Below are 72,089 nucleotides of genomic sequence, written 5' to 3' on the forward strand. Positions count from 1 at the left end.
CACCCAGGAATAGGGAGCCAGTAAATGTATTTGAATGGGGAAGTTAAATATGAATGAACATATACAGGGATATGCATGTATATGGATTTTAATATCTCAATGTGTAAAACTACTCCCAAAATACCTTCTTCCTAGGCAGTCAACAATTTTACTCTTACATTGGTATCATCTCTTGAATCCTTTAGGGTACTAAGAAATAATGAAAACCATTACTGGGAGATGAAATCTAGCTGCATAGGGCAAGCAAGAAGATCCGGGGTGCTATAAGGCACTGCTGATTGCAAGTACTTGTGCCCTCAGCTGTGGTAGGCTGGAGCACAGGCCTATGGATGTTGTAGCACCTGGAAAAGACTCTACCTGATGGGACCTCAAGACAGGTTGGAAGTTGTCTGCCTTTATCCATCAGGGATGCTTAATTTATCCCTGAGCCTTGAAAAAGAAGGGTGATACTGCAAGAATAAAAATGAAATCCATCCTAGTGCTTGGGAGAGAGCTTCTGCTTAGACCTGGAGGGTACTTGGGAGCAGAAAGATTTCCTGTGTGCATCATTAGTATGGGATGATTCATTTTATATTAATTGTGCATTAGTTCCCTAAGTCTGCCATAACAAACTGGGTGGCTTAAAACTACAGAAATTTTTGTTCTAACTCTTGTGCATGTCTCAGTCCAAAATCAAGGTGTCAGCAGGACCTTGGTCTCTCTGAAGGCTCTGAGGTGAAGACATCCTTCTTCCCCCCTTCCAACTTCTGATGATTGCCAGCAATTTTTGGCACTTCTTGCCTTATAGATAAATCAACTTCAGTATTTGCCTCTATTTTCATGTAGCCTTCTCTTCTGTGTGGAACTCTGCAAATTTCCTCTTCTTATAAGGATATCAACCATTAGGTTAGGGCACATGCTAAGCCAGTATAACTGCATCTTCACTTGATTATATCCAAAAAGATTCTTTGTGCAAATAAGGTCACATTTACAGGGCCCAGAGGTTAGAACTTCAACATATTTTTTGGGAGAGTGACACAATTCAACACATAATAGTTGTCATGTATATCACTAAAGACAAAATTCTGCTATCTCCCACCATTCACTAGCTGTCTCTGACAGCCATGAGAGGGGAGTATTACAAGAGGAAGCTACACAAAGCTCCACCAGGGCATAGGAAAAATAGCCTCCCACATCTGAAGAGTCCTGATTCCCCTACTCCTCAAGAATTTGCTCTCAAGAGGTAACAAAGGTGTAAGTAGAAGATGTGGTTCATCCAAAGTGCTGAAACCTTAGGATAACCTGCTCTGTTTCATAGCCCTGTTAACCACATCCTTAGGAAGCTCTCTTGCAAGCATCAACAGACTCAGATGAACAATTTTCAAAAGTTCATGTAGTTCTACATAGGCAAGGTTCTGGGGAGCTCATGATAGTCACCTGTAAGAGGAGATATGGTTATGCTATTAATCCCAAGGTAGCCAAAAGAAATGCACTAGAAGGAAGGATTAGACCCATTACTGACCTGTGCAGAAGTTGAAACATGGACAGATTCCCACTTTTGTCATTTGTTTAACACAAAATCTATAAAAGAGAAACAAAATTAGAGTTTTCTTCTAAACTAAAATGAAAAAGCTTTCAAGTTGCTGGTTCCGAATCAGTTAGAATCTCAATATGTCAAATTTAGGGGTAAAAAATATCACAAATACATAGTTTAACTCTGCTGTTAGGATGGTTTATGTTGACATTGACCAAGGATAAGTAGTAAGAACAGATGGAATTTATCGTTGTTGCAATATATCCTTTGTTTTCTACCTTAAATTCTTTGTTTAGTAACTTGTAAAAATTATTTCTTTCAAGCCTGCTTACCTTACTAAAAATATTGATAAAGACTGAGCCTCAATTTCATTTGCTTCTATATTCCCAGTAGAATGCTGATTATAAAGTTGAAGTGTACAAGTTTAATAAATATTTGGGAAAAATTATAGGCAAAAAAAGGTCATAGAAGAAAAGCTTATGAGATTTAAGGGCTACTCTCACAGGGAAATGTTAAGGAAGATGCAGTGAGTCATTTTGCAGGTATGGACTGTGTCACCAGATGAATATGAATCACAATTAGCCCCCAAAATTATTGAGCTAGGAAACAACTCTAAAGCTTGGCAGGCATAGAGTTGACTTGACCTTCATCCTACCCAAGGGCAAGGTGCCAAATCCAATGTCCCCACTAATTTAGAACATAAGTGACTGAATATCTTAAATTCAAATCCACAGTTCTCTTAAAAGTAATAAAAATCTGTATTCATATGGATTTATCTAAACTTCCTAGTTGCTAAAAGAACTAATTAAACAAATTATAAATGAATCTACTGTTTACAGTCCATCATTGGTACATGGTTGTGAATTATTAGTGTGATTTTATTTTTCATTTTAACTTGACAGTTTATAATTGTATAAACTTAGGAATACAAAGTAATGTTAGGGCTTATGAATACAATATGGAATAATTCAATCAAATTAAACACACACCTATCACCTTTAGTTTGTATTTTTCTAGTTCTTCCTGTGCCTTCCATCAGGACAGATTGCCACTTCTTCTAAGTCAGTAGTTCACAGATAATGTGGACATAATAATGTTTTATAGTTTTATTCACTAAAATTAGTATAAGTGTACACTGCACAATTTTTTCTCATTAAAAATTTCATAGCAACATTTTGAAAAACTATTTCATTTAGAAAGAAAGAATGGGATATGGGTTACTAATCATTTTTTGAACAGACATTAAGTACTTGTTTAAAATGTTTGGATATTAATGAAATTACTATATATTTATGTATATATACATATATGCACACATACATACATACACACACAGACATATGTACTTGAAACTTTGGAGCAAATGATTTCTCTGAGCTTTTTCTGTAACAAAAATACATTTCACAACCAAAGGTACTTGGTTAGACCAGATGATTTCTTGATACCATTTTCTTATTAACACTAATAAATACATCTGAGCAAAAATCTCTACCTTATGCCATTCACACACATAACCATTTGTGTGTGTGTATGTGGGTGCGTCTGTGTGTGTGAGTGCTGAATGATATGGAATTCATCATTTCCAAAAGTCAGAAACTGCAGAATATGGCAGTGTGCCGTGGTCCAATCTAACAGAGACAGACACATGCAACTTGTTCAGGATCATTCCAATTTTTTCAACAAACACTTGCAGCAACTTTGTGCCAGACTCTAGGTCAATTTTTAGAACATAAAGGGAATAGTTTTTCTGCTCTGGAGAGCACACAGTGTAGTCTTTCTCTCCCAAAGTGTGCACTCTTGACAGAGATGTTTCACATGTGCCACAGAAACACAGTGAACAAATAACTAACCCTGACTGGGTGACGAGAAGGGCTCGTTGTAGATGTGACAGGAGTCTGCTGGAAGAAGAGGACACTAAGGCTCTACCGTATAATGGCATGGAGGTGTGAAAGGACTTGTTCAATGGTGAGAAGTTGAGGGTAAGAAGCAGTAGAAGAGGATTGGGAAAACTGGGTCATGTTTTGAAGGCAAAACCAAACAGTTTAAGATTTCATCTTATTTATAAATCATTATCAGTTTTGATTTTGAAGAGGATTGATTTTAGAAAAACAATCCTAGTGACAATATGGAAGATAGAGTAAACTGGGAGAAGCAGGCCTCCAGGTGATAAGCTAGGAGGCATTGCTACAAGTCCAAATGAATGGCAACAGGAGGGTGGAAAGGAGACTGGATTCAGAGAAATCTCTGACCATACAACTGACAGGATTTGACAGCAATATCAAATGTTTTTCACCAAATGGAGGGACTTTTACATCCTTATTTCCTCTAATCTTTATTCCTCAAATCATTTCCTCTTCAGACTTCTTTTTTATCCATGTTAGACCTTCTTGTATTGTTCAACAATGATAGAGGCTCTATTCTTTTTTGTTGTTGATTAACTCTTTTTCCTCTTTGTTACTTAGAATGAATAAATGCAATTGTCCATCTTTGAGCTCACTAGTTCTTTCTTCTGTCATCATCAATCGATTATTAAGAAGATCTAGTGGTTTTTCTTGTCATATATTTACTTTCAGCACTATAGTTTCTCTTGGGTTGTTTTAGAGTTTGGCTTCTCTGTTGAAAATCTTTATATTCTTTACATTTTTAAATAGTCGTAAGAGCTGCTTTAAAATTTTGTCTGCTAATTCTAATTGCTTACTACCTTTGCTCTTGAACATGGGTATTACCTGCCTGCTTTTGTCAATACTTTATAATTTCATTTTGTACCCTGGATGCTATAGAGTATGTTGTATTTCTTTGAAGAATACTGATGTTTTATTTGTTTATTTTAGCAAGAAGATAACTTGGCAAACTCAAACTCAAAACTCTGTTTCCCCTGTGGTGGCCACCAGCTGCTAAATTTGGGGCTTTCCACAGCAGATCTCTTCAGTCTTAGAAATTTACCCTCTCTGTCCGATCACTAGAATAGCACCAATTACAGTGTTGGCTGATGAAAAGTATTAACTATGTAAAATTCACTTCCTCCAATAGTCAGTGCTTGATTAGCTTGTGTCACATTTGTTTTCCCCTAGTATCTTCAGAGAGTTGTTTTATATATATGTATAAAATTACACATGTGTATTACTATGTGTGTAATTTTGTGTATATATGAGTATGTAATGTGTAGATATAGTACATATAATTTTTATCATTAGGATGGCCAAGCTCATCTGAGTTATTCTTCACTACTAGGAGAAACTCAATAGATATTAAATTTACTCTCTGCATAGAAAGTAATTTTAATCTATAAAGAATCCGGTCCTGAAATTAAAATGATACATATTAAGAAAAAACTCAACAGAAAATAACAAAGGAATAAGCAAACATTCCATGGAACCAAAAAAAAAAAAAAACACAAATGCCCAAAATATACAAAAAAGACAATCAACTTTAGCAATAGTCAATTAAGATAGCAATGACAGACCCCTTTGTGCGTATTTGGACCGAAATTTTGACAACTAATAAAACCAAATTCTAGATCATTGGAAATTCTTGTACATTGGCAGTGATAATTTGAAATTGTTCATCAACAAATAGAGCATTACCTTGAAAAGCTGATCATTTGCAAACAGTATTACCCAGAAATTTCATTCTAAATATATTTAACCTAGAAAATCTCTTTACTTGTGCATCAGGAATAATGTTCTAGAATGCTCAGAGAGGTATGTTTCATAACAACAACAAAAAACCTAGGAAACCAAATTACCATTTACAAAAGAATGAATGAATTTTGACATGCTCACAAAAGTTAATTATATACAGCAACAAACATGAAGAATGTAAAACTACAGATGTGAATATTAATATGCATTATGTTGGAAACATTATCAAGTGCAAAGAAACTGTATTAAAAACAGGAACTAAATACTGTTTAGATTTCTATGACTATGTAGCAACTTGCTTTAAGGAGAATGGTCAATGAAAACTTTAGCACAGAGGTTTCCTCTGGGGAGGAAACAGGATGGATAAGTAAGGAATAAAAAGTATTGGTATTTTTCTAATTCTTAAAGGCATGACATATTCATAAGTGTTCTTTAAAAATGTTTCATAAACTGTTCATATCTATATTTAATGTCTTATATGTGTTAAATAATACATTAAAATGTAAAAATGGCAGAAATGAAGGGATCTCTGAAAAAAGTAAATAGCATACTAACAGCAGGAATGACATCTTATTGCCTCATTTTCAGCTCAGGTATACTTACTTAGCTAAAGATATTTGTTAGAATTACACTTAAATGATTACTTAATCAAAGGTACTTTATAATTAGTATATTTTAGACTAATAAAGCTTCCAAAAGCCAGACATGTTACATGTTAAAAGTGATATCCTAAGTATTCATAAACTAGTAATTTATATAAAATGTACTTTTGATGAAATAATTTTGATCTCGATTTTTACGTACATTACTTGGGCACTTGCAACTTAGTTTTTTGGCTATTATTTAAATGGACACTCCTTTTTCATTTACAACTACTTGAGTACTTACTACAACTTGAATATACCTAATTCAAAAATCCAAAATGTTACAACATTTAAAAAGTTTCAGATTTTGGAGCATTTTGGATTTCAGATATTTGCATTAAAGATGTTCTACCAGTAAAGTCTGTTCAAATACTCCCAAACCTGACAAACTCCAAAATCTGAAACATTTCTGGTCCCAAGCATTCTGGATATGGGATACTCAACCAGTATATACCAAGTAACTATTGTCATTGAAATATCCCAGGGTTCGTACTTAAATCCTCTCTTATCCCAGTATCTTATCTAAACTGATACATGCTTTTTCTTTCCAAAATGTAGGCCCTTCTGAAATATACAAATTCTTTCAGAAGGAAACCATGTATGGTTAATGTTAATAGGAAAAGAGACCCTAAAATTCTGTGGACTTCTGAACTTCTGACATCAGATACTGAAAAAAAGCTATTTGATATCATATCATAGATTCCCAAAGAAGTCACCAAGCATTTTCCTAGTGATATTATGGAGTTTAACTTAAAAGGAAACAGACACAACTTGGAATGGAATGAGATTGTTAGCCACTAGGATAAAGAACATACCACACAACAATCAATATGCTAGTCAGTGAATTGTAAATCTTGTAACATTTCCAAAGGAAAAAAAAATTTTCTTATTTGTTTCTTCTACTTACCAAGCATGTTTTAAGTTCTAAGTTTAAGATTAAGGTCAGTTTCTCCAACTACATAGAGCTGTAATGTTAAAAAATAAAAGCATAAATGATTAAGAACAGGGAAGATGCCTGTGTAGAGCAAAGCAGAGATCTTTCCTATTCCTGTGTGGTCAGCATACCAGCTGGGAGCTTAGTAGAAATGCAGAATCCTGGGCTCCCTCAGCTTCTTCATTTCTACAGGACTCACAACCGATTAATGTGTACATTAAACTAAGAGATTCACTGACAGGTTACATTTATTTCAAATAAACTTACACAAAACCCTTTGATGGTCTTCAAGTCGTAAAATTTCAGACATTCATATGAATGAATGAGGAGGAAAACCTAGAGAGGTGCTGTTTTCTTTTCACACTTATTCTAACTACAGCAACATAATCCTACTATTACATCCCCTTTTTTGGATATTTGTTTTCATAAATGGGGAAAACCAGAAAAGTGGTTAGATGGAAGGACATACGCAAGATCTTCAAAGGAAAATACTAAGCTGGAATGACTGCTCTGCTAACAATACTTTCCTGTACAATTTTTGAGCAGCAGCAAAATTTTTAATTAAAAAAATCATTTCTTGTTATTTTAATTAAAAGAAAAAGCAAAAATATTTATCCCAATAGATATTTTTTTGATTATGAAAGGTAACAAAAAGATCTGGAAACATCTACTTAAGATGTTTGTGGGTAACACAAAATCAAAGGTTGTAAAATACTTAGAAACTGTTATCCATCAGCGAGCCCTTTCGGTTCCATCTCCACTCTACGACTCCAGTTAGTCCTCTCCTGCCCAAGTCATCATCTTCTCTTTCCTGGCCAGAGCATTAGTCTTCTAACTGGTCTCCCTGCATCCCCTCTGCCCATTCCAATCCTTTGCTAGTGGCAGTCAGAGGAACCTTTGTCAAGGTAAATTAGACCTTCACCTGTACTGTTTTATGGTCTTCCACTGGCTCCCTTCCAATGGCCCAGAGGGCTCTGCATTAACAGATCCTGCTGCCCTCAGCACAGAGTCTCCTCTGCTCTTTCCTTGCCACAGTTAGTAACAGCCTCAGGCCATCTTTTCTGTCCCTTTCCTGGCTCTGGGTCTCTGCTAACCCTCTTAGTCCTAACTCAGCACACGCACTCTGGTGTTTCATGCCTGGCTCATCCTCAACCTTTCACTTAAAGATTGGCCTTTACTTCAGCAGACAGGCCTTTTCTGGCCTGTCCTCCTTCTCTGATATAGCATACCACTCTTCACATCCTACTCACTCTATCACTGTTTATTTCACAGTATCCCATAGTATAGTCTGCAATAACATTTGTCTTATGTTAGTCAGTTTGGACTGCTATAACAAAAATACTATATTTATTTCTTCTTCTCCTTCTTCTTTGAGACAGAGTCTCACTATGTAACCGAGGCTGACTTGAACTTTTTTTTCACATGTACATGTATTGTACTTTGATCAAACTAAACCTCTACCTCTCTATTGCTTTCTTTTTTCCCTGTCCCATTTCCCTCTCTATTTTTCAACAGCTTTCATGGGTTTCCTTATGCCATCTTCATACCCATACACAATGTATTTCAATATTATTCACCAACCCCTCCCCATTCTCTTTCACTCTACCCCTCCCACTCATCCCCCTCAAACAGTTGTCCTTGAAATTTCAATCTTCCTGCCTCCCCTCCCAAGTTCTGGGATTATAAGTATATACCACCATGCCCAGCTCAATGTGCATGTATTTATCACAGTTCTAGAGGATGTAAATCCAATATCAAAGTGTCAGCATGGCTGGGTTCTGGTAATGGACCTCTTTCCAGAACTGAGGAGGGAAGGAAGAAGGAAAAGAGGGAGGGAGGGAGGGAGGGAGGGAAAGAGGGGAAAATTAAAAATCTGATTAGATTTATATCTATGAAACATGTTAAAGCTGCTATTTATCTCCCAAGAAGAAAAACTCAGGCCCATCTGGTTTCATCAGTGACTCCTATGAAGCGATTAAGGAAGAAATAACACCAACACAATCTTCTAGAGAAGGGAAACAAGGAAATATTTCCAATCTCACTTTATGAGGGAAACATAATGTTGACACCAAAAGCTGGGAAGAACTTTACAAGGAACATAGCAAGTACATCTGTTTCATGAATATTCATGTAAAGCTCATACACAAAATATGGGCAAATCAAATTCAGTGATATAAAAAAAGGATAAAACACCACAACCAAGATGGGTTTCTTCCAGATATTCACAGGGGATTTAATATGGGACTCTATTAATAAAATTATACAAATTTTACCAACAAGATAGGAGGAAACCCTGTCATTTAACAAAACTCAACATTTATTTGCATTAGAAATAACACTTACTAAAATAGGAATGCAAGATAACTTCTGCATAGAATATATCTTTAAAAAGAAAGCCTACAGTAAATATCATACTTAATAGAGAAATTAAAAAGACCCAACCACTCCTCACCCTCACTATGTTAAATATAATAGGCATATAAGAATATTTATTGTTAAACTGAAAAGTCAAACCCAGAGGGAGAGAGTTGAAAAATAACAGAAGAGATATTTTAAAATAAATAGATATATCTGTAGGGTAGTGTTCAGAAGGAAGAAAGGAAACTAGGAAGGAAGGAGGGAGGGAAGAAGAAAAGAAGGAAGGAAGGTAATGTTTTCTTTTGGAAAGAAATTTAAAGCTTTTCAAAATGTATGTATTTGCAGACAAAATTCCCTTTACACTCTACTTTGGTAGACATGGTAAGAAGAGCAGAAGTTATTTGTGAATAAAAATCACTTTCTAGCCAGGCACCGGTGGCTCACATCTATAGTCCTAGCTACTCAGAGAGCAGGGATCAGAAGGATCACAGTTCAAAGCCAGCATAGGCAAAAAGTTCATGAGCACTGTCTCGAAAATACCCATAACAAAAAGAGGGCTGGCGGAGTGGCTCAAGGTGGAGTCCCTTAGTGCTACAGTGCTACAAAAAAAAAAAAAAAAATATATATATATATATATATATATGTATATAAGTATATATGTATATAAAAGTGTATATATATATATATAAAAGTGTATATATATATATATATATATATATATATATATACTTTCTAAACAATAAGACTCTATACATCTGTATTAAGGGTCCGGGTTATATAAATCATGATGAACCTTTCTTGGCAACTTAAACCTTATAGTCTACATATATAGTAGAAATAACTATATTCTACATTCTAAAATCAGATTGCAAAATAAAGAGAACAAAATTTTGTGCACATTCTGCACAATGTTTAAAACAACTTTTTTCTGACATCCAGATGACTGCTGAAGCATAACACAGCAACATGGCTGTAAGCTCCTGGAAGGAGAAACTGTCAACAGCACATGGTAGGCACTCCAAAGAGATTTCCAATGAATGAGTCAGCTCTTTCTTTTGATTCTCATTTTATTTTATTTTTAATTCATTTTTTCCTTGTTTTATTATCATATTATTGTTGTGCTGGGGTACCTTGTGACATTTATAAAAGATCTTACAACATATCATAGTGAATTCACCCCCTCCATTATTCTCCTTTATTGCCCACCTCCCATTCCTGGAATAGTTTCAACAGGTCTCATTTTTCCATTTTCATACATGAGTATGTAATATTTCCACCACATTCACTCTCCTAAACCCTTTCCCTACATCCTCTCCACTCCTACTGGTACCAATCTCCAGACCTGTTTTATCTTCCTGTTCTCAGTTTTTGAATAAATACATTTTTGTTTGTTTAAGATAGCTATACAAGGAGTTTCATTGTGACATTTCCATATGCATATGTATTATAACCTGAATTGGTTCATCCCCTCTATTTTTCTCCTATCTTAGTCCCCTTCTTATGGTGATTTCAACAAGTTTTAAAATTCTATTTTCAGTGAATCATCTTTAGTTATTTGTATTTTAAAGTACAAATACCAAAGCATGCTTGTTACAAAATGAAATTGCACTAGATAATAATTATCTCTAGAAAACAATTTTAAATTGTCTGTTAAAAATAAATAAAACAGCTGAGAGCCAGTGGCTCATTCTGTAATCCTAGCTTCTCAGGAGGAAGACATTAGGAGGATCTTGATTTAAAGTCAGCCTGGGAAAAATAGTTCTCCAGACTTTATCTCAAAAATACCCAACACATGGTGGGAATGTAGACTAGTACAACCACTCTGGAAAAAAATTTGGAGGCTACTTAAAAAGCTGGACATCGATCTACCATTTGATCCAGCAATACCACTCTTGGGGATATACCCAAAAGACTGTTACTCCAGAGGCACCTGCACATCCATGTTTATTACGGCACTATTCACAATAGCCAAGTTATGGAAACAGCCAAGATGCCCCAGCACAGACGAATGGATTAAGAAAATGTGGTATCTATACACAATGGAATTTTATGCAGCCATGAAGAAGAACGAAATGTTATCATTCGCTGGTAAATGGATGGAACTGGAGAACATCATTGTGAGTGAGGTTAGCCTGGCCCAAAAGACCAAAAATCGTATGTTCTCCCTCATATGTGGACATTAGATCAAGGGCAAACACAACAAGGGGATTGGACTTTGAGCACATGATAAAAGCGAGAACACACAAGGGAGGGGTGAGGATAGGTAAGACACCTAAAAAACTAGCTAGCATTTGTTGCCCTTAATGCAGAGAAACTAAAGCAGATACCTTAAAGCAACTGAGGCCAATAGGAAAAGGGGAACAGGTACTAGAGAAAAGGGTAGATCAAAAAGAATTAACCTAGAAGGTAACACCCATGCACAGGAAATCAATGTGAGTCAATGCTCTGTATAGCTATCCTTATCTCAACCAGCAAAACCCCTTGTTCCTTCCTATTATTGCTTATACTCTCTCTACAACAAAATTAGAGATAAGGGCAAAATAGTTTCTGCTGGGTATTGAGGGGGGGAGTGGGAGGGGGTGGAGTGGGTGGTAAGGGAGGGGGTGGGGGCAGGGGGGAGAAATGAACCAAGCCTTGTATGCACATATGAATAATAAAAGAAAAATGAAAAAAAAAATACCCAACACAAAAATACAGCTGCTGGAGTGATTCAAGTAGTAGAGACCCTGCCTAGCAAGTGTGAGGCCCTGAGTTCAAACCACAGAACTGCCAAAAAATAAGTAAATAAATAATAATAATAAATGCAACATCTAATGATGGCACTAATTATTGGGCAGCTACCATACCACAGTCCAGCCACTTTGCATCTGTTACCTTCCTTAATTCTTACAAAAGCCCTCAAAAGGCATAGAATTATGAAATTTGCCCAGGTCACCCAGTCACTCAGTGGCAGAGTGAGGATTTGAACTCAAATAATCTGTTTTAAACACTGTGTCATCCTATCTTCAATGTTTTAAACCACATTTCATTTACTGTATGCAGTCTTTGAAGGCCAGTAGGAAAAAAAAAGAAAAGAAAAGCAGGTTAGCAACAGACAGCCTTCTCCTTCCTAAAAGGAGATATGAGACATAACGAAAGTGCTTGTAATGGCACAAATTGGTGCCAAGATGGTGGTTTTTAATAAAACTGAGAAAGGGTGGATTGCTTTCCCACTGAAATTGTGGAAACATAGATGCTATCCAACCTTAGAAATGTAAAATTGTTCATGTTTTTGATCTTGGGACCAAAGGAAAAACTACAAATCTCGCTGCTTGGAACATATAATGGAAGAGTTTTAAAGGAAACCATTATAACCATGGTACCCAGCAGCACTGTGGGAATCCCAGCTCTGTCAACATTTTCTTTCTAAATTCACTGTTAGAACTTTCTAACTCATCCAACATTACTCGGCTAGAGCTAAAAAGTCTGAAATGTAAGATCTTAAAGTGCAAGTGATATTATTCCAAGAATTAAGGAGGAAAATGAATATCAAGTGAATCAGACACAATAGAAAAATGTTTGGCTTAAGCAGCATTTTAACAGGTATTAGCTGTCTTTTGCTTTGTTTTTCTTGCTGTGGAGAAAGATTTGGAGGAGGGTCAGGTAACTGACCTGAAATGAAAGGTTGTATCATCAACTAACTATGAGCGAAATTTTTAAAGTTTTGTATGGCATATACAGTTTGATAAACTCTTAAAAAATGTTTCTCCACTTTCTGGGTCTGCACGAAGGCTTGGAATCTCATAAAGAGAGATTACTTTTAAGAACTTTGGCACTTTGCTTTTAGTCTAAACCATAAAAAACAAAAAGAAGAGCCATTTCTATCCCTGTCCAGTACATTCCATCTAAATGGAAACAATAAGACATGGAATAAAAAGAAAAGAACTATGCAGTCATCTCAAAGCTTCAACAAATGCTGACTTAAATTCCTTTTTCAGGAAGGGTTAAAGCTGAAGGGCTCTAATTCCTCTGACTATGCATTCCTTATCTCTGCATCCCTTAGTGTTATATTTTTTTATCTTCCTTGCTTGAGATGACTTGCCTTTAATACAAAATCAAAGATGAAAAACTAAATGTAGCAGATTATATATCATGAATGGAAGTAAATTTTGTTTATTTAACAATACAATACTGAATGATAGTTCACTTTGCCATTTATTATACTTGAGAACCATGATAAATGGTGTGGAGGATAACATAAGATAGCTATATTAGAAGAGAACAAAGGAGAGCTGGGTGTAGTGGTATATGCCTTTAATCACAGCACTCAGGAGGATCCTGAATTCCAGGCCAGCCTGGCTACATAGTGAGACCCAGTCTCAAAAAAATAAAATAAAATCAAGAACAAACAAAACAATGTAAAAAATCCAATTCACTATGGCTAATTTCACATAGTCACAAAATACGGATGATATGAATAGACCAAAGAAAATAATATAATGAAAGGCCATCCTACTTGCCTGGACCATATAACTGCAATCTTATCTTCCTTCTCATGCTAATCCATCCAACTAGATTTTTACCTCAAAAAAAAAAGAAACACAATCTATATGAAGTTTCAACTTTAAACTACTTCTGCCTCAGAGGATTACTGAAAACCAGTCAAATGATTAGAGTGCAAGGCAATTTACATTTATTTTCTGGTGGGGGCTGGCATTCTGTTCCACAAAAGTCATCAGACTACTTTACCGAACCCAGAAATTTTGCTTCTGGATTTATTTTAAATAGTGGATGTCTTCATCAAACATTCAAAGCTTTGTAATTAATAGAGTCACAAATAAACTACCCAATAAAAAAGTAAAGTCCTAAAACTATGAAAATATGGCTCATTCTACTATTAGGATTTGTATCTTACAATTCACACACTTGTCTTATGTAACTTTTTTAGCTACAAGTACATCTTCATATTAAGTTAAAATGGTCTAAAAGTAAAGGGAGTCATGTGTCAGCATAATCTAAATATGGCTGGCATTTTCTTCTATGCAGGAATTGTGCTAAAATTCTGAAGTTATAAGGTTTACTGTAAGTAAGAAGCCAAAAGTTCAGACACTCAACCAAAGTTGATCCAAACCTCTTAGGTTGGAAATGTAACAAAATGGGCTTTTCCACGAAATGGCCTGTCTTTCCTGTTTTTAGCTAAGCTGGAAATGCAATAGGAACAATACTTCTTAAGGCATGTCATAGCTTCTACTTTTGGTCTGAAAACACCAACCAGAGACCATGAATGTGATGAATCAAAAGAAAAAAAAGTTGAGTAGAGAGGTGTTCTGAGCTAAGAAGGGGAAAGTTAATGGGAACAGAATTTCCTAACTTGACCACCAGTTAACCATAGTTTGGATGCCCCATGTGTTATGAGTCACCAGCTACTTGCTCCAAAATCATACAAGAACATTTGGGGCCTGATCATTGCTGGAGTGTATTGGTAATAGTATTTCCAGAAAAAAAATAAGCAGAAACAGCTATTTATTAGGTAAAATGGTACTCATGTAAATTCCTTTTTACAGAATGATCTGGAAATAAAATAGCACAACTTGCTAGACAGATAGTCTGATAATTTATCTCACCACATTCTTTTAGAAATTTTAGGCAGAAATCACAGCTACTTTCAACAGGGTTGATAATAACTCTTCACAGGAAGTGTGTGGAATTGTTAAAGACAGACACAGAGTGAATTTTCAAAAGCAAAGTCTCAAAAGTTTTTATAGATTGTGAATAGGTGTTATTTTTCTAAAAGTCTATTTAATGGTCTTGTCTCCAACTTAATTTCTTAAAAGAGACTCTTCAAAATTTCTTAATTGATGAACTCAAACCACCAACATGTAACCATTTTGTTATATTTATATGATCTGTACAAAATTGATGGTACACTCAATTAAGAAAGCAAACATGGGAATTATTGCTCCTTTCTATTTGATTGTGCCATAAATGGATGGCAGATTATGAAGTCTGACAAGTCACTTAATGATGAAATATGGTAGTGTCATCTTCTATAATGTGGAAATATTACTTGCCCCTAATACATAAGTTCCAAAGATAAAGTACACCCAAAATAAATGAACAAACAAATGCAGGAGAAAAGGAAAACAAGCATTCAGGATTTGTAGTCAAGAGTGTATTATACACTCATGTATACACTCATAGAAAAAATACAGTCATCCCTCAGTACTGTAGGGGATTGGTTCTAAAATGCCCCCAAGGATACCAAAATCGATGGATGCTCAAGTCCCTTAAACAAAATGGTGTAATATTTACATATTGTGCATGTATACTTTAAACCATCTCTGCACTACCTACAATACCTAATATAATGAAAATACTATGTAAAGTTATTATAGTATACAGGGGATGATGACAAAAAAGTCTGAACATGTGCAGTACAGACATAATTTTTCTTTCAGATACTTTTTAGCTGCTGTTGGCTGCATCTGTGAATCCATGGGTATGGGGGGGCTAACTAAGTATTAATTCTAACCTCTGAAGGAAATTTGTAACTTCCTACACAGAAAAGTGAAACCTAACATGATAATGAAATGAGATGGCAGGCCTATAGCACAGCTATAGGTGTCACTGTTCCCCATTCATCTATTTCTGGAGATCTGTCAGCGCTAGCAGAGAGCAGGCCAAGCAGCCTAGTCGTTAGTCTGGGACCTGGAATTTGGTGACCCAGACAAGGGAACCGAAAGAGCAGAAGGTATGTACATTATTCAAACTAGTGCAGAGCAAGTGCTCCACTGAGAACTAGAGGACACAACCAAGCAGGCTAAGAGTTAGTAAATTCTAAGATGAGGGGGCAATGCCAGAATCAAAAAGACAGCAAGCAGAGAGTCTGGAGCTCTGTAGGAAATACTGCTGAGAGGCCTAGAATGAGAACCTGCTCTATAGGCTGGGGTAGGAGTTGCTTTGCTCTTTTTCTTGGTGTTTTTGACACAGTTCTTACCTCTCCTCTTGGTTTGCACTCTGAATACTTCATATGTATGCTACTTATGGGTCCCAGGACTTTGGAAATAATGCTTACCATGAAAAGAAATTAATGAAGTACACATATGCTATAATTTGTTTTTATGAGTAGGTTCAAAATTTAGTAATTTTAGTTAATGGTTTAAAAAAGAAGAAAGTACTAATGTGCCTTGTGTGGTGGCAGCTGGGCTTCCTTCCTGGAGTCAAGCTCTTGCCTGCCTATGACAAAGGCTTGAGCTACTCTATGGGACCACGTTCATTGGATGGTGGAGCCTGCACAGCATTGCTGGACTTCAATCTCACAAACGATGCCTATTTGTTTGTTAAACCTTGACTGTATGGCAAAAAGACTGTGTTTGATTTTTTTGAGGAAGACTAGCCTACTGAGGTAATCCTGAAATAAAGAAATTCAAATGACTTAGGAGCGAAATAAATACATAAAGAGTGCCTCTCTTAATTTACAAATTACATGACAATGAAACCCTTATAGTAAGCTATTTATTGGGGGCAAAGACTATGTCTTTTTCATTTATTTTCCAGCATTCAAACATAGAGACTGACAGATGGTAGGCATTCTATAAACACTATTGAACTCAACTGAACTGTGTTGCTTCACCACTGGTTCTTTTCATCAGGTTAACAGCTGCACTTAACCTTGGCTCGGCCATCACTTCCTCAGAAAAACCTCCCCAATTTGATCCACTCCCATTAATACTTATTCTATTATATACTAGCCTTAAAGCTTCTATCACAGCTATAATTTTACACTTTTACAAAACTCTTGATCGAAACAATGCAAACCATAAACAATAAATTCCAAGGAAAGACTGTGTCTTTTTGTTTTTCAGTCATGCAGTAAATATTATTTTTGTTGGCACTCAGTAAATATTTGTTAAAGTAGTCAGCCAAGAACCTATAATTTCCATGGTTTCCTCTCATTCTAATAATACTCACAAGACCTCAAATAATATGAAATAAATTATCCTGCACACATCCACATAATCATGGGAACTGGGAATGCAATCTTTTGTGAGGCAGACCATCTAGCTAGAAAGAATTTTGATAAGGAAATGGAAAAACACAAATATCATTCCTTATGGCCAAAAGTTAGTTCCCATCCTGAAGTGTACCATGGAAACATTGGTGAGTAAATGTTTATTCGTTTATAGGCACTCCAGTTATCTTTTTAAACCATTAAGTTTAACTAAAAGGTTTTGTTTTGATGTAAGGTTGAAAACTCTAAAATATCATTAATTTCATTAGGCTCAACCAAATAGTTTAGTCATATGTTAGGAGTTTTTCTATGGCATTGTTCTCTGCATCTTGGGAATCAGAAAAGAGAAACACTGCTCTGATCTGAAATACAATACTAAAGAATAGGAGACCTGGTGAGTAATGAGATTATTTTCTGGTTACAGAAAAATGAAGAGCAGAAACTGAAATTAGTCACATTTAATATAATACAGGAACATTTTTAATAAACCAGAATACAGTATCCAATTATTCCAGTCAACAATTTAATAAGTAAAATGCCAGGAGAACGATTGAGGCAAAAAAAGAACAGCCAGGAGGACTGCAGCTATAATTCATTTGACCATTATTTATGAAGCAACTACCTTGTAAGGCAGCAGACCTGGCACAAGAGTAGCAGTGAGAGACCCAGTCATAGCCCTCGCCTACCCTCTGAAGCACACATCACATGCTTCTGGTCTCTTCTTCTTCCCTCAATCTCTGGAGGAAACTCCAACCTCAAGCAGAACCATGAAGGATGCTTGCCATCCCTTAAGGGGAATTACTTCTCTTTACTTGGCCACAATTCTTTAAGGATAGTGATCTACACCAAGTGTCCGTAAGTTTTTTAGAATAAATTAATGAGCCACTCAATATTTGAAGGAGATCTATAGATGAGAACTTGGGCTAGAACACCAAAGGCTTGCCTTCAATAAAACTATTCAAGTTTGTCAAGAGCGGATCCTCCAAGCTTTCAAAGGTATTACTTGATCCATCTGTCACCTAGGATAAAGAAGACATTTTTCTGGCCAATTTAATTCAGCAGCAAAACTTCCATTTTCCTTTTTAACCTCATAATATGTTCAGCTGATACTCCTGGCTCTTATAAAGTGGTAGAATCAACCAGACACAAGTGGCTCACACCTGTAATCCCAGTGACTCAGAAAGCAAACATCAGGGGCTGGAGGTGTGGCTCAAGAGGTAGAGTGCCTGCTTTGCAAGCACAAAGTCCTGAGTTCAAGCCCCAGTCCCTCAAAAAAAAAGGAAGCAAACATCAGGGGGATCATAGTTTGAGACCAGCCCAAGAAGCTCACAAGATTCCCATCTCAACAACAGCAAAAAAAAAAAAAAAAAACTAGGCATGTTAGTACATGCCTGTCATCCCAGCTCTTTCTATGTATATTTTATTGAGAAAATCAAGTTCTAAGGTCCTACTTAGGTTGAAGAGTTCTGTTAAAAGGTCCAAAAAAAATGGGCCTGGTAATTATATTCAATTGTCCTACAAATATTTATTGAACTTCTGCAAAGTGCCAGGTTTGACCACTTCCACAATTCAAATGGCTAACTTTTTGTGGGCTTAGAAGGGAGAGGGCAGAATTGCAGAAGAAGAAGTGAAGCACTTGTGAATGGGACCAAACTGAAGTGCAAATCCTAAGGACATTAAACTTAAGTAAAAGGTCTGAGGGCAAGGCATCATGGCTCACACCTGTAATCCCAGCTATGTGGGAAGCATAGATATGAAGATTGTGGTCTAAGACCTGGGCAAAAGCACAAGACCCGATCTGAAAAATTAAGTAGAAGAAAAAAAGAGTAGAGTGCTTGACTAGCAATACAAAATCCTGAGGTGGGGATTGGAGGAGTGTGAAAGCATCAGGTGCGCAAATGAACAGTGGGGTCACTGGACAGTTTGAAGTCTTGGAAAATCACTTTAACTTTTGATGGGAATAGAGCCCAAACCTGGAGAACTTTCTGTGCCCTCCTTAACCTAAAAGGCTAAAGAAAAATTCATACTCTTAAAGGAGCATATATTTCATCAGAGAGGGTTTGCTGTACTGTTGGCTCACAATAATAAAAAAAAAAATTAACAGTCAAAAAGAATACAGTAACCTTAACAAGAATTATCATCGGAACACGCACTGGAGCCCACACCAAATGGGAGATGTAGCACTGGGCTAGAGATCAAAACCACCAAGTAAAGACACATCCCAAATGTGCAGCCCCTCGCATGGAGGTCTGCTTCCCAGGTTGCCCACAGCTGCTTCTACAGGGACTGCAGTCAGCAGTGAAGGATGGCAGTGAATTATCTGCAAGTCTCCAAATTGTAAGCTGTATTATCATTTGCTGACTGCTTTTGACTAGCTACTTATCTAGTTTCCACAGACAATGGTTCACTGTGAAATGTCAGAATCATCCCAGTAGAACTTCAGAAGACTCAGAAAACTGCATCTGCTCTCAATGACTTATAATTGTTTTCTTCTATTGCATTAGGCTACAGATGGGGTGGAAGGGCTGCCTGGGATCTGTCAAGAACTCTGAAGGCCAATTGCATGTCAAAAATTAACCTGCTCTTCCTCCATGGAAGTTAGAAGACGATACAACACTCCTGGGTCAGCAACAGTTGATTTTATTGCTCCCAGCAACTTCAGTATCCTGAGTCTCAGCACTCCTTTGCACTGGTTCCCACAGAGTGACATAGAGTGCTGGGTGGCACCTACAGCATTACAGAAGAAGCAGCCTAGCATAAGGAATCTGAATCTTTGATAGTGGGCAGTGAACAGGCCTAATAGGGAACACCGTCTCCATCTACCAAGGTTGTTAACTATACTACATTCTTGGAATGACAGAATGGAACAAAGTCTGGTCCTCTTCATCCATGACACGTAAACATGTGAGAAACCCATGGAGAATTGTCTCCAGCACTACCTGCCACTAAGGGCTCTCAGAAGAACAGGCTCGTGCCTGTGGCATCGCGTTGGGATACAGTTTAAATGCCTCTGGGCCTGCAAAGCCCTTTCTAATTCTGGATGTCACACTCTGAACAAACTATTATAGCACATTACCAACATTTTCCTGAGCTTCTCAGACTACCTACGGGATTCCTCTTTCTTATAGCTGTAAAATCTTCCACACACACACACTTCTGAAACTTTTATCTTTTACCATTTCCCAGTAGGATTTGGGAAATCACACTGTACAATGCTTCTCCAACATAGAACTCTCTTCCAGTAATGTTAAAATCATATTCCAAAGTATGGCCTATATCTACTATGGGCTTACAGTAGGCCTAGACTTCTTATAGACTCTGAACACATTTCAGTAATGATATTCCCATGTACTCCACCCTATTAGGGCCCACAAGCCACCTAAGCCAGCGTGTTACCAATGAATGATATAGAATGCCTGAGTCCTGGCTTTAATGCTGACTAGAATTCATTGCTTTGGATGAACTATTTCTCTTCTCTCACCTGAGTCCCCTCCCTCTGAAATGGGCAAAATATTATTCCCTCTTTCTCCCTTGTACAGTTTTTGAGAAAGTCAAGTGATACAATGTCTGTGAAGTCAAGAAAAGATCTTGGTACCAGTGGGAGGGTGGAGGAGGTGGGGAAAAGGTGTGGGAGGGTGACTATGGTGCAAATACTGTATATACCTGTATGTTAATGGAAAAATGGTGTCTGTTGAAACTATTCCAGGAATGGGGAGAGGATAAGATAAAGGACAGTGATGGAAGAGGTGAATTCAAATACGATATATTCGATATATTGTAAGAGCTTTTGTAAAAGCCACAATGTACCCCCAGTCAGCACACCAATAAAATTTTTAAAATAAAAGAAAAAAAGAAAAGATCTTTAAAGTGCCTTAATACTATAATTAGCATTTCTTGAAGCTTGCTTGTGCCTTCAGGGATGTCTGTGGGTGCAGAAACAGAACGAATTTAGTTTTCTCTTTACCCTTGGAAACTAGCTGATTGTAGTGCACTGAGAAGAATTGTGGGTAATGAGTTACCTGCAATTGGATTCATGTGCTACCTGATGTCAAGGGGAAACCTCCTTACTATCAAGGACATGGGGTGGGAAGGAGGTTATGGAGTAAAAGGAAAGGGGAAGAGAAGAAATAAAGTGTTTTTTCTAGGTCATAAGCCATTTCTGGATATATAAAATAACTAAGGTTTTCAGACACCACACATTGGCTTTTGGTTAACTTTTAGTTGAAAATCAGTGAGTAGGGAAGATATAGAATAAATTGTCCAGATTTCACTAGAGTCATCATAAATATGCCTGCCATATTTTTATCTTAAGATAACAATGAGGATATGTCAGAGTACATTATTTTTCCCCAATACCGTCAAGGTGAGTCTATAAGCAAAGTTTCAAGAAAAGTAGTTTTAGACCCATAAAATGTGCATTGCCATTCTCATGCTGCAAATGGCAATATTTTAGATCAAAAATTCTGATTTCTGCATAACTTTCCAGCAATGAAAAATATTATATACTTTTCATACAGTAGAAGAACAAGGAGCACATGCAGTCACAGATCAAAAATGGAGAGCAAAGAAAACGGGACGGAAGTGGGCAGAGACCTGCCACTGGCCCAGTTTTGAAATGAAAACCATAACAAGAACAAAAAAGAACTAAAACATGGAAATAGTATTATATTCTTATGACACTCTACTATTGCCTTTAGGAAGAAAACTTGATCCAGATTGCTTTCATCCACAGAATCTCGTTCTCAGTTCTCTTTTCAGAAGTTGTCAAATTTTGGCAAAGACACTACTTAAAGGAAACATTTTTTCCATTAAAATTAAAGTGAAAAAAATAACTCTCCCCAAATTCCCTTAAAAACTCAAGTGCTTTGAAACAGTATTGGAGTTAAATTTGTCTATGTGTGTTCAAACAGCATCAAATGATCTAGAAAAGAAGTGATTTGCAGAGCTAAGAATGAAATCTCTTTGCCGAGAACAGTGAGTCCAGAAGTCAGTTTGTATACCACGTGCCTTTAATGCTGTAATCTGTTTTTCCATCTTTTTTCTTTCTTTGCTCCATTTTGACCTGTCTTCTAGGTCCCTAATCTTATGTTGTGATCAGTCCACCCAGTTGTTCAAGACATCCCAAATTCCTAACATGAAATAACATATTTTTCAGTTCTAGAATATCCACTTGACTGTACCAGTTCTCTGTTGAATTTCTCCATCATATATATTTTGTCCATTGTTTTCACTATTTTCTTGATCACATCAATCATAGTTATTTTTAAGTCTCAAAGTTAAAATTGTAATATGTAAACCCCTATGGTTAATTAGTTTGGATTTCATTCATTTCTTCCTGTTTTATAGCATGCCTTACAATTTTTTAGTCAACATTTAGGTGAATATTTGGGAGTCTAGAATGATAGTTTCCTTTAAATGTGGGGAGCTAAATATTCTTCTGGCAATCAGAAAACAAATACTGTTGGATGAATTTGATCTCTCCAGTCCTGCATGAGGGCTTGTCTATTTTGTTCTTCTTAGGGCGTGGTCCCTGCTCTGGGGCTTGCAGAACTGGTTCGTACTAAAGCCTGAAGTTATGTACCACTGCCCATCTATCTTGGCAGCATTCAAATTCCTATGTCTTTCCTCACAACCATGTGGCTGCAAAAGTCTCAGATCAGCTGCTTGACCATCCAGATGAGTTTCTTGAGGTTCATGCCCTAAGTAATCTGCTTGCGTCCAGATCCTCTTGTTGATAAAAGTAGCAAACAGAAAAAAGTTGGACAGTTAAGGTGTCCAAGTTACATACACAGGGTACAATCAAAAGACAAGACATAGTAAAATGCATGTTTTCAATAACTGGTTCTTCCACTACCCATCTTAGAGTGTCTTTAGAGAGGGGAGTGTGCCCTTCCCTCTGCAGAACTCCAGCTGTTGCAGACAGGTGAGTCCAGCTCCAGCTCCATCCTAGTTCTCAGTTCTGGCACAAGGTGGCATTTATGCAATAGATACCTGGTTAGAAATTTGGAAAGCATAAGTCCATATGATCCCAAAGGTTTTCTTGAACTCTGTATGTCTGCTTCTATGTATGTATTTAACTAGGTGAGGAAGTGAAGAAAGACATCAACTTTTACAATCAGTCAAAAGTGAAATGACATTCAATGATGTTTAATTTTTGGCACAAAAATTTCCAAGACCATTAGCACTTTTTAATTCACATACTTAAAGTGAACATTTAATCCCTGTCTTACCCAGATTTCACCACAATGCTTATTTTCTAAAAACTAATGTCATATCTAAAAAGACTTCTTGGTCTACTTAACAAATATTTTTAACATAAATCCTAAGTTTCAAAACAAAATAATTTAATTTAATAATAAGCTGCTACTTAATCTGTAATATGAGATTTTTGCTAAGTGAAAATGTTATTTTCCTGTTTCTTTTAATAGCAGTCACTATGAGCTAATAATACTTATAAGTCACTGAACATTGCAAAGCCTCTCTCCAGTTGAGTTTCCATTTGATCCCTAATTTTCCTAGCGTGTTAATTCTTGATAGCAATCTTAATTTTCCTTGATATTAACTAATCAAGTAAATAAAATAGCTAACATTTTGAGGGTAATTACTATACACATCAACAATATTCTAAATGGTTTAAATAAATTACTTTAAATTGAATTCTCACAACAACCCCCAAAGTTTAGGTTCTTCTACATTTCCAGAGAGAGAACAGAGACACAAGCTCTCCTAGCATCAAGGAGTAGAAACAGCCTCACCAAAAGGTCAGACTCCAGAGCCCAATGTTGCCCATCAGCATCCAATGCAGTCAGTTAATAGCTTGGGAATGAGAAGAATTAAGATGCTGAAAGCTACTAAAAACAAAAACCATATCTTTGAATTCAGTTTACTTTTTTCTGTTTTGTTTGACTCAGAGTATATTCCTCCACAGTAAATAAGACAAAATGATGTAATTAGAAAAGAAATGATAAATAGGGTGTAAGGTACATACCTGTAATCCCAGGAGTTAGGAGGCTGAGGCAGGACCATCATAAGGACAAAGCCAGCCTGGACCCTATATAGAAGGAGACCCTGAAACAAGAAAAGAAAGAAAGAAATGCTCAAGGAAAAGAGGAAAAAAGGAGAAAGAAGGGGGAGGGAGAAGAGGAGAATAATAGAACAACAACAACAAAAAAAAAAAAACAGAGTAAAACTCAGGTGATCTGTATTTACCATTTCTGCCATTTACTGGCTAAATGGCTTTAACTTTGTCCTTAAATATACATTTCAAAGCTTAAGCATTTGAGAATTATGTCAACAGTATTATTAATCACCAAATACCAGTGTGATTATTATGAATCAAGGAGTAATTATAAATAACAGCCACACTTTAATTTCTATTATACTTCCCTGATCTGAACTTTAATCAAAAGGGGAAAAAACTAGTATAAGACAGTTTAGAAATGGTTTCCTTCTTTCTTGGGACTTTTCTTATAGATAGTAGTAGAACTGTCAAGTATTTCTAGTATGACCTTCCTTCTTCATTACTGCTTCCCGAAGATGACCCATGATGAATAAATAACTCTAGAGGCCAAATTTAGATGATATGATGTCTAGAACAACCATTTAGGCTGGGCTTGGAGGTTCACACCTATAATTCCTGCTCTCAGGAGACAGAGGCAGAAGGATCAGGGCCGCCTGAGCTATAAAGCAGGAAAAAAAGTTTATTCACAGGACAAATGAAATATCTCACCTTTGTTTCAACAAACAAAAGAAACTGAAATTTTAAAGCCCATATATCTGTGTGTGTGTTTGTATATGTCTGGTAAAAATTTAGTTGATGAATGGAAGTACTAAGTGTTAGAATCTGGGCAGTGTGTGATTATGTTTGAATTTTTACAGGCATTATTCCTTTCTTTTATACCTTGCCTTGTTCAGAGCAGAAAGCCAAGTTCTGTCAGTCACTTCTTCATTCTGTTATCTAAAACTAAAGTGCATGGTGTTATTTTCACAAGCTTGAAAGCTCTTATTCCTAAATTGGCTGTTTGTAATGCTCAATGTGAAACCTATAAGGGTTGGAGCTGTAGCTCAGGGTGGACCACTTGCCTAGCATGTACAGGAAACTGGGTTCCATCCCTAGCACCAAAAAAAAAAAAAGTTGAAAATGTATTACTCTTCTATTCAGAGAACATTACCTGCTAACATCTGTATATGTAGAACTTTTATAACCATTACATCAACTCAGTCTTAGTAAATGAATCTAGTAAAAAATGTGTGTATGTGTGTTAAGTACTTCTAACTTCCTTGGGGGTGGGAGATTGGAAATTTGACTTTATTTTGCATTTGTTGCTTAATTTTTGTTTAAACATAAGCTTTAAAGATTAGTCTACAAATCAAATGAGTACAAAATTAAAAGGCAAAAGCCACCAATTTCAGTAAATTTTCAGTTTGGCTGTCAATTTAATGTCCTAAGACTTTCTTTTTAATAACTTCACAAAACATCCACTATATATTGTTTCACCCGCTCATCCTCCAGTTCATTTCTTGGTGTTCCTGCTTGACTGATAACAATCACTCCCCTCTTACAACACTTGCACAGTTGTAGGATTCTGTCTTATGATGCTCTCAATGAAAACGACTCCACTCCCCTATGCATATGCAAACGTGCCACATAAAAGATAAGCTGTTTATCTAAATGATTCTGCAGAATTTAAGAGTGGTGTGGCTTGGGGTTTGTATTCACATAAACTCTTGACTTGGAGGACAAAGAGAAGCTACAAGTAACAACAACAGCTTATTGAGTCTGCAAAGCCCTACTTAAATACCTAGACATTTTCCAAGTTCTGAGACAAAATTTCCAAGAATTATTTGGAGTGGAAAATAGTTCTCCATGTTAGAGAAGAGGAGTGCCACATTTCTGCACACTAATTTAGTTCATGATAACTCATATGCAAGCACTGTGCTACAGACGTGGAGAAAAGAAAGGCAAAGGAAAACCCAAATAAAGATGTATGCTATACCAAAGCAATGTTTACACAACATATTTTAAAAAACTAAAACTTCCCTACATTTAGCCATTCTGTTTCACATTTTGATGAAATTCTAACTTACTGTGTAACGATAAGCCTATGTTGTGATGGCGATTTTTTTCGTTAGGAATCCTGTGCTCATTCGTGCATTCACTTATCTAACAATGAGCAGGTATTTAAATGCTTCAGAAAGCATAATGTTTTATTCTTCTCAATGCACCACACTTCCTGACACATGTTATGGGTCATTGTATTCTCTTTATAAAAGGTGACATTATGTCTGGAAAACCTATAGAATTTGGGGAGTTAGAGGAGCCTGCTAAGAATACTGGCTTCACTACTTACTGGCTACATGATGTGGACTTGACACATAATTAATCTGTGCCACCCCCACAATGCATTTGTAAAAAAGTGACTCAGCTTTACAAACTTGCGGGATTGGTGGAGATCTGGCTGAACCCTTCCACCCAGGCTAGCGCAGGTCATCCATGAATGGCAGTCACTACAGGTAGCATATCTTTTATACAAAATGCCTAGGACCAGAAATGTTTCAGATTTAGGATTTTTTTTTTTACATTTTTAGATTATTAACACGTACAAAATGAGATATCTGGGGATAGGATCTAAGTCTAAATATAAAATTCATTTGTTTTATAAACATTGAATACACACAGCCTACTGGTAATTTTATACAATGTTCTGAATAATCTTATGCACGAGACAATTTCATGTTGTGGAATTTTCCACTTGTATCATATTAGTGCTTTAAAAGTTTCAGATTTTGGAACATTTTGGATTTTGGATTTTCAGAGTAGAAATGCTCAAACTGTATTATTACTCACAAGTGTGAGGGGCTTTTTTGTTTGTGGGGAGACCTATGACAACTCCCCTTTTCCTCCAGAGCACATGGATGACCAACAGGAAACCGTGTGGATGGAGAGGGAGGCCAGCCACTGACCTCTCCATGGCTGTTTCCTGGACTGTATCTTAGGGGCTGCTGGGAAGGTACAGTGCTGTGGTGGAAGACTGATGGTCAGGAGGGCTGCCTACTGCACCACTCACAAGACTATCACTAAAACTCACTTGCCTGTGTATGCTCAAATGAGTAGCTTCATTTCTTTAATTATCCAGTATTTAGAATTCATTATCTCCAAGGCACCTGCTATCCACCATTCTCACAGTCACTGCATACTGCAAGAGTTTGTGAAAAGTTTCAATAAAAATAATCAAAACACAATACAAGTTTGCCATAATAAAAAAAGTACATATTCATAGGATAGGAATAGTGCATTAATGATTTATTCCATCTTATATTTTACACTGCATTTTTGTAACTTTTCAGTTGTTACTTCATTTTAAGTCGTCCTTTGTCTACAAACTCTTATGATTCTACAAGTTATTTACTTTTCTGAGCACAATACTCAACTGTTAAATTGTCAGTTGAAAGCCGTATATCTGACAGCACCATCTTAAAGATTATATTTGCTCTCCAAACACTCAACACACACTCATCAAGTAACACTTATAAGTGAGGCATTGATCTTGGTACTAGAGACACTGAGACAAATGGTTTAATTCTATTCTGTAGTTTCATCTGGTGAGGCATAAAGACAGACAAATTGCCATACAGTTCAAGAAAGGCTGTAAAAGAAATCTAATCTTTTAGCTTATCTGGAAAGCCACAAAAACAAAGTGACACAGAAGCTGAGATTTGAAAATGGGTAAGAGTTGGCCAGCTTACACAAAAGCATAAAGATAGGAAATTCTTGTTAAAAATCACCATTAGACTAACAGTCTTCAGATTAGTATACCATCCACTGAATGTATTCACTTACTTAGTAAATGAATGAATGATAGAATTCATGAGGCAGCTTGGCCAAGTATTGACTGCAGCCATATTTTTTCCTCAACTATGTATTTCCAACACATTACTGTTACTAGATTTCCACTATGTGCAAAACATCATAGTAAGAGTTGTGGAGAGAAAAAATATAATCTCCCCAACAAGAAATATGCATGAATTCATAGTGCAAATACTGTGTAGACGTGTATGTAGATGGAAAAATGATACCTGTTGAAACTGTTCCAGGAATGAGGAGAGGAAGGGATAAAGGAAAATGATGGTGGGGGGAATTCAAGTATGATATATTTGATATATTGTAAGAACTTGTGTAAATACCATGATGTTCCTCCACCCAACACGATAATAAAAAAGAAATATGTATTGATTCAATGCATATTTATTATAATTTTTCCATATACTTGGTACTTTGAAAGTTGTACAAAGAAAAACTATTATTTTTTAAAGCAAGAAGAGAAACAGAAGCATGAAAATTTTCAGTATTACTAGTTCTTAGTTTTAAATATCTCTTAATTTTTTCTATAAATAAGTAAATAATATCTTAATATTCACTAAACTCTGAAAGCTATTATCAAGTAATGTATGTATGTGTATATGTAGGTGTGTTTTGTATCCCAAATATTGACTAAAGGACTAAAAATGAAAGTCATATATGCAATATTAGAATGAAGGAAAGAAAATTATGATTAGGATTCTGGCTCCTAGACAGCAGTCACTCCTTTGATCTTTCCAATTTGTCCCCATGTTGGCTTCAGTCAAAGCCCAACTACTCTCTTTCTTACATGTCATAATATTTCAGAAGTCAAGACTATTCATTGCTAATCCGAAGGTCTGGAATGCCCATGCTGCTCCTCTCCTCTTCATCCTTTAGCTCAACTGTGTCCATTAAAAAGTGAGCAGATTTTTCTAGGTGAGTTACTGCTCTCTCTTCACTCACTTACGGCTCTTCCTTCCATGACCTCTTACAGACTTCCACCCAGTCACTGACACTTAAGTAGAGCTCTCCAGCCTCATGGCACACAGTGCTACCATGATTTGTGCCTAAAAACTAAATAAAAGTTACACGTTCAGGGTCATGACATATTCTATTATAGCAATATTTCAGAGTTTCCAGTATCCCACGGCTGCCAAATCACACAGTTGTGAGGATCATTGGTTTACTTTCAATCCATATATGTCTTGTTAGCAAAAAACACATGTGTTTTTGTAGTTCATCACATTTAAAACGTTAGAAATGTTGCCAAATGGTCAAAATATTTGTGAATCATTTATTTAATTGAGAGGCAAACAACAATAAGTAACTGACTTTTAATTGGGGGCATTTGAATAGGTTTATTCTGGGAAAGTTCTACTCTAAAATATTCTTATGCCTAAAGTTAGGCATCTTCGACAACTGTTAAAGTTTTTAAGTTCTGTCAGTCAGTCAGTCAGTCAGCAACTTTTCCTAAACACTTACTAATGTTACTATCCAACTTTCTAGGGTATCATTTACTTTAGTAAATTATGACTTGAGTAAAATAAACACTGTATTCTCTAGTATTCCAAAAAATAAGTTTACAGATATGAATATATAAGCCTCAGAAATGTTATTTATATAATCAATAAATATAAAATACTTACCTATGATACACTTGATATAAATATGCTATAATATAAATCATCATACTTAAGTCCTTGGTAATTATGTGATTTTAGCTAAATATGGAACATTTATAGAATTCAAATTAGTTCCCAAACTTTACATAAGGAAATCATTCAATGGTAGATTTGTTTGTACTTGATGCTGTGTGAGAAGTTATTCACAAATACTCAGAAGTCAACTTCCAGGAAATACCTTAAATTACCTAGAGATTTTTAAAAAGGTAGCAACTTGCCAGCAAGCTCCCCTGTGATCTTCAATATCTTTAAACCAAAGGAATTTCTATACTTGTATCCTTCCAGAAATTTTGAGCTTTCAGAAAGCCTTTGCTCAAAATGTCAGTAAAATGTATCATTTTCTATATATTCCACTATGATTTTTTTTAAAAAGCTGGGAAGCACTTCTACATGCTAAGACTGTGATAGAATTTGAAAATGCTACTAACAATTACATCAGAAAGTACTAATGGAAACCGATATGTCTATCACAGTGGCGAAGTCTGTATCCGATAAGATAATTTGTGGTACCATAAACAGAAGCCATTTTTTAAAAGGTGGGGGGAAATTGAGGCTCAAGAGACTGAGCTTGAGAGATGGGGCCACCTTTCAGCAAGGTTTGATTTAGCATCAGGAATCCAGGTTTTCTCTGTGTCCCTGCTCTGTATTTCACTATAATTACTTTCATCCTTGGAAAATGTCCACGGAATTCCTCAAACCTCACATCCTCATGTCACACCTCCCTTGATTGCTTATCAGGGAGTCTATCCTGAGTTCCTGGGTTCCAAAGTCATCCGTGTGTATATGCATGAATGCATGTACACTTATATGTGCTGGGTATCTGTGTGTAAAGGTATCTTATTTCCAATGTGAGTTCAGTTAGACAGTAAAATAAACTTGGAGATGAGGACTAGATATTTTAAATGAAATAGAACAGATTGTTTTAATTGCAAGGGCATCACATATAGTAATGATAAAAATTGTTTCCATAAAATTTTTGTTTCACTGTGTATGTGTATGTGTGAGTGCATATGGACTTGACCAAATACAAAAAAAGCTTCCCAAATATAGTCAAAGGTTTTGGTATAAATATATCTGACAGCTCATCCAAGTGCTAGAAGAGTAATGTGAGAAAATTATAAGGTCATGAAATACCAGGATAAAAATTTAATTCCTTTAAACAGACTAGAGCAAAGCAAGAGGTAAGAAACAACGACAAGGAATAGGCAGGGTAATGGGTAGTGATGGAGATGAATGAGAAGACAGGAGCCACGCAGAGGGCTTAATCTTAGAGGAAATGAAAGGCATGCAAATGTTTTAAGCAGGTGAGTATGTGTGCTGTTGGCATCAGTGGTAAGAATTAATTTGAAAAGGCAACAATGTAAGTTAAAAGATCAGTTATTAACAGTAAGAGTGATGCAGAATGATATGTGGAAAAGATATAATGAGAAGAGGAATGCAGAGAGCATGACTGATTAAATGTAGATAGTGAAAGAAAGAAAAAGAATATAAGATAATGCATAGGTTCCAATGTGGAGTGATTGGAAAACTGGTGGCTTTCATCACTAGGATGGGAAACACATACATAGGGAACTGAGTTTTGGCACAATGAGCTTAGTTTTAAATATGCTTACTTTAACATCTATGCAAGCTGCTCATATTAATATCCAGTATGAAAAAAGTCAGAGAGAGTTTCTGTTCGTGATCCAGAGAACAGGGAACCATCAACCTGATGGCAATTAAAGAACAGGACCAGGGATAAAAAGACTATGGTACACCCACATCAAAGGGATAGAGGCAGAGAGAAATAGTCTGCAAAGGAGACCAAAGAAAGAACCAAAGAGATGGAGCAAAAGGGGATCAAGTTATATGAGCTCTAAGAAGAATCCGTGGTGTGACAACAAAGAAGGCATCTGAGGACAATTTGCAGAGCTAGAATCAGAGCTTGATTGAAATGAGCTGAATGACAGTAAGGTGAGTATTTGGAGACAGTAAATATAGAGAATATATGTGTGTGGGGGGGGGTGGGCGGCATGTATGTGTGTGTTGTGAGGATTTGCGTTAGGAGTTTGTTATGAAAAAAGCAGTATCCAAGACAGAAGGATGATTGGTTGGTTTAAGGGGTTTTCTTTTTTTTTTTTTTTCATTTTTCTTTTATTATTCATATGTGCATACAAGGATTGGTTCATTTCTCCCCACTGCCCCCACCCCCTCCCTTACCACCCACTCCGCCCACTCCCTCTCCCCTCCCCCAATACCCAGCAGAAACTATTTTGCCCTTATTTCTAATTTTGTTGTAGAGAGAGTATAAGCAATAATAGGAATGAACAAGAGTTTTTGCTGGTTGAGATAAGGATAGCTATACAGGGCATTGACTCACATTGATTTCCTGTGCGTGGGTGTTACCTTCTAGGTTAATTCTTTTTGATCTCACCTTTTCTCTAGTACCTGTTCCCCTTTTCCTATTGGCCTCAGTTGCTTTAAGGTATCTGCTTTAGTTTCTCTGCGTTAAGGGCAACAAATGCTAGCTAGTTTTTTTGGTGTCTTACCTATCCTCATCCCTCAAGGGGTTTTCTTTTTATCTGTGAGAGAAATGTGCACAATCTCATAGGCCAAGAAAAAAAGCCAATAGAGAAAAACAAATTAAAAGATAAGAAAAACTCCATAGGTGGCAAAGCACAAATAGAGGTCTGTCTAAACTGGCCATGTCCAGTGACCTTTCCACAACTAGGGAAAGGTTCTTAAAACCATTCCATTCAATAACCACTAGATATATGTGGCTTCTGCACACTAGTAATGTAAATAGTAAATTAAGGGACTGCATTTTTATTTTTGATTAATTTAAGTGTAAATACATGGGTAGTGGCTAAAGAACTGAACCCCATGATTCTAAACTAAAGGAGTGGACATGATTCTGAGGATCTATCCTCAGGGACAAGGGCCAGGGTTGTTCATGCCTGATAGTCTCATACAGGAAGGAAGGCTACCACTAAGGCAGGTGGGTGGCCTGAAAAATGTTGAGAGGTCAAATGCCAAAGGTGCTAACAATTGACTACTGATATAAAATATTGTGCTGTGCATGTGAATAAATAAATTAACTAACTGAATAAATAAATAATAAAATATTGTGCTGTGGACAGATAAGGAAACAAAGTCATGTGTTCGGGAGAAAGAAGGGAGTAAGAGATGAAAGTCTCAATTAGTTCAAAGCATTGATGGAAGGGTAAAAGCAACCAAGAGCAAGTGGGAGATGATAGGTGATTCAGGACTAAAGGGGATGTGTGTTCTAGAATACTTAGGCAAGTTCTGATGGCATAGAAGGAGCAGGCAGAAACTTAGAAGTGAGTCTGTATGGTTCTTCTGGTGGTTATTGATGTAATACAAGGTAGAGTTTGGGTGTGAGAAACAGAGGTAGAAGAAGTAGAGCTAGATGAAAGAGATAGATAGATAGGTGCTAAAGTATTAACTCATGGTATTATGGATGCTAGGAAGTCCCACAATCTACCATCTGAAGCTGGAGATCCAGAAAGCCAATGATGTAGTTCAAAGGCCTGAGAGCCAGAGAACATTCCAAATTGTGTCTGAAAGCCTGAGAACAAGGAATGCCAAGGTCAGAAAGAGATTCACATTCCAACTCAAGCAGTCAGGCAGAGGGAAAGCAAATCCAACCTTCTCCACCTTTTCTAAATAGCACATCCTCAGGGTGCCCCCCACCCCCAAACACACACATTGAGGAGGGACATCTGCTTTATTTTGTCCTCCAATTCCCATGCAAATCTCTTCTGGAAACACTCTCACAGACATCCAAAAATAATTTGTAATCAGATATCTGGGCATCCCATCGCCTAGTCAAATTACATGAAATTAACTACCACAGAAGGGATAATGGAAGGAGGTGAGCCAGGTAGAATCCCTCAATGAGTCAGAAAATCAGCAACTCAGTGGGTTGAAAACAGGAAAGACACATATGAGGAAATCACATAAGAAAAAGAATCTTTAGGATGGGGTTACTTCAAAATACTATACTAAACTGCTGAGGATGGGGGAGAGGAAGAGTGTGGGAAAGGTTGTGTCAATATGACTGATCTGAAGTCCTGAGGAAGGGCTTTTGAGAAGCAGAGAAACAGAAGAAAAGCTGAGCAGCCAACTGCAAAAATGATTGCCTCCCATCATGGAAGGGTCCCATAGGTACCATAATCAACTCCCCATCTTTTAAGATCATCCGTTCCGTTTCCTAGGACTATTGTTGTGCTTTACTTTCTTCAAAGAGGCAGAGAAAATACTCATGTCTTTGACTATCATTAGTATTATAAAATTAGCCCATGGCTTTTGTTACTATTAAATGCAATTGTATTATTCAAAGAGATATTTCATTCTTCACTTGAGCAGTTTTTTTTTTCAAGTTTGGAATTATATAACTATTGAATTTCATGAGGTTAAATACGTCCATATGTACAGAATGGGTTCAGTACCATCCATCCTGTGAGGATGTAATTGTGACATCATTATGAGTAAGCCATGCTCATCCTCACTTTACATAGATAGCACTTTCTCCTTTTCTCTCCCATCTCTCTTCCATTTCATGACTTTAATGGCAAAAACTCTTACAGTGCCAATACTGTGCTCTGCCTAACTCAAGGGTGCTTTATCTCTCTCTCTCTCCCTCTTTCTCTCTCTGTCTTTCCTCTCTCTCTCTCTCTCTCTCTCTCTCTTGCTCCTCTCTTTCATGTCCTGCAGACATTGAACATGGCCTCATTATTTTATCATAAATACTTCTAGATACAAAAGAGTATTAACAAAATTTATTTCAATGCTTTAGATTTGTTCATTTTCAAATAATTGGTACCAAATTCCTTAAACTATGTTCTTTGCTTTTCTTAAGAACTTAGGCACTTATGCTCCCCCCTGTGGCAATCTGATGGAAAAAAAAAAAACCACAAAAAGAGCATTCTAAAGATAGAATCACAATTCATAAATCATTCACAAATTAAACAACACTGTATGACTTGCTGGGAAAGAAGGCTGTTGACATGAACTGTCACAACAGTCTTTTCTTCAGCAGTCTGCATAATGCATGACCCTGGTGCTAATGCAAAAATTGAGTATCTGAAAATATTTAGAAATAAAGTAAAAGGAAAGTTTAATTTTACTTTAACAAACATTTATTGAGTATTTATCCTATGACAAGCTTTACAAGATTTGTCAAAATGTTTTTATGAAATGTTATAAAGTGGGTGCTGTTATCATTACCAAGTTAAGAGAAGCCAATGAGGCTCAGAGAAATCAAGGGTTCGTTTAATGTCATGCATTAGATAATATGGCTAACTAGTGAAATAGAGGAAGAAAATCTCTCCTGAAAAAGTGAAAAAAGAAACAGAAAATCTAGCAAATTCTATATGCAGATCACTTCTACTTATTATTTTTACTTACAGAACTTTTGAAATCAAGAACACAAATTTGGTCAGGTACAGTGGCTCACACCTGTAATCCTAGCTACTCAGGAGGCAGAGATTGGAGGATTGAGTTTCGAAGCCAGTCCAGGCAAATAGTTCATGAGACCCTATCTTGAAAATACCCATCACAAAAAGGGCTGGTGGAGTGGCTCAAGGTGAAGGCCCTGAGTTCAAACCCCAGAACCACATACACACACACACACACACACAAAACAGAATTTGGCTTCACTAAATCTAAATTGGTGGCTAATATTATGAAGTGCTCTAATGTAGAGAATGAACATATTTTAATTCATAAAATTTCATACTAAGATGTCAAACTAGAATTGTTTTAAAAAATTGTATTTAATGAACTATGAGTCATTTTTATTTTGTCAAGCTTTACTCTCAAGATCATAAAAATAAAATGTAAACACCAAAGTTTTTTTTAATGATCTATTAGTGTCTTTCCCCATTCCTTTTGCTTTTCTAGGCCTAGCTTTGTTGAATATTGAAGGGTCTACCACCCCCGCCAGGAAAACTGAGGAAGCCCAAACAGAATGAACCCCAGCAACTCTTCTCCAAAGGTTGCCGGATAATGGCTTGTCGATGCATTGGTACACTGTTGCTGCCTTGCCATCTTCTGCTCTCACACACAGTGTAAAAATTTGCCCTTGTCCTTGGTACTCATTGTAGACAAAATGGATTTCAGATGGCCATTTCTGTGCAACATAAAGTCATTTTCCTTTCTTGGAAAGTTGGATGTGATGCATAAGAGACATAGGAGTTTGTAGTTCTTGAGTCTACTTTAGACTAAGGCCAGGCTTCAGTGAGTAAAATGAGAACATATGAGAGGCAGAAATTGTACCACCATGCTGTTGGTGTCCCCCTCTGACAGCTACCTGAGAAATTGGCCAGGAAAAATCTCTTTGACTGGCAAATGTTCAAAGCCAGCAGTGCCCAGCCCTACTGCAAAGTAAGATTGGTTCAAAGTCTATCTGAAGCTGGACAGGAAGTTTGCTTGCTTACCGTCTGGGCTGAAAGCAAACAGTTGGAGCCTCAGGAATTGGCTATCTGTGGACACAGCAGAGCAAAACATGATCAAGAAGAACCAACACAGAGATGTAAGCAATGATGAAAATGCCACAAAAGGTTCATTTGAACAAAATAAGCATTCATCATCCAGATGCGAGAAATAGCTTAATGGTGAAATATTTCCAGATATTAGTAAGCCCATGGCTATATGAAACTTTATGCTATAGTTGTTAATTTTCTCACACATCCATGAGTCAATAAGGAAATTCCCTCATCATGAGCCTGCCATTCCTAGACAACCCTCTGAAGCTCTGCCATGCATGGTTATGACATAGATCACATTCCATTAACAACATGAAACCAGTCATGATTCAAACGAAATCATTCCATGAGTAAAGGAGAGAGGAGGAAAGCTACAAAGCATATCCAATTTAAGAAAGGCTTTTCAGTGAAGACAAGTTAACAAAATAAACACTATGTCAATAACAGGCAGGGACATGTTTATTAGAGATGCTCATGGAAATCCTTATTTATAGTAGATAGTGCCTCAATGTTGATAGCTTGCTCCAGACTCTGTCATGATATTTATTCACAAGGGTAGCTTATCAGTGAATGATGTAATTCCTCAAGGAGACTTTTATGATGTCTATGGTTGGTCCCAGCCTCAGCCAGCATTACACACTGAGCCTTTTCAGCGTGGGGTAAAGCTGACATCATAGCAGTACATGCCCTGATAGGAAGCCTCCCAGAACAGAACTATCATCTTGACTCATTTTTCCTTTCTTAGCTGCATTGGTTCACTAATGGATAAGAAGCAGCACATCTGTCTACATAGCAAAATTACAATAGCTTAATTGCTTTAAAAAAAGAAAAAAGAAAACTCCTTCTAAACCCGTTTCTCTCCTGATACATGCCAGTTAACATTTTCTTTCAACTTCATGTTTATCTCAGGCCACAGCATAACACTGACTACCAATTAGCCCAGAGGTGCCTTTCAGGGTGTGTGCTTTAAGAATTAAAGATCTGAGATAACTATCTTAAGGACATAGAGTGTTCAGAGATCACTATATATGGAATGTGAAAAAAGCATGGAAGTCTGGAAGCAAAGGCAAGGGTATTCTTTTCAGAACTAAATTCAAATTCACACTCCCTGCTCCACCTCAAATCAAGCTTGTGTTACATTCTCATCCTGGGAGCTCAATATCCTCATCTACAAAATAGAAAGAATACCTCATAGGGCTTTTATGAAACTGAAGTAAGGCAGGGTATGCAAAGGGCTTTGTAAATTGAAAACTTCCACATAAACAGAGAATGACAAAGGCAAAATTGGGTATCTATTCCATGCACACAGACAGAGCTCTAAGGAACATTCCTGTTAAATTGATCAGATAAAATCAGCATTGTTCATTGTAATGTCAAACTAAACAATGCATTAGTTCACTCTTCAAATCTGATGATGTCAACAGTTTAAATAGAATGTGAGTTTCTTCTTCATATATGGTGAAAGCTGTGACTTAGGATATACCTTCTTGAAAAGCCTTATCCCTGTGGTCAGATTTTAATATATGATCCCAAAGGAATAGTTTGTTTAAAAATTCAAACATAGGAAAATAGTTTAGCAACTCTTTGGACAATTTCAACTACCTACTTTGCAGCATTCTAGAACATATTAGTTATCAATTTGCTTTTAATTTGAAAACTTCTTGTGAACATCCTGGAAGTACAGTTCACATTACTGACAAAAGAAAGAAATATGTCACCCTAACGTATACAAGTGTAAAGACCTGTGGCACTCCGTTAAGCAAAAAGACACCACCTTGTCTGAGAAACACAAAATCCAAAGAAAACATATGGGTACAAGCAATAATAAAATTTTACTTACTTAATGTTTACACATCATATTCTTACTAGTGTAGCTTCTACATTTTTCACTGTAGAAACGAAAGCTATTTATAGACCCTCTGGCCCTCTCCCCTGAAAATTATATAATGGAAATAAAAATAGTTTTTGCTCTTAGGTGACAAAAAATAAGCTGAAAATATGATTAAGACAGAAACACATTGCTGTATTCCTATTTATACAGGTGACATGTAAGAGATTTAAGAGGCTAAGACAAAAACCAAAAAGCTTCATTAGTTAAATATCTTTATCATTTGATATATTGAATCTAAAAAATGAAGTAGAATTCAGTTTCTCTGCATTCTCACCTAGTTCCAATCCCCAAGGATTGGAAGATGTTATCAAGTCACACTGTGATGGATCTTCAAAGTTAGGGCAATGAAGAATGGAAGAGAAGGATGTTTTTCAAAACCCAGTATCTTCTAAGAAAGTGCTTTTGCAAACATTGCCACCTTTAGCTGCACAATAACTGAGCAGGTGACAGATGTTAGGCTCAGAGAAAGTGAGTCCCTTCTCTGAGTCCATATAGCTGGTAAGTGGCAGGTGTGGAACTCACACCTCCAGCTGCCTAGTGTTTTCTCTAGCTTCTGTCTGATGGTTTCCAAAAAGTATTCCACAGAGCCCTGAAGTTGTGGGAAGAGGCCCCAGGCCTCCTTGCTGTATGTGGGAGCCAATTTCCAAGAATCAATTGATAAGATTTGTCTTAATTTGCCTAACCAGCAAAATCCTGAGGGACACATTCATGTCTCTCTTACACCTGTCTTTTCAAAATCTTTATCCTTTCATTCACCCCATTCTTTGATATAAGCTAGCTAGTCTCAATTCTCTCCTCCTTCTGAATCTATTGAATAGTCAGTCTCCCCAGGTCACACATCTTGAAGAACAGGTACTACTATCCATTAATAAATAGAAAGGTATTAATAAAATAGTCCTATTATTCATAAATAAAAACTACTTTGGTGGGTAATAAATAAACAAATACTCCTGGTTGTTAAGTTATAACAAATGTGTTTCCCACCTGTCAGGGAAAGTCTCAGAGACCACCACGGCTGGTCTGTAGTAATGCCTATCTATGCTCTCTGGCACCACCTCAAGTTAATATAAGTCGACTAGAGACAGAACAGGATCCTAAGTCAACTAATAGAACAAGTCAAATAAAACTAACAAAATAAGTAAGACAAACGGTAAGCTGTAGGAAGTATCTTGTTAAAAAACAAAACTTCCTTTCCTTTCTCACTCCTCTGGCCCTCAACTCCATGCCCAAGCAAGGAAATGAGCAGGCAAACATAAAACACAAACCACACAGAGCAACTCTGACTGCCTTCTGACAAATACCTTAGCATCAGGAAATATCCTAAGAAAGGCAGAGAACTAATTATAAGGAGGAAAAAGCAAGAAGGTAATGAATGTAATTTCAGTAACAAACATCAGTGCTTCCTTCCCACCTCTGAACTCCCAGGGAGTCGTCCTTTCCTTAACCTCCATCTTAAACAAACAGAAGGTCATGCAAACGAAGCTAGGGTCCCCGAAGATTTTAAAATAATATTTATTACTATTTTTCAAAAAGCCTCTAGCATACTATTTTTTTTTTTTTGGTGGAATTCATTTACATGGTTGAACTTAAGGCAGACCAGAGGAATTAGAAACTCACTCCCAACCTACCCTGAGTACAAAAAGCTCACTATCCAGATGGCCTTATACGGCCAGACTTCCTATAAGGCTGACATTCGGTGTATGCATTGCGTACGGGTCTTGGCTCTGAGTCACATTCCTTCAGCATGTTTTCCTGGGAGCTTTGATTTCCGTTTTGAGGGCTGGCACTAACTCCTGCTTGCTCTTATAAGAAAATGTCTACAAGTAAAAGTTGAAAATGTGCAAGATTCCTGCTTCAGGTACACAAACACTCCAAGTCTTCTGGCCACTTTCCTGTAGTCCTGCCAGGTTTTCTTTTTGTCTGATGCCTGATCAAGTAACCTTTTTTTTTAGGGGGAAGAAACAACAAAAAACATAAGGGAAAGAATGTCATACATCCCCTGTTGAACATCTTGCAAGGCTTAATCACATGACCTGCATTGACAGTGCCCTGGTAGACACGCACACATACCTTATATACCTTAAATAAGGTATAAATAAAGGACTCAGAGACCAACTTACTGAGTTCTTCATTTTACCAGAGGCAGAAGTGCTCTCTAAACAGCGTTTGCTAGTGAAATATTTGATTATAAGTCAAAATGAGTGCATCTTCAACATTTTCCACACAAAGTCAAAGACCTTTTTCTCTCCAAATTCTGACCTGCTGTCATTCCGAAGGGCTGGGATAGGTCTGAGTTGGACCAAGTTGTAAGAAGCCACTATTTCCACTTTACCGCCCAAGCGCACACAAACATTTGCTGACTCATTTGTAATAGTGTAAGAATTCAGATGCCATGGCATGAATTGAGAAGTGAGTGTCAGCCTTTCCCTCTGAATTTCCTGGCGCTTACTGGTCTGTATCACAATAAAAACATACTTTCCAGTCTGTGAATGTCTTGGGTGTCCTCTTTGCTCTCTCTCTCTCTCTCTCTCTCTCTCTCTTTCTCTCTCTCTCTGAACCTATGCTTACAGCACATTTTTCTATTCTGAGATATCATGTGTTCTGTATATTTCAATATGCTATTTCTTCTTAGCCAATATTAAAACTATTCACTTGGAGCTAACTATGGAATTATTGAGGTTTTGAGGTGTGAATATTATAATAACAAAATCAACTTCATGTTAAAATGTCTTGACATTTTAACACCGGATCAGACTACTAATTCACTCTTTATGTATATATATATATATATATATATATACACACACACACATATATATATGGAGACAATTGAGAAAGAAAAATAAAGCACCTATTTGCTGAGAATCTTCGTCTACTTAGCCCTCCTTGAACGCTAAGAAATTAAAACCTCTTGCTATCTTCATTTTATAAATGAAAACTTGGTAATATGGCTCTTACTTGTGACTTCCCTGAGATTCGTGAGTGGCAGTTCCAAGAACATAACCCAAGTCACCCAAATCTAACCCAATCCAGCGACTTATTCCTCCATGAATGAATCTCTCTGCTGCATGCATGAAGCCATGGGTGGTGGCTCTCACATTGTCCTTAGGTTTCAGAATTCCCCAACTGCTCTCTCTTCTCCCTCACACTACAAGCTAAAGAGCACGTCAGGCCCGCATCCCATCTTAGGTGAGGCTCACGCTTCACATCCCTCCCCTTCCCCGTCACCCCACCTTTCCAAGCATTAGTGGCAGGTATAATTAGAGGTTTAGGTCTTGAAAGATTTCACTGTGGCTTTCCACATATTTTAGACTTTTAAAATCATCCACACCAGAAGAAAAGGTTGGGGGCCAAGTTGCCTTTAATACACATGTGGCTATTCACATAACTTGGAATGTTCCTTCTTTAAATAGGAACTCTCAAGCCTCTTCTCTTTGGGGAATGCTTGGAAAGAAGATTAAGAATGATGAAAATTCTTCCTGAGCTTCAGAGGCCCTTTGCAGGCCATTTGCACTGTTGACATGCATCTCCACTGTTCAGCATGTGCACAGATGATGGGGTCTGTGCTGAAGATGAAGTGCTCATTTTTTTTAACCTATTTTTCAATAGGATGAATTGAAACTTTAAAAAAACGGGTCAGTTTAAGTAGGCGGTTTTCAAATGATAAACCTATAACTTTTTGTTTCTATGGTTTGTCTTTACATCAGAAACAGATATGCTTACCTTAAACCTACATTTGGAAACATCAACAGCTGAGAGGAATTCACTGATTGGTACCATCATGTCAAAGATGTGGCATTAGAGAATCAAAAACGACCTGGCCCTCAAATAATTCTTCATGTAAGATGGTCATTGGAGCTATTAACAAAAAAAAAGTCAATAAACAACATAAATTCTAAAGGAATACACAGTTAATCAACTAGGTCCTAGTATTGCTAGCTAAATACCAATATTAAAAGATGGAGATATGCTTAGGTTTATTGGTCATATTTGACACCTGCACACAAGCACGAGAAATAAAACCTCTTCTTTCCTGGACTTGATTTCCCCCTCATGAGACTGCACACTCCTTGTAAAATAGGAGGTCTCAAACACTATTCATAGATGTAAGAGGAATCACTCAAACATATTACTTATTGACATTTATTTTATTACCAGACACAAAAGGGTATACTGTTCTTACTATATAATCAAAAATTTTACTTCAAGACGAAGTCCAATCCACTTTTGAAGATTAGAGATTTCCTATAAGTAAAATCACTCACTTCTCAAAGGTCTTAGCACAGTTGTCTTTAAAATGTCCAATGGAACCCTAAGCTTCTGGCTGGCCTCCCATGTCTGGTTCCCTCTCTTCTACACCTCTGTGTCCCCATCCTGTCACCCAGAGCCTCTACCTACCCAAGGCGTGATCATTTGCTCTGATATAACCATAGACCCATTTTCCTGGAAACACTGGTGCCCACTCATTCCCTCTCCCTCCTCCAACAATAAAACTCCTGTTTACTAAGAAAACAAAGCCAGGGTGCTGGAACTCTCCCCCAGGCACCCGCATGCTCACTCAGACCCCTGGCTTTGTTCTCATCTGGCTGTGGGCCACCAAACCGTTATCTCCAGGGACCAAAGACCAAACACCTGTATTTCAGATACAGAGTTTTGTAGGTAGGAATCTTGAGGATTTTAAATGGTTAAAAGTAACTTTCAGTTCTCTATAGTTTCAAAAGGAGTCTCCAGCCTCTCAAAAGAAAACCATCACAAAAACAATAAAAAAGGAACCCTTTAGAATTTTTTAGGCAGCCCAGCCGTTTTTTTTGTTTGTTTGTTTCTTTTCTTTTTTTTTTTTTCCTCCTCCTTCATTTTCCTACTCCTTAAAAAGGATTTGTGTAAGTGGATAGAACAAGGCAAAGCTATTAAAAACAGAAAAGGTATAAGAAGTCATAATGACCCGTGTGTTTTTTAAATGATAGAAATCAGGAAAGGTACGAAGAGGCTAGAAGAAAAAATATATCCTATTTGGTGCTGGCTGAAAATACTGCCCCTTTTTTTTTTTTCTTTTTTTCTGGTGAGCTGAAGTGTGCCAGCTTTTTCAGACGGAGGAATGTTGAGTGTCAAGGGGTCAGGATCAATCCGGTGTGAGTTGATGAGGCAGGAAGGTGGGGAGGAATGCGAGGAATGTCCCTGTTTGTGTAGACTCCATTCAGCTCATTGGCGAGCCCGGCCGCGGCAGCGTATAAAAGCCCGGGCCGCCCGCCCAGCTCACACAACAATTCTTCCCGCTGAGAAGAGGCAGCCGGAGCCACTCCAACCCCAGGCCACCTCCGACCGACCGACCGACCGACCGATCGCCGCCAGCCCGACGGCAGCAGCCCCGACCCACATCCCGGAGACAACCACCGCGCCCACCTCCGCCCAGCGCCAGCGCCGGCTCCCGCCGACAAACAGACAGACAGACCGACCGACCGACAGCCCACTGCGCCCCGACCATGACCGCCGGCGTGGACCCAGTGCGCTTCGCCTTCGCGCTCCTCCTTGTGCTCTGCACCCGGGTAAGCGCCGGGAGCCATCGCTGCGATCCGCGGTGGAGAGGGATGGAGGGAGGGATGGAGACAGGGAGGACCGGGTGACGCCGAGTGAGCAAGCGAGAGAGCGAGCGTCCGCTGACCGCCCCTTCTCTCTGCAGCCCTCCTCCGGCCAGGACTGCAGCGGGCAGTGCCAGTGCTCCGACCCCGCGCCGAGCTGCCCGGCCGGCGTGAGCCTTGTGCTGGACGGCTGCGGCTGCTGCCTAGTCTGCGCCAAGCAGCTGGGCGAGCTGTGCTCCGAGCGCGACCCCTGCGACCCGCACAAGGGCCTCTTCTGCGACTTCGGCTCCCCGGCCAACCGCAAGACAGGCGTGTGCACCGGTAAGCCCAGCCGCCGCCACCTGGTGTCCCACCACCTTCCCTCTCTTGCCCAACCGCTCCAAATGAGTCCCTTTCTGCAGCTGCTTGCAGTCCTCACCTCACCACGCAGCCCCGACGCCCTAATTGTTCGAGCGCTGGGTCCCTCTATCTGACTTCCACCCCACCCCCTTTTTCTTCTCCTCCTGCAGCCAAAGACGGCGCCCCCTGTGTCTTCAGTGGGTCTGTGTACCGGAGCGGAGAGACCTTCCAGGACAGCTGCAAATACCGGTGCACTTGCCTGGATGGGGCGGTGGGCTGCGTGCCCCTGTGCCGGATGGACGTTCGCCTGCCCAGTCCTGATTGCCCCTTCCCAAGAAGGGTCAAGCTGCCTGGGAAATGCTGCGAGGAATGGGTGTGCGATGAGCCCAAGGACCACACAGTCGTTGGCCCTGCCCTGGCTGGTGAGTTGAGGCTTCCTAAGTCAATGTTGTCATCTTTACCCCCAGGGCTGAGTCCCAACTATGCCAAGGGAAATTATCTTATCCAGGCGTTTTACCTTGTGTTTGTGTGCTCTACTCTCACAGCCTACCGACTGGAAGACACATTTGGCCCAGACCCAACTATGATGCGAGCCAACTGCCTGGTCCAGACCACAGAGTGGAGTGCCTGTTCCAAGACCTGTGGGATGGGCATCTCCACCCGGGTTACCAATGACAACGCCTTCTGCAGACTGGAGAAGCAGAGCCGCCTCTGCATGGTCAGGCCTTGCGAAGCTGACCTGGAAGAAAACATTAAGGTACATGCCCTGCTCCTATTAACTCATTTTCATGGAATGACAGTGAATAGGACCCAAGTGAGGTCACTAGCCACCCTTATTATAGGCTTGTTATCTCCCAAAATATCTAACCATAGAGCTGTTTTGCTGGAATGAGAGATTGTGTAATAGGAACTGCCAGTTTTCCACTACAAAATCTTCCACAGTGTTAGTTAATTCAAGACACTCCAAAAGAAGCCCTGGCTATTTTAGGAAAACTGGCAAATGAAACTCAAGAGTTTCTTCAAAATATAAACAGAAGCCAGACAACCTAGGACTAGAATTCAGAGGGTGGGGAAAGCCACTCCCCTTAGTAATTGATGTTTCTCTTCTCCCTTGTCTTCCTTAGAAGGGCAAAAAGTGCATCCGTACCCCTAAAATCTCCAAGCCTGTTAAGTTTGAGCTTTCCGGCTGCACAAGCGTGAAGTCATACCGGGCTAAGTTCTGTGGAGTGTGCACCGATGGCCGATGCTGCACGCCCCACAGAACCACCACCCTGCCAGTGGAGTTCAAGTGTCCAGATGGTGAGATCATGAAGAAGAACATGATGTTCATCAAGACCTGTGCCTGTCATTACAACTGCCCTGGAGACAATGACATCTTTGAGTCACTGTACTACAAGAAGATGTATGGAGACATTGCATAAAACCAGAAAGTGAGAGACATTAACTCCTAAGACTGTAACTTGAACTAATTCACATCTCATTTTTCTGTAAAAATGATTTCAGTAGCACAAGTTAATTTAAATCTGTTCTTCTAACTGTTGGGGGAAGAAAAATTCCCACCCATTTCCAAACATTGTGCCATGTCATACAAATAGTCTATCAACCCCAGACACTGGTTTTAAGACAGTTAAGACTTGACAGGGGGACTAATTAGCGCACAGAACCAGAATGTATACTAAGGTGTGACTATGGGAGCAGTGGAGACACCAGTAGAAAGGCTAGTGCCATCAGATGTCATCTTAAAGTAGTAACATGCCTGCTATTTGCAGTGTAATTGAGGAAGAAAAAAATAACATGCACACAGACCTGCCTGTAGCTCCAGGGACAGCTAGGATGTGTGTTTTCCACCATGGTGAGGCTGACTCAAGTTGTTCTTAGAACAGGAGATTCAGCTGTGACATTCTGATTTGAATGACAGTAGTCAGGAATCAGAATCCTGTCTATTAGACTGGACAGCTTGTGGCAAGTTCACTTGCCTGTAACAAGCCAGATTTTTATTGATATTGTAAATATTGTGGATATATATATTTGTACAGTTATCTAAGTTAATTTAAAATTGTTTGTGCCTTTTTGTTTTAAATGCTTTGATATTTCAGATGTTAGCCTCAAATTCTGAACACCATTGTTAGGGTGTAAAGCTTGTCTGATAATTCAAAGCCTGAAGTGGATACTCAAATGGAAATTGTAATCAGTTAGGGTGACAGTTCATCAAAACATATGATTTCCTACTGGTGAGGCAGCGATGTCCTTTAAAGTCTGATTTCTACATAGGAAATGTAATAGCCTCACTTTCGGTGAACAAATGGCCTTTATTAAAAAAAAATAATGACTGGATCTGTATAGTTGGTCAGATTTCCACCCAGAAGCATTTGTTTCTATTTGACTATGACTGTTTTATGGACAGTTTATTGGTTGAGAGTGTGACCAAAAGTTACATGTTTGCACCTTTCTGGTTGAAAATAAAGTATATATTTTTTCTATAAAGGGTTTGGAGGCTTGTTTATTCCTATAAACATTTGTGAGTTTGCTTGAGTATAAAGCCTTTGTTTATCTTAAGATAATTTACCAATAAGTTTCTAAATACCCTTTATCTTATATATTAGCAGACTGGTTAATCAATAGATTTTTACATAGACGTACTTCATACAGAATCAAGTGTCATGGCTTGCAGATTCGCACACCATATTGAGCACACAGGCATTTTTGTTATCTACATAGCAGTTTATGAACACTTTAAATTCAGTTCTCTATGGAGGATTTCAGTCTGCCCTTACCCCTAAGTATTTTGCTGGTCCTTTGTATATTTAGTATCTCTCTGGCTATTGTGGGCTAATTTCCAATTTTTCACACCACAAACTTCTGTGCCTTGCATATGGAAAATGTTTCAATATTTTCTTAATCTGTATGCTTTACTGTGAGTCTGTTTCTGAACTTCAAATGTGAAAAGTATACAATGACATATCATTAAAATGGGCCGTTTAATGTCTTATTTTACCCAATTCTATTTCCCATTGCCATAACTAATGACACATGATGGCATAACAGAGAAGATAAGCCTTCTTTTTTCTCATTAGCATTAACAGAAATTTTCATTTAAAAGCAATTCCTGCATATTCTAAGACTGATTTTATCAGGCCTCAAGATAATGTAGTCTATATTACCAAGTGGTTTATACGTGATAAAATGAATTGTTCAAGAACCCTGATGTGGAATGGAATTTTACTCAGCCATAAAGAAGAATGAAATTTGTCATTTGCAGGTAAATGAATGGAAGTGGAGAACATCATCTTAAGTGAAGGTAGTCAGGTTCAGAAGGCCAAAAGCCATATGTTCTCCTTCATATGCAGATTATAGACCTAAAACAAATGTAGCAATATTATAATACAATGGTCACATTAATGAGAGGCTGTGCAAGGGAGGAATAGGGCAAGGGGAAGAAACCAAAAACTTGAATGTGGTTGATGTGCTCACTGTATAAGAATGAATATAGAAATCTTAAACTTGATGGGCCCCCACGGGAAAGGGACTAGGGAGGAGTCAAGAGGTCTGGTAGAGATGAACCAATTGGGGTTGTAATACATATTTGCATGGAAACAACACAAGGAATCTCCCTGTGTAGCTACCTTCATATCAAGCTAACAAAAACACCATGTTCCTCTTACTAAAAAAGAAAAAGGAAAAAAAAAAGGACCCTGTTGTGGAAACAATACTGGATCTACCTAGGCTTCTACTTCCCTTGAAAAGTGAACCAAAGTAAATGTCAAACAAAAGAAACACCCCAAGTGCAACTAGAAGCTCGCTTTTTTCCAGATGAGAATAGCTGTGGATTCCAGCAGTGGGGCGGGGCATAACTGTGGACAGACTAATCTGTCCTATGGCAATTAGCAAGGTTGCAGTCACTCAGAGACAAAAATATGCCTGAAATAAAGACTAGTTCTACAGTGTCCACACCACAAGCCAAAGGCAAAACTTCCCGTGTTCAAAATGTGAAAAGTATTTCTGGTAACAGCGTTGGCCTTTAGGATATGCCCACTCGTGTACATAGCAACACTGTTAGCAACAGCACTCCATTTCCCCAAATAAGCACAGCAGCATGAACACACACGGGCACAAGCACACACTGCACTGTTAGTTGACATTTCCTTTCTGTCATCGGATGCCTGCAAAGATGAAGGGCTATAGTAAACAAGTCTAACTTCTGAAAGGAATCAGAGAATTCTGAAAAAAAAAAAAAAGAAGCAGTAGTGGAAGTATAAGGTTCAGATTTTCCAAATCCCCACATAAAAACAGGGTAGCTAGATTACATAACCAAAATCCCATGAGCAATATTTGTAATGAAATTAGAAACAAGATACCCTTTGACCCCCAAAATGTGAATGAAGATGAATTGTCAACTACCAGAAGGCCTGCACTGTGTCAGGATGGGTGTGGGAAAAAGCAGAAGAACAGCAGAGATTCTGATGTTTCTGAGAACAAGAGCACCCCAAAACAATGAGCCCAGTACTCACCAGAACAACAGGCCAGTTCTGAACAGTGCTGAAATTAGAAGGTGTTTGGGCCACTCCACCAAAGTTTACAAGCCAAGTTTACAATCCTCAAAGAGAGGATACCCACACTCGGGATTAGAATCACAGTTGAGCAGGTTAGGAGTGACAGAGACTTTGAGAGAGAAGATTCAATAAAATGGGAGAACAGAAGCTCAAAATCTCAGTAAACCACCCTACTTTTAAGACTGCATGAAAACAACAAAAGATGGAGCTCTGTGAATTTAGAAAAGCTTCTTTATACCATACCTTTTTCCTGAAAAAAAGTTCAGGAAAACGAATTTCATATAAATTAGACAAATAAAATTATTAAAGCCAAATCCCATACAAAATTATCACATTTAAAAAAAGAAAATAGAGGGCAGAATCACATTCAAAAAATACATGCACATAAAATAGAGCAAAACATAACTTCCTATTTCAAAAGAACACTAAGAGAATGATGTCAGATACAAATGATGAAAAACAATAATAGGAGGGCTGGCAGAGTGGCTCAAGTGGTAGAGTGCCTGCCTATCAAGCATGAGGCCCTGAGTTCAAAACCCCAGTGCCACCAAAAAAAAAAAAAATAAAATTGACATGAAATAGCAACATAATTCAGAATTAGCCAAACTTATAAATATGATGCAGTTAGAAATAAAAATGCTGACTATAAAGAACACAGAGTAAATAAACAGATTAAAAGGGAAATTTTAAATACAATAGAATAAAAGTGTTTTAAGAAAAAGTAGTACATATTGCAAGCAGGTAAAGAAGATCCAATGTATGGATAGTAGGAGTTCTTGAGGAGGAAAATAGACTATAAGTCAAGAAAACTACTGAAATAAAAAATGATGAGAAAGTACACATTGAAAAAATGAAAGCACACTGAGCTTTATAAGTACAAAGAAGCTTAACTCTTTATCATCTGAATTTTTGACAGCAATTCTTTATGCCAAAAAAAAGTGGAATAACATATTTAAACTACTTAGGCAACGAAATGTGAGCCAAAATGAATTTTCATCCTCCACAACTGACCTTCAAGAATAAAGGACACAGGAGAGAGAGCCAAGGAGCATAAACACACAGTGAAAAAAAAAAAATCACAAGAGGAAAGAGAGTGCTAAGAATGAGGCATCAGAAAACAAACAAACAGCAAATAACAGATACGGACTTGCAAAGACTGGCAGATTCTTGAGTCTGGATCCACCATCTAAACAGGATTGCTTGATATGTTTAAAAGAAAGGAAAAGATATTTAGTGTATAACTGCTATAAAAATTATGAGGCAAATATAAAATCAGATAGAATGTAACTTCTAGAAGCAAAAGAAAAACAGAATCAAAAAAGTAATAAATAGTTTAAATGTCAGACTCTGGGCTGGCAGAGTGGCTCAAGTGGTAGAGCGCCTGCCTGACAAGCATGAGGCCCTGAGTTCAAACACCAGTGTCACCAAATAAATAAATAAATAAATACCAGACTCTAACCAAAGATAGAGATTGCGATCTGAAAAGAAGACTGAAGGAGTGGTCCTTAGTACTCCACAGAGAGACAAGCAGACACAAGAGAAGAGAAAAAGCTAGAGAATGAAGAGTCAAGGGAGCCAATCTCACCTCTACCTAACAAGTGTCATGGAAGGGAAGAACAGAGAGGACACACAATCTTGATAGAGACATGGCTGGACAATTACTGAGGCACAGCCATGGTTATACTTCACCCCTCAATATTCGGACATATTTCAAGAACAATGGCATGCTCCTTTCCCCAATACTACTACTGCCTCAATACCCAGTATCAAGGGCCCTACATTTGCTAGGCAGGCACTCTATCACTTGAGCCACACCATCGGCCCTTTTTTGCTTTAGTTATTTTTCAGATAAAGGTCTTGTGTTTTTGCCCAGGACTGGCCTCAGACCATGATCCTCCTACCTGTGGCCTCCCACATAACTATGACAGGCAGATGCCACCACACCCACTCCCCAGAATATCTTTCTATATTAGATAGTAAGAAAGTTGACAACTGACATTAAAAATAATTCAGGAGACAAATTGAAGAAACTCCTACTAAAAAGGAAGCAAGTGAGCCTCAATAAGGAAAAGAGCCCGTTCACTATGCTACTATTCATTTGGTAAGGTCACCGGGGCCACAACTCTCAGAAGGGATCAATACAGTTGTCATGGGGCCCTGTCATTGCCCATGAGTGAGCTGTTAGAAAAAGAAGCCTGATCCCAAAAACTCTTCCTTCCTGTGACTGCTGTCTCCCCTTCTCATGCCCTCCTGCCATGCTGTCATCTTCTATGTTGTGATGTAGCTAAAAGACCCTCACATGAGGCTGAACAGATGGGGCTGCACAATCTCAGACTGTCAGCATCCAAAACTATGTACTAAATAAAATTCTTTTAAAATAAAGTACCTAGCCTCAGGTACTTTTTTGGTACCAACAGAAAATGTACTAAGATAGGTACCTTCTGAGACTGATAAGGCATTTATTCAATGTACATAAAATATAATTTTTCTTTTTTTAATTGTGCTGGGTGGGGGTACATTGTGGCATTTACAAATGTTCTTACAATGTATCAAATATATCATACTCCTTTATCCCCTTGCCCCCATTCCTGGAATTGTATCAACAGGTATAATTTTCCCAAAAATATAATTTTCTGTGATGACTTTGGTACCATTTTTGATACACTACACATCTCACAGTGACTCAGAAGAGATTGGCCCAATCTGTACCAAGCTCAGACACAACCTAAAGAAGGCTTTGAAAAAAATAAATCTTTTAGCCAATACAATTCATTTCATACTAATCAGTTTAAGGTAATTTATATTCTTTTAATAATTTTCTATACTTTTCTAAACTTTGTGAAATGAGCATGCATTATTATATAAAGACATTTTAAAAATGAATATTTAATCTCTTCATTAAAAAACAGCAAAGAATATACCAAAATTGTTAGAGTTTTCCATGATTTTGGACTTTGATAAACAGTTCATAAAACATAAATAAATAAATGGCTTAGCTATTAAATCTACTATATCTTAATTAGCTTTGTAACAAGGAGTACATGCAACACACATACAGCTTCTATAGAATCCATGTATTCCTTGTATATTCAGTGTAACCTCTTATTCCATTTCTTCATGCCAAAAACAGAACTGTGGAAGATTGTCCTTCATAAGATTATAAGATTGTTTACCTCATGAATCAGACTGATTATATATAGACCGTTACTAAGACTAAGAATAAAGTAAACAAGGTAAAATATAAGCTAAAAATACTGTCAGATTCCAAATCTAAATATAGGGCCCAAAGCAATAGACATGTAGAACGTAGAACCATCTTCTAGATTAGAGGTTTAAAAGACAGTCAATGAAGAGTTAGTAAGAATTATAGAATATCATTGATTCATTGGAAATAACATCTCAAGAGCACAAAACATGTTAAGACTTACATTCTGTCAACAAAGTCTGACACAATTTTGTCAGCACAATTAACATGAGTAATTTATATACATACAATAACTTTGGAAAACTTCATAGCAATATTTACTAAAGCTAAATACATACCTACTTATGACACAGCAAGCTTTTACTCCTTGATATACAAAAGAAACAAGCAAAAGACATGTACAAAATTTTCAAAACAGTTAAATTTATCCAAACACTGAAAGAAACCAAATGTCTGTAAGTACAAAAATGAATAGAGTATTTATGCAATGGAACACTATACATTGATTAAGAAAAAAAAATCATTATGTTGATTTTAAAAAGCCAAGCACAGAATCATTCATACTGAACAAGTTCGTCTACATGAAATTGAAGAATAGACGAAACTAATCAACAGAATTGTGGTTACTTTGGAGGCAGGGCATGAGAGAATTTGGCCTATATTATTAAAAGTATAGACTTCAATTTATAAGTTGAAAAATAAATGAATGCATTCGTGCACTTTTTAAAAATAATTTTACCACATTAAAAGGAATTATCTGGAGGGGCTTTTTCACCATTACATTTCATATTTTCAAAATTATTTTAAAAGAGTAACTATTACTTTGTAATCAGAAAAACTAACCTGATTTTTAATATTTCACATGATGAGTTCTTGAAAGATAATACATAGTGTACATAGTAAGTTTCACAGTATAATGGAAAATGAGATGAGTCATTTAATGAGGGTAGAAACTCAGAGCCAGAAGTACCTATCAGAAGAAAGGTCACCAAATGCACAGATATCTTAGGGCAGCATTGGATTTCCCTTTTAATATCAGATGGACTCATGCCAGTTTTAATTTAAACCATACGGAACAAGTTGACCTTTTCCAGTGTTTATTTTTGAATTAGCTGATCAGCAGGGTCATTAAAATATAAATCCAAAATGAAACTAATGAGTATAAAATATGAAAATGTATACTTGATGTATATTTAGTTAGACACAAAAAACACCATTTAGTTATCGAGGACAACAAGATTTCAAGTTTTCTGGAGTCCCGTGTAAAAAATAATGTCTCACTATATATATTCTACTTCAGCAACAAGGATAATCAACATGTTACATTACACATGTGTGTATTTCAACAAGATATTGCTGGACAAATGGCTAGAAGATACTACTTTTATAAAAAACAAAAACTTAATCTTATCCACTTTTGCCTTAACCTAATCAAAAAAACACAAGAACTATAAATGCTTGATAAATGTCACCTAGCATCTAGGTTCTTTCACTGAGAAAGTTGGGTGGTAAATAAGTACTATAGTGGTTACATTTTTAGCCTAAGACATAATAAAGACAAAGAGGATGATAATGAATCTAATTGGTTGAGGACCACCTTGTAGTCATTATCCTGCATTTTCAAGTGACCTCAAATCTATCATCATCCTTATAAAATTAATGTACAAAAGCATACAACACACCCCCAATTTAACTGTCAGTATGTTGGGTGCTACACAAAGAAATTTGAATTGGGAAATACAGACAGATTTAACCCAAACCATATGTAATCCAAGATTCACAAAAGCATTTTGAATTAGGAACTTTTGATTCACATTTCAAGCTTCTAAATCTCCCTTCAATGTCAGCGATGCCCACTGCTGACATTGTTTAATCTTTAGGATTGACATCTTTGAAAAGTGAAATCCCTAGCACTAAAAAATAAACAATAAAAGATGAACTATTCTACTCTTCTTTTAATTTTTCTAAATATGTTTTTGTGTCATTCCAGAGGGATTTTTTTTTAATGTGAATTGGCCTAACTCCTTATTTTTCATCCCATTCTGAATTCCTCCCTAGATAAATTTTTCTGGTCTGTGTCATCCTTGTTCATATCTGTTATATCTGCTCTAAGGAGGAGCCATCAAGCATAGAAAATGACATTAAATTCAAGCTCTTACGAAGTGTTTTTTACACCATTAAGACTGCTTTTTTGTATTTTATTTATTTGCTTATAAATTTTACCCATCATTTGAGCTGATCAATCCCAGTGAGAAGACTCTTTCATATCATTTATACTTTTTAAGTCAGGGTTATTGGGCAAGTTTACATATTTATGCTAAGGAGTTCTGAAAGGTCAGGGTTATTCCCATAACTCTCACGAAGATGCTACAACATCAGCACGTAGTGAGAGAGGGAGTGGGGGCATGGGTCAACACTATAATTCCCTAGATTTGGATATTTGGGAGAAGTTATTAGCTTTCTATGGTGACCTTTGGAGAAACTTCTAGGGAGGACAGGAGCCCTGCGTGGGCATTGAGGGAGTCAGTTCCTGTTTTTTGCTTTGGTGAACAGCAAAACAAAGTCATAAAGACAACTAGGAATGTTACCCTGAATAACACTACACAAATTCATTCGTAGTTCACTCACACAATTCTTAGTGACTTTCAAACGTTTTGTTATGAGTCTTGGTCAGTTTTCTATCTGCCCTAATAGTCTTTTTGTTGCATTGCTCCAAACATGGCTGTTTAGTGACCTTCCATATGTACAAACTGCTCCAGTAACCAAGTACACAGAGGACCCCATAATGAGAAAACACCAGTCTTTTCAAGCTGGTAGTCCGCAATCTCTTTTTAAGTAATATTTCTACCAGAGGTACACAGACACGCCAAAGGAAATATAAAGGAGTTTGACAGAATAGTATGGCATTGGAGCTTTACCTAAAAGACTTAGTAGAGAGCCTGTTGAGAGTTGCATAGAGGGTACCTGTTAGAAATCTAATACTCCCTGTAGCTGTCGAGGGAATCCAAAAGCTTTTTGGAGAAGACATTTGGAATTGAGCTCCTATAAAATTGAACATTTTAGAACTTAATGAGATTCCAGGGGTATGGAAATTAGGAGCTGCTAGCAATTATTTGGAGGAGTAGCCACCAGCAGAAAGATCTACCAGTAGGTGTGAGTGTTGATAAGGATACAGTCAATGGGAGTATGGCCTGGAAGCTGCTGCTATGGCAACACATGTTCTCCACCATTGGAAGTAAAGGACAGGAAGTTGCCATTGCCAGAAACCACAGCCAAAAGGTTCTACTGGGAGATGTTGACTAGAAGCACTATTAGGTGTTACTTGCAGAGAACTAGGTCTGTGGACCAGTGACTTGAAGAGTTTTTGGGTGGAGACTGTTTTTCTTTTAGTTGTTATTCTGTCTAAACATGCTTAAGTGATTCACTTTTGATTTTGGAGAAAAAGACTGTTAGTCTTATTAGCTTCCACACTAAAAGAGCATCATAATTTCCATGCTGTTCTGTGTTTCTTTTAATAGCAGTATTAATCTATTTATCAACAGGTGGAACATCTCCATTTTCATTGATTCTTCCACTTCCTGGCATCTACAATAAAATATTTTAAATTTAACTTTTGCTTTGGAAACTCATTTATATAAAAAGTGGTCCCAGATCCAGTACCAATATGTACACACACACATCTAAGATTAAAGCTTCTTAATGAAAACAAATGGCCCCAGGTTGTGGTACCAACAAGGCTACTGGAGAAAGGAAAAGCAAGTTGTTTCTGCTCTGGATGAACACACCCTTAACCCATATCCCACAGGCAAGTGATCCAAACCCACCTTCTTCCTCTTTGGCTGTTCATGGAGGGGCGGAGGTTAAAGAGAGGTACTGTAGAGAGAACAGAAGCAGGCTTATCTGTGACACATGTGGCCCCCAGTCAGTGGGACAGAAGGCCTCCTTGGTTTCCCTTGGAGTCTCCTGGTCCCTGCTGATAAGAGTCTATGTGAATGTTGGGCCTAGCTTCCTTGGGTTGATGTTCAACTTTAATTTGGTCTCTTTAATTATTAAAAAACCCATCACAGTGGGACAGTTAGGCCTCTCTTTACCCCTGCGAGGCATCCTTATAACCCACCTCTTCCTAAGTGTTGTTTCCTACGGGGCCAGGCAGTTACTGGATCACGCTATTACTCGGGGCACCTCTCTCTAACTTCTCCTGTGCTTGAGGGAGCAGTGGAAGCACTGAGTTCTTCCTTCTTTTTCCTCAGAAGGCTTCATAATACTGAGATTGGGTTGGGGTTTCCCCCGTCTTATTCCCAGATGCCAAAATCTTTTCTCATTTTGATAGTAGAAGTTACTATAATGAGCCATCTTCTCTTCAGAAATTTCTAGACAAGAACCAAGTACCAATCTCTATTTACATGTTCACATGCCTTCAAACTCAGAAAATTTCTTCTAGGTCTGGGAGTGGTGGCACAAGCCTATACTCCTAGCTACTTGGGTGGCAGATATTGAGAGGACTGTGGTTCGAGGCCAGCCTAAGCACAAGGTTTACTGGATCCCATCTTGGGGCATAATGGCACCTTCCTATTATCCCAACTTCACTGGAAGCATAAATATGAATCATGGGAGCCTGCTTAGTTATAAAGCAAGACTATCTTAAAAATAACCAAAGCAAAAAGACCTGGGGGCATGGCTCAAGTGGTAAAGCTCCTGCCTAGCAAGCATGAGACCCTGAGTTCAATGCCCAGTACCACCAAAAAAAAAACAAAACAAAAGAAAGAAACTCTCTTTTAAACAATCTCCAATTTACATTTCCATAATTCTTGTTGTATTTACAGTGTTTGCTTGAGTCTGCTAATTAACTTTCCTATTCCACCCCAATTCTCCTTGTTAATCACTGCCACCAGATTAATTTCTGGTCATGTAAGTTTGTTCCTTAAAAAAAAAATGCAGTGGGCTTCCTAACTGTTATCAAGGTAAATTCTGTCTTTTCAGCATGGCATCGAGATCTTCTACTTAATGATCTCAAAGGACTTACTCAGAATTCTGTCAAGTTACTATCATATATACTTTTAATGAAAAAAATCAAGCTGGACTTACTCATATTTCCCAAAGAATCTCCACATTTTATCTCTACTCATGATCATCCTTCTGTCTGAAAAGTTCTTCTCCTGCTCATTCCCTATGCATGTGTGCAAGCATAAACACATTTATGTACAAATTACGCTCACCCATCTTTTAAAACCCTCCCCAGAAGCCATTTCAATGAATCCTTGAATTATCTCCCAAATCCCCCATCCTTCCAGCAACCCTCTTTCCTTTAAGTTGATCTAATACTCTGTATATAACGTTCTTGTATTGGTTTTATGAGTTTTTTGCTATCATAGTAGCAAATAGACAAATAGGGTTGTCAAATTTAAATGAAATAAAGTGTACACTTCAACTTCCTTTTCATATTGACAATATTGAAAATTCTCAGTCACAACATGAAGACACTGGCTTCTGCAAGGGACAACACAGGTATAGAACCTTGTCTTCATCATAGAAAGTTATACTCTAAAGCATTGCTCTAATTCTTCATGAATGTAATTTATTCTTCTCCCTTTCAGCTCAGAAAATCTTAAATGTGGAAGAGTCTTAATAAATACATGCTAAATTAAATAGTTTCTTTAATTATACTATTACATGAATACATGGGTAATATATTTAAATTAATCTACCACATCTAATGCTATTAGTAAATAATTTAAAGAATTGAGATAGTTCTTCAAGAGTTGATATTTTGCGTTTAAATTCTAAAGCCACAAAAGGTAAGACAAAACAGTCAAACAATAGAATATGTAAATAACTAAGGGACTGACTGATTCTGATAGAATACATTTTATAGTTTTATTTCTCACCCATGCCCAACTCCAATAACAGGTACATAGAAACTGCTTTTGCTAAATATCACTGACTCCTCAATTAATCCACAAAATTAATCCAAGAATTAACTAAAAGCAGAAAAAAAAGTTTCACATTCCAGCATTAGTTTTGTATGCCTGTGTTCTGAGTCATTCTCTCTGCAGTCATCTTGCCTTGGAATCCAGGAAGGACAGTCCTGATTGATAACATCTTATGACAAAAAATGAAACTACCCCCAGAAAATTATGCCTTTCTAATCAAGACCAGACATCTGAGCATCCTGAGACAATGATCAGCCAAACCACACTTGTGATGGGTACTGCTTAATAATTATGCATACCGCTTTCCCCCTACCCAAATTTTTCCTCTATTTAAACCTAAAGGTCATATCTGTACCCCAAAGATAGGTTGAAATGCCCATTTTGCCTCTTCTTGCATGTGCCCATACTGCATAATAAACCTCTTTTCTCTGCCTTTCATCACTACTTCTCCTGTTACTGGCATATTGGGGTAAGTAGCCAGATCTAACAAATTGGAACCCAGTGGAGTTGGGCTTCTGGCCTAGAACTTCTGGTTACACTCCTAGACATTAAGCATGTTTTGGCAGATCTGCCAATACCATGTCTTGAAACATTTGGGGCAGATCCCATGGCTTTGGGGTTATTTTTGGCTATTACAATATTTTCATATTCAAATAGTTTTAAAATCTAGTTCAATCTAAGTCAGAACTTAATATTGCATTCATTTAAATATTTTTCTCTTCCCTCAGTTCACAGAAACTAGAAGAAAGTTTGTAGAAGAGAGGCACTTTTCTCTTTCATTCCCCTTGCTCTCCCTCATTTTGACCCATCATTAATTGGTGGATTCAAATTCAGCTGCTACCAAGACACACCCAATCTTTTGCTAAATCTTTTTAGAACTTACTATGGTAGAATGATGTATTGTATTAATTACTAGGAGAGTCGCAAAAGCAAAAATGATGTAATTTCCACTCTTGCAAATCTTACAACCTGTGGGATAGAAATGCTTTTCCTCAAATAATCATAAAATAAGGTAGAACATATGAAATATCTTGAGAATTTTATGGGGGAAAATCCTATAGGAAGACAGAAGAACTAAAATTCACTTTCAACTATGAAAGGTGGATTCGTAGGAAAGATATGTCAAAAGGTATGTGTTTCTTAATTTCATCTCCATGTCTGATAAGTAATACATCATGATCCAGAATCATGTCTACTGGGTTTCAGTGAACAATGGTAAAAAGTCAATATAATGTGTTCTAAACAATAAGGAAATTTATTTGGAAAAGGGAATTTAACAGGAAAGTCCTTGAATGCCCTGACTTCAGGCAGGATAAAGGAGCTCAAAAATACATCACCAGGATTTCATTCTCTCTACCTCTCTGCAGAGGTCCCCTTATGCTTTGTGTTAAACGTTGGTCTAGAAGTTAATTGAGACTGTCTGTACCAGTAGCTGCCAACACTCCGCAGGCTACATTCTTCTAAACTGAGAGCCAGCAAACAGTTATAGTTTTGACCCAGAAGTCCAAACAAGATTCTTAAGCTCTCATTAATTAAGCTGGAATCAGCACTTACCACTGAACCAAACAGTCATGCAGTGGGGAGGAATAAAGATTGATTTAGCCCAGGTGAACCTAGAAGTCCTTAGGTGGAGTCAGCTTCACTCATAGCACATAGGCAGAAAGTTGGAGCCTGTTGGTTCCACCAGAGCAGAGATTAGCCACCTTTTCCTATAAATGACCCCAATAGCACGTATTTTAGCATTTGTGAGCCATCCAGTTTACCTATTCAAGCCTAACATTGTAGCTTGGAAGCAGTCATGGACAACACATCAATAAATGTGAGTGGATGCATGCCACTGAAAGTTCATTTACAAAATCAGGAGGAAGGTCCTATTTAGCCAATAAACCAGTTTGCCAACTCCTGCCCCAGAGAGAAATTGAGTATAGACTATAAAAACAAGAACAACAAATGTTTGCGGTGTACATAGTACATTGTAGATAAGCCTGCTTCCCTAGATCTTTAGGGTTCTCCCTCCTTATAATAACAATCATAAAAGAAAACCCCTAGGGGACTCTTTTTCTTCCAGCATTCACCTACCCTCAAATTTACATGGTCTACAAAGTATCCACTGGAACCCAGGAAGAAATGTGACAGACTTCATGGTAGCAAGCCTATAGGCAGTGGCAGTCCCAGGAACAGATAATTTGCCTCTAGATATAACACATTCAAATGCTGAGAAATATAATCTTCTTGATTCCCAAAATAATCTGCTTCTCTAGTCTTTCCCATGCCAGGTAACGCCACAGTTTTTCCAGTCATTCAGGCCAAAAGCTGAGGTGACATCCTTGATATTTTATTTTGCTCACATCCCACAGCCATCCTGTCAGCAAGTTCTACATCCAAAACACATGCTTCTCTTTCTTCCACCAGCACCGCTGTCCTGGTCACCATGTCCCTCTCCTGGACTTCAGTAGTCTCCACATAGGCTCCCTCCATCCCTCCTTGCTTCTCTGCTTCCTTTCTCTATTCAGAGGGTGGAATGATGGAATGACCTTTCTAAAGTGTAAATCCTCCTGCAGCTTCTAATTATGTTAGAACAATAGCTCAACTCCTTAGTGTGGTCCACAAGAACCCTGAGATCCAGATGCTCCACCCTTCCAGCCTCAGCTACTCACTTCCACTTTTGAACCCCATACCAGCAGCCTTGTCTTTGGGCATTCCTTCATCGCGTTAAGCTCAGACCTGCCTTGTGGCTTTTGGACTTTCTACCTAGACAGATGTTTTTCGAAGAATTTCTAAGAATGTTAAATCCAAGAAAGCAGGATGTGACTTCTCTTGTTCTCCACTATGTCTGCACTTGGCATGTAGTAGGCATCAATAAGTATTTGTTGAATGAATGAAATACATTTGGTAAGACAAATGAGGTCACATCTATAGACAATGGGATAATGCAAAAATGCCCAGAAAGGTTATGTTCTTCTAAGGCAAAGAACTTCATTTATCTACAACTCAGAGAAAAACTAACAAATTCACACCATGTAAGAATAAATAGTGTACTAAAGTAACCCATGGGGAAATGAGTTGATTTACTTAACACTGATTTTCTATGAAATGCAGAAAGTACCTTGCAAAGAATTCCAAACTCTAGCAAAATTGGCAAAAAGAAAATGTCACACTTGTAATTGAAAAATGTAAAATGTCTCCGTCAGTAAATTCCAGAAAGTGTCATTAGAGAGAAATAAGTAACTTTATTGGCCACTCAAATATCTCCATGACCTCATTCCTAGCATCCTGACATGAGACTTCCTGGCTGTGTGACATGGGCAGCACAGGATTAACTTTATGTTAACTCTAATTTTATTAAAATGCTGATTACTATAAAGTTTGCAAAACACAATTCTGGGGAGAATCAACATGCTGGTTTGCTGCCCCTATTGGACAGACAACTTCATTCTTGAGAGTTGGGGTGTAGCAGGGGTGGGGGCAGGAGGGAAGCAAGGGGCAGAGTCAAATCACACAATCACCCTTCCAGGAGCTATCTGAATAAGGCATTGTTGCACTTGCATTGGCTGAAGTGAGTCATGTGGCCAAGCTGGCTGGGGCAGGAAGTGTAATCTGCAGAAGGGCTCTGCAAATCACGCTGCAGTGGGTGAATATGTGCGCCTATCCAGCAAGGAAGGGAATAGTAAAGTAATCTGCCACCAGACCAATTAGCACAATTATCTTAAGTATACTCCTCTTCCAATACATGTCATAGAAACACACAAAGTATGAAGTTCTGAAGCCTCCTGCATCATTTATCTCCTGAGTTAACTCCTTGACTCCCGGTTCAGTTCTATTCTCCTGTTTATTTATTTTTTTAATTTATTTTGCAGTCCTAGCCTCGGCAAACACTCATTCCCAGCCCTGCTCTGTTCAAGTGTGTTCTCCCACAGATCCTGGAGCCTATGAGCTTTTCAGAGACCTGTGAAAATATCTGAGCCCTACAACAATATGCATAGGCCCAAAATAATATAGGAAAACTAGAAAATTGAAAGTAATAAAAGCGCAGTAAAATCAACAAATAGAATACTATGTTGACTATATTATCAAATTTAGTATTTATACAAATTTTATTGCACCATCAGTAAAATTTTTTTCCATGTTCTCTATTGATAAACTCATGTGCCTCTTTGCTTAATCCCAGAAAGGAACGTCCAGTGTCTAGTGACTATTTCATTTTTTTATATTTATTTTTCACTTTTAGTAATGATGCCCTAGTGAATGGGGACCAAGATTTTGAGTCTAAACCCTAATGCCTTCTTCAACACATGAGGACAAGACACTTTCTTAAGTGGTCTCTGACTACAGAGTGATCAAGGGACTGTTGTGGAGAGAATTTTCAGCAAAGGACACGAGGCTGCCCACTCGATCCAAGGCAGATCTAGAAGGAGATTGAGCTGTCCATGTAAAGTTCATCATAGCAAAGGTTGATGGAAAAAGATATCTGGTGTTGAGGCCACTGAGTGTCCTGACACACCCAGCCAGGGAATCGGAGAGGAGGCCATCTGGCCTAATGGTATTATCTGGAGGCCAAAAGAGTACACAACAGAGTGAGTGGTGTCCTGGAAATTCCATGGTGCGCTATCTGTATCACTGCTCACGAGGAGCTCACCAGGGAACTGAGCCTGCTAATAGAGAAGTGGTGTTGGGACAGGCCAAGCAAGCAAGAGCGGAAAAGGTCATCCTCTGAGGTCTTACAGTGTCAAGCAGTGTGAGACTTTAAGGAAACACTTTTCTACTGCACTGCCTACAACTGTAGCCAGTAGTGACAAGTCTCTGTTGAGCACCTGAAATGTGTCTAGTGTAACTGAGAAACTAATTTTTAAACTTGATTTAATTTTCATTCATTCAACTTTAAAAAGTGATCATTTAGTTATTGAGAGTTTTGTAGAAGACTAGAATACCTTAGGTACCTGAATCTATTTTTCCTGCCATCAGTTTTATGAACTCTAAACACATATTAAAAACTTTTCATCCTAGCAAGCACAAGGCCCTGAGTTCAAACCTCAGTACTGCCAAAATAAATAAAACTTTTAATGAAAACTTAGTGTCCAAATTTAGATGCACTGTAAGTGTAAAAGACATGGAAGTTTCAAGTCAGTGACTCTTGCCTGTAATCCTAGCTACTTAGGAGGCTGAGATCAGGAGGATCGTGGTTTGAGGCCAGCCTAGACAAATAGTTTGTGAGAACCTACTTCCAAAATAACTGGAGTAAAATGGACTGGGTGTGTGGCTCAAGCAGTAGAGTGCCTGCTTTGCAAGTGTGAAGCCCTAAGTTCAAACCCCAGTCCCTCCAAAAATAAAGTGGAGTGGCTCAAGTGGTAGAGCACCTGCCTACCAAGCTTAAGGCCCTGAGTTCCAACCCTAGTATCACCAGAAAAATAAAAATAAAAAAAGACATGGAAATTTCAGACTAAATGTGAAAAAAAAATCAATTATTTCATGTTGATTATATGTTGAAGTAATAATGTATTGGGTTAAGTACAATATATCACTAATGTATGCTATTATATGCCATTAGTATATTATTTATACATTATTAATTGGTAGACTTTATACTTAAATATGTTAAACAGTCATATAATTAAATAACTTTATAAATGTATGAGTTCATATACATAGAATATATTACTATAATACTGAAACTAATTTTACCTTTAAATTTACCTGATTATTATTTTAATGCAATTCCTAGAGAATTTTAAGTTACATACATGTTAGTGGGTATATCCATCTAGATTGTTTAATAAATATGATTTTTAATGGCTAAATACTGCATGGACTATTTTGGTAACCATTTTTCCAGTTATCAATATGTCAAGAACATCTTGCCTTATCTACCTCTTCACAGAGGCTAAAAATGAGATATCCTTATTTTGTGGGATGAATTTATTGCCAAGAAAATTATGTGTTGAATCTCCATTTCTTAATAGACTTTGCCCTAGAACACTGAGGGCAGAAAGCAAGCAGGTGGAAAAGCTCTAGACCATTCACTATGTTGAGTTTCCAAGAACCTGAGTAGGAACTTGGGTGAACAGAGGGTTTATGAGCTCAGTCTTTCACATTACACTGCCCTAGTTGCAGTAACAATAACAGTCAATCGTCTGTCAATAGTATCTGTAGGCTAGTCTGTCACACAGGCTTGTGATCAAGCAATAAATACTATTTTTAGGAAATGACTGAATAGTTGACAAATCAAGCAGTAGCCACAGGCTGCCTCTAAGCAACCGTTACCAAACAGATTGATGGAACTTGAAGTACTTCAAGTCTTACAAGAGAATAGAGAGTATTAAAGTCTCAAAATAGGCTCTCTTATATGAAACTTTTCTCTTAAGTTTTGAAGTTCAATTCAATAGCAAATCTGGACTTCTCATACTTAAGGAATAATTATATTGAATGTCTGCCTACATAGACTGGCAGGAAGGCTAAATTATTTCACAAATTCCCACATCCCAAAGGAATAGTTTAATGGCACCAATACTCCTTGCACAGTAAAAGCTGTCCAGAGGCAATATTAACTATTACAAGTGCTCCTTCTCAGAAAATACTGTAAAAAATATCCATGGGTTTCTGGTGTATCAGAGACCTATATTTAAATCCTGGCTCCACAGTAACTAGTTTTGTAACCCTAGAATAAAATACAATCTTCCTTAACTTCAGTTTACCCATTTGTAAAAAAAAAAATCAATGAGATTATTAAATTTAGTATTTATTCCATGTGTTATTTCAAGAATGTGTTATATGCTAGGCACATGCATAGTAGCTCTTACCTTATAAGCACTCAGTAAATATTTGTTATTTGTTGTTTTACCTTAAGTTACAGAAATATCTAATGTGGTTACACTAGAGAATAAATAGGCAAAAGAGCAGGGATAAGAAGAAAAAGAGAACTAAAACACAATACCTGACCAATAGATTAAGGATTATGTAAGGTTTGGAAGGTGCTGTCCTCATTTCACTTTACTATAATGATTTAATTTTCAAGGCATCTTCATGTAAACCCAACCCAATATAGTCATTTGCTTTTTCCTTTACATTACACCAACATCTTGTGGTCATCAGAAGAAAACTCTGGAAATGGACCATTGTCATTTCCACATTTTTAACCTTCTTCTGCAGAGATCCGAATATGAGAAGTTGAGCAAAGAATTAAATAACAAGACCAAAGTACACCCTTACTTTCAGAGGCTTGAAACATACCATCCACGCCAGCACTGCCAAGAAAAGAAAGGTACTGTACAGATAGTTATAAGAATTCAGATTGCTTGAATAACACATATTGTTTCTTGCTGCAGATAATAATGAAATAATTATTAATTTTTATTTATAGTTTATTATTTTCACTTTTCAACTTAGAGACAAAACTTTCACAAATTGCAAACATTTTTGCAGGCCTTCAAAATTTCATGCCTATGACCACTGTATCCACAGGATGATAAGACGGTGAAGGTGTTGGACGGAAGGAATTCTCAAATGAGAATCCAAATCTTTGCAAGGCTAGTTAAAAGAAAGAAAGCTGGTCTCCCCCTCTAGAACTTTCGTCTCCCATAGGTATGGAGCAGGATCCAAGAATGTGTATGTCTTACAAGTCTCCTGGTGTTGCTGAGTCCTCTTAATCCAGGGAACACAGTTGAGAACCACTGCTGTGTCCACAACTGCTAGAGTCCAGGTCCACATCTGTTGGCTGAGAGTTGCCGAACACCGGGAGGGAACTACACTTAAAAGAGCAAGGGTGTGTACAGGTATTCAGGAGATGTTTCAGCTTTCCCTCACACTGCTTTCTTGTAACAAAGCTATGGTGGTGGCACAGAGTACAGTGGCGTTCCTCTTCCATTCATTTGTATAATTCCTTTGGGAAAGTCATTTCTCCACTTTGAATTTCAGTGCTGCCCACACACAGTGAGTTTTGAGGATCGATGAATTAAGAAATGGTAAGGCTCTATGTCCATGAAAGTTATTATTTTATTAGTAGTAAATGAGAAGCAAAAAGGCTCTGGGGAGCTTAGTGTTCTTGAAAAAAATACATACACAATAGAAACACTATTGAAGTGCAGGAGAATGTGTGTGAGAAAGAGCTACTTTGGCTGAGGCTAAAAGGCCCTCAGGATCAGCTATGCTGTTATAGCCTTAAAAAATAATTGCTGAAAATCTGGAGTGAACTGAAGAAGTGTAACTTGGTTGTACAAGTCAGTCTACCAGCAAGTACAAAATTGGAGTAGCAAATTGGCTCTGAACCCAGCAGGCCCCATGTTCAACAGCGACACTGTGTGGCAATAACTGGCATAGCTGATGAAAGACAACAGACTCCTGTTGGTCCTTTATGGGGCTTGGAAAAGGATTGACTAACAGTCCTGAGGAGTTCTTGAATGATTTGCAGGAGAGGGTGAGGCCTCAAAAGAGAGATGCTTTTAATAAAGACAGTGAATTTAAAGATATGCCACAGAAAAACCAAGAAAAATTATATTTGCAAACTAAAAATTGTTGATATGGGTCATGTCTATAATATATTTATTTGTTTCAGACACAGGTGAAAGTCAGGCAGAACTCGGACTCACTCTTGGGTATCTTGGATCTGTGAAAGGTCCAAACCAGAGAATAAGTAATTGTCATGAGTCCCGACCTGTCATTGTGTTTGTGGATGCTAAGGATTGCTTGAATGACTTTAGCATTAAAAATTTGCGGGCTGGATGTCTGTTTCTGAACAGTAAATAAACTGAGCGTGCTTACACTGCACATGCTGGATAAATTCAGAAATCCTGTAAAATACAGTCAGCATTCTTCAAAACGCATTTTTGAGGTCTCAAGAAAAAGGAAGGGCTCCATAGGACTTTCAAATAATAACAAATGTAGAACTGCAGCTCCGGGTGCCAGAAAACACTGAGGCTACCCTGGGAGAGAAGAGCATTTGCATCCCGGTAACCAGGAGTCTGGGGCGTTACTAACCCCGTGAGCATAGAATACAAAACTGTGAACCCAGCAGGTAGAAATGAAGCTCAGTCATTACCCTATGGCCAACCTTCTGATAAAATTAGAACACTCACTGAACCAAACCTTCACGGAAGGGGAAAAGTAGAAAAAATTCACCTCCTACTACAAGCAGAAATCATCTGCTTAACCTCCCTAGGTAAAAAGTCTCCCGTGGCTTTTATAACCATTTTGGCCTTCCCACAAAGCAGTGTGAGATTTGAAATAGCACCACTGATGTAGTCTAAGAACCCCAAGCCAGGATATTAATATAAAATGCAAATATCTCCAGGGCAGCTGGCTAAACCAAACTAGAAGTTTCTTTGAAGAGGCACATTCCCAAGTCAGACTATGGAAGATTTCCACAGATAAGGCTTCAATTAAGATGAGTTCACAAGTCAAAATTACAAAACATATATTACAATAACCCTTCATGAGAGAATGTTAGGGCACAGAAACAGAAACATTAGGACCCCCTAAGAATTCACAGAAAGGAGATGCAAAACATCCGTCAGGCATGGAGTAAGAAATATGTCTGTGCTCTACACAAGTGGGAAATGACTGGCTGTGGCTTCCCTGAGCTATGCGTTGGGAGTATTCTGAAACCATACTCATGTTCAATTCCTCAGTGGAAAAGCTTGACTATAACTGTATAGTGTTCTCTTCTTACTGGAAGAGTTTGCTCATTATTTTACATCTTTGTTTATTTTGTCTGTCTTTTCAGACAAATGAAAACCATTCACATAACCAAAAGCACACACACAAAAATGACATCACCTATTTAGCTTTATATCTTCTTCTACCCCTGCCTAGCACTTTTCACTATTCTTAGTACACAAAAGATGCTCAACAAATTCTTGATAAGTAGTTGATAGATCAATTTTCCCAACAAAACAAAACAAAAAACTTCCTGCTCTTTGCTAAGCTACTTGTCTTTCTGGAATCTATGGCCTGAGAGGTGACACCAGTTGGTTACAATATCAAAGGCTACAATCAGCTTTCAGAGAACAGTCCCTGTGGGGCACAGGAAGTCAGCTAATGAAAGGGTTAATAGCCAACCACCCCAGATGCCACCTAAAAGTCACTATTTTTACTCTCACAAGATATTTTCCACCTCAAAATTATTACCTTCTTCCCTTTGATATATCTCTTACTTCTCAATTAAGTTCTAAGCTTGTTTCTTCCAGTTTCAAACCAAAATTCACTCCCAAGAGATAGCTCTCCAAACACAGTTTTATGAGGAAAGCTAACAGTCCTGGACTGTAGGGTGTCAAGGGTACCTTTGATAGGGACCAGTAGCACAAACAACCCTCTCACCCCTAGGGAGTACTCCCAAACAAGCAACCACTTTAAATAGACAGAACTCAACCTCCACTAGGCTTACCCTGCTCCCCTTCATCAGGTCCCACATCCGAAATCTCTATCCATCATTCACACTCCTATGTTTGGTCTGGACAAGGGAGTGACTTTGGAAAGTCTCCCAGGATATTCTTCATGAACTCCAGCATTCCTCTTTGTGGTCTCATTGACCACAGTGGATTAGTTGAGTTTCCCCTTTTAATGGAATTCTAGAAGTTAGTGGACAAATTTAAAGGCTCATACTGTAGAAAGATCAGATTACTTAGAGTGGCAGAATTGAAAGGATAAGTAGAAAATAGCACCACAGAGAAAATGGCATTTGAGCAAGACCTTAAAGGAAATGGGAAACCACTCTGTGGGTTGGGAAGTGCACACACAAAGATGGAGAAGATGTGATGGTACAGGGCACACCAAGGGTCACAGTTAGAGTAAACAGTAACAAATATAACAGAATGAATGAACACAAAAAATAAAAAATAACATTACTATGACAGTTGGGGTCAGATGGTGAAACATAAAAGAATTGGAAAATTACTCTGTACCAGTAAACAAAGCCACAAGGATTTAGTGAACATTTAATATGTGCCAAGATCTACCATAGCCACAAAGGTCACCATGATGTCTCAGACACCAGACTCAAAGCCCCCACTAGGAACAAATAACAAGTATCTAATTATTAGACTCTCAAGAAACGCACATTATGAAATAAGAGTATTGAGCCCCGTGACATAATCAAAAGGCTTTGGAAAGCCAGAGACAAGAGAGAAAGAGGTGACAGTGGAAAGCTAGTCAAGTTCAGTGATGCTTCAAGGGAAGAAAGTTGGACTGGGCTTTGTAGTATGAGATAGTGAAAGGTTTGGGCATTGTGTGCACAAAAAAAGGGGGTGTTGTCAAGGAAACAAGTATATTTGGAATAGCAGAACACAGTACACATTTCACAATCAGTTGGAAGATGGAGGGGGTCTTGGTTTTATAGCACTAGGACATAATTATTGCAAACACTTCCACTGTGGCCAGTCTCAAACAGGTGATTTTAGGTCTACCAACTCATAGCACCTCTGACAATTTATCTTAGGAGACATCTAAGTGGAGATGAGCAGTAAGAATCACAGTTCTGTTACTCCAATGAGAAACTTACCCAAAGCAGGGTCTGTTGTCAACATCTCAAAAAGCCTCTGTATTAACAGAGGGTGGCATTGAGAAGTTAGGCTCCAGGCAGAAAGCCCCTATTCCAACTAAAGCACCTCTCCGGTAAATTTATGTTCGAACACTACTGACGCTTCACCAGCTTTGCAGCACCACATAGCAGTTCATTTGCTATCCAAATTGGGAGCTAACTTCAGATTCACAGACTACCCAGTATTGCTCTTGAAGTTACCCGTCCAATGTAGTTCTAAATAAATTCCAAGGTTCTTGACAGGGAAGCCTGGTCATATTTCTCATAGTCCCTTGCTGCCACCTGCTGGATAAACAGATGTAGCACTCAAGGACAAGCTAGCTCAAGAACCAACAGAATCCTAAGCAGCTATGATTTTCAGTTCTTTGTCCTCTGGTGTTGTCAACAGAAGTCAGTTGAAAAAGAACAGTCTACACAGTTCAGAGAAATGTCCCTAGTGGGACCTTCTGAGAACTTCCATGTGCCTGATGTCCCACCGATTGGCCCAAAGAGTCAAAGGAAGGCACTTGTCCCACAGGATGCTCCTGCCAGTGTTGAGAGCCCTCAGTGAATGTTAAATGCACAGGTCTAGGTCTTGGTTCCCAGGGAATTCCCATGACATCTGTGTGACTGGTTCATGATCACTCCAGATTCAAGTGCCCCTAATATTACCTAAGCTAAACTTATTCAGGAATAATACTTCACTGACATATAATAATTTTGAAAAGTTCTATATTATCCATTTTATATTGTCAATAAGTTGGGGCCTACATTTCTGACAAAATTATTATAGCTTAACAGTTCTACATAAAATACAATTTCAAAGGCCAACTATAGTTGCTAGCATTTACTTTCTTTTCTTTAATTCACAAGGAAAAGGACCTCGTACTGTGAAGAAAAAACATTCAAGAGAAAGCAAAAAAGATATTTTAAGGTTGTTGAGCTAATTCTTAATGTGATCCCTGATTTTCACTCAATCATAAGGTGACAAAGTCTTTATGAATATGCTATACAGTTATTATAAGTTTTACAAACACAAGTTTTTCTTTGTATTATTTTTCTAAATGTTTTTAAAAGGAACTACTATTTTTATACAAAAAAATGGAAGCTCACCATTTAGAAAGAAAAACCAAATAATTTATTGTGCCTTATGGTGATGAGTAAATTAAAATGTTACATTTGCTTCTACCTAGAGAGAATACTAAGATCGTCAACACCGAATAAAATTTGTAGCTTACATTATTCTTCAAGATAAAGACAGTATGTCCCTGCTGCAATCAGGAGCAGGGTACATGTCACTCACTGTTGTTTCCACATGTTACTATATGTTTTAGCCAGAGCAATGAAGCAGGAAAAAGGAAGTAAAAGTCACAGAGAGTAGAAAATGAAAAATGAGACCATCTCTATTTGCAGATGGCATGACTGTCTATGTGCAGAAATCCTAAGGAATTTACAAAAGAAAACTAGAACTAATAAAAAGATACAAAGATTAATTGTATTTCTTAATTAATTGTATATTTGCAATGTACATTTGGAAATCAGAATTAAAATTATAACCATTTACAGTTATTTTAAAAAGAGGAAAAAAAAACCTTAGTTATAAATTTAATAAAAACATACTGTAAACTGTAAAACACTGAAATCAAATAAATCAAAGACCTAAAGGAACAATATGTAATATCGATTGAAAGTCTCAACATAGTGAAGATGTCAAGTCTCCCTAAGTTGACATGTAGGTTTACTGCATCGGTGTGATCTTACATTCCCATTATACAAAATTAACACACATCTTTAGGACATAAATTTAAAAGTAAAATAAGAAACTATACTTTTAGAAGAAGTCATAGGTGAAAAGTTTCAGGACCTAGGGCTTGGTGAGAATTCTTAGACTGACTCCAACAGTATGATTGATAAAAGGAAAAAAGTTAAGAGTTCGTGAAAATTTAAAATGTTTGTTCCGCAAAAGATTCTACTAGGAGGGTGAAAAAGATAAACTACACAGTATGAGAATATTTACAAGTTATATACCCAATAAAGGATTCATATCTAGAATTTATAAGAACTCAAAATGCAACAGTAAAAAAATCAAGTCACTCACTGAGAAACTATGCAAAAGACATGATGAGATTTTTTTTCACCAAAAAGGATATCTAGATGGTAAATAAGCACATGAAAACCTATTCAAAATCATCAGCAAATAAAAAAGTGCACATTAGGACCCCTATACGCTATCACCATCAGAAAGAACAGCAGTGCAGAATGCTGTGGTGATGGACAATGTGAAACAGTCACTCTGGAAAACAGTTTAGTAGCTTCTTTTGAAAACTTAACATTTTCTTACTAAAACACTCAATAATATCTTCCTGAAACACAAACTGTGCTGACACAAAAACTAGCAGACTTCATAGAGTTCTACTTGTGATAAATTAAAAACTGGAAATAACACAAAATGCCTCCAAAAGATAACTCATTATCTTTCCCATGCCAAGAATAGAGCTCAGAAATTAAAAAAAAAAAGCAACAAATTATTGACACACACAACAACTTACACTGATCACAAGGAAAGCATGGTGAGAAGTAGGGGGAAAAGTCCAAACAAATGTCACACACTGTAGGATTCCATTTTGTAGCATTTTTGCAATGACAAGCTCTTAGAGTGTTTTCTGCATTGATTACATGGTTTTTATGTCTCTACCTCTTCATAAGATGTCATCTCTGGGGCCAATATCATCTTTCACAGGTGACACCCTCCACAGACTGAGAGTGGAGGAAGGAGGGGGGCCGTGATCGCAAACAGATGACACTGGGAGACTTTGCGGCGATGGAATGGTCCTCTATCTTGGTTGAAGTGGTGCTTACCCAATCTAAAGTGTGAAAATGGCAGACAGCCATGCATATGCTCTCTGCCACTGTTGACTACCTGAAGGTGTCATCACTGAGAAGCTGGGAGAGGGGAACCCAGGACCTCTCTGTACTGTCTCTGCAACTCTGATCTGTAATTACTT

The 72,089-nt window shown here is 37.7% G+C and overlaps 1 protein-coding gene and 1 long non-coding RNA gene across 3 annotated transcripts; one reads left to right on the top strand and one right to left on the bottom strand.

The window, feature by feature from the left end:
• Nucleotides 1–21,620: 21,620 nt before the first annotated feature.
• LOC141423386 (uncharacterized) lies at nt 21,621–44,015 on the bottom strand. Of its 2 annotated transcripts, XR_012448205.1 has the most exons (4): nt 43,976–44,015; nt 41,705–41,839; nt 24,069–24,148; nt 21,621–23,071 (listed from the first exon to the last, which is right to left on the bottom strand). It is a non-coding gene; the product is annotated as an uncharacterized lncRNA (long non-coding RNA). The 2 variants fall into 2 exon arrangements; XR_012448204.1 differs by lacking the exons at nt 21,621–23,071; nt 24,069–24,148 and adding an exon at nt 37,679–39,921.
• On the top strand, nt 43,319–46,380 carry Ccn2 (cellular communication network factor 2). The gene is made up of 5 exons (XM_020161000.2): nt 43,319–43,524; nt 43,659–43,878; nt 44,067–44,318; nt 44,442–44,653; nt 45,021–46,380. Exons 1-5 carry the CDS (start codon nt 43,462–43,464, stop codon nt 45,315–45,317), a joined length of 1,044 nt encoding a protein of 347 aa, XP_020016589.2. The 5' UTR covers nt 43,319–43,461; the 3' UTR covers nt 45,318–46,380.
• Nucleotides 46,381–72,089: the final 25,709 nt, after the last annotated feature.

Source organism: Castor canadensis, chromosome 1 (assembly GCF_047511655.1).
Source record: "Castor canadensis chromosome 1, mCasCan1.hap1v2, whole genome shotgun sequence".
NCBI classification, from domain to species: Eukaryota; Metazoa; Chordata; class Mammalia; order Rodentia; family Castoridae; genus Castor; species Castor canadensis.

Bases quoted from the DNA above. Each gene is read 5' to 3' on its own strand.
- Ccn2 (XM_020161000.2), top strand. From the start codon at position 43,462: ATGACCGCCGGCGTGGACCCAGTGCGCTTCGCCTTCGCGCTCCTCCTT. The intron at 43,525-43,658 runs GTAAGCGCCGGG...TTCTCTCTGCAG, and splicing joins TCCTTGTGCTCTGCACCCGG to CCCTCCTCCGGCCAGGACTG. The intron at 44,319-44,441 runs GTGAGTTGAGGC...CTACTCTCACAG, and splicing joins CGTTGGCCCTGCCCTGGCTG to CCTACCGACTGGAAGACACA.